The following is a 72,089-nucleotide window of genomic DNA, read 5'->3' as shown; positions in this document are numbered from 1 at the left end:
AATTAAAACAAGTGAGCTTGTGTGTTAAAGGAGGCTTTGTACAATCCCGAGCCAAATGACCTCGTACCCCACAATTGTAGCAAGTAGGGATAAAGTTCTCGAAAATTCCCTTCTTCACACTATTTACACTTTCGGAACCCTTCTTGTTCTTGTTCTTCTTGTTGAAAAAATTAGAATGACTAGAACCTTCAAACTTTCTTTTAGAAAAAGTGAAATCGCCTTTTCTTGGAACCTCCGGCTCAAAACCCCGAGCCAATTCAAATAACTCTTCAAAAGACTTAGCCGCTCCTCGACTAATCTTACCCTTATACTCATCATTCATGGTACGGTATAAATCTTTCATTAGCTTGTGATCGTCACCAACATATTCCGGACAAAAACGAGTCTTTGCCAAGAAGGTAGACTTGAGACTGACCAAGTCTATTGAACCTTGTTGCAAATTGTGCAACTCGTCCCAGATTCTATCAAGATCGGAAGAAGTTCGGTATTCTTGGAAAAATTCCTTCTTAAACTCCTCCCATGTCAAGCTCATGCATTGCTCTTCACCATATAATTTGATTTTATCGTCCCACCACAATTTGCCTTCCTCGCGCAACATGCTAGACCCATACCTCGTCTTCTTCTCGGGAGGACACTTTGCGGTACGGAACGCTCCCTCGATATCGGAAATCCAACAAGTGCTTTTCAATGGATCCCTCACCCCATTAAACATCGGAGGTTGAATATCCTTGAAATTTTTGTAGTGGAAGTCCCGCCTTCCACCCCCACCATTACCTTCGCCCCCTTCGCCTCGAGGATAAATGTTTCTTGCTTCTAAAGCGTCCTCTATCGTGGCTTTCATTCATTCATTGATCATTATGGTCCCTTGTCCATCAACCGACTCTTGGAAGACCTTTCGGACATCGTCAAGAAAATCCTTCTTTATCCTTTTAAAGATGGCCTCGACCTTGGCCGTGAGTTCAACGTCCGCACTCGTACTTCCGTCATTGGTGTCGTGTCCATTTCTCATCTTCATTCTATAAAACGAAGTAAATTAAGAAACGAAACAAAAGGACTTAACACATACGTATATACATATACGCCACACAACCCCATCTTGCTCAACAATCGTCGTACATCGCTTGTTTGACACGATTTGAACCCGTAACAATGGTAGCTAATCATTGTTACGCGAGCACGCCGCATTAACTTGCTAGTACAACGCCTATCTGTTGAGTCCCCAAAATAATTAAGGATTTAATTATGACAAAACAATATTTATTTGCACTAAAGTGTTATGTGCAGCCAGCACAAGTTTGTTTATGTATAGTCAGCTAATATAGCTGTGTCGAGTGTTTAGTATGCTGCCTAGTCTATCAGCACAAGGTAGAAATGTATTCTTCAAATCAGCACAGGATGTGCACCCAGCAAATCAAGAATATCAAGTGACTCAGCATATGAAGGACCAGTAAGTCTGGATATCAGCATACAACACAAGACAGCCATGTTCTATTACAAGCATGGTAGTTTCCCAGAGTGGTCTACATCAACGCACTATTCAACAGAAGTCGAAGACAAAGTTGAACAGAAAAGGACAGGAGTCGGCGGCTGACAAGTGACCTTACAAGACCACGTGGGAATGCAGAAGTGGAACGCATGTGCAGACATGTGTTATACTTTATTCATACCTAGGGAACACAACATTCCATTTGTTTAAATCAAATGGTAGTGCCAAACCGAATTGGTGTGTTCCTGCAAATAGCTACCTAAGAGGAAAGAAGGAGAGCACGCCTTCTGACACAATTGTCCCCACAAGTACAAGGCATCCAATGTACTAGTGGACAATAGATTAATTACACGGTTAATAGAACTACTATATATATTGTTGTATCCACTATTGTAAAAACTAGTGGTATGGGTTTATCTGTTAGAGTCCAAACCGTGTAATAGCTTTAGTTTATCTCTTAGCTATAATCTAGGTAATCTGTATCAACCAACTATCATTTCCGCCAAGGATAGTTGTGATTCTTTCTGATTTAATCAATAAAGAATAACCGTTGAAAATTACCTGTGACTCTATCTTATTTACTACAAGAATACGAAACGTGTTTAACTGACTAGTTAATTAAGAAAAGAATTGTATTCACCCCCCCTCTACAATACTCCTGTTGTTATTAAGGGACCAACAACTGGTATCAGAGCTTCAGTCTTGATAATTAATATCTTGGATCTGAATTCTCTTATGGCTTCGTATTCAAACTCAGCTTACCTTGAGAATGGCTCGTCTAACAGACCACCTAAGTTTGATGAAGATGAGTATGAAACCTGGAAGGCAAGGTTCATGCTCCATCTTGAGTCTGTGGATTCACTCATGCCTGGAATTGCCAAAGATGGCCCTTTTGTTCCCACTGAGACAGTTGGTAGTGCACCAGCAACAGCTGACACTCCTGCCATCCCTGGCAGAGAGGTTATTCTCACTCCCTCTAGATGGGATTATGAGGATAAACGTCAAGTTGGTCTTGACCCTAAAATCAGAACCCTGTTAGCCATAACTTTGCCTAACCCACTGTTCAAACTGATCAAGGGAAAAGAAAATGCTAAGCTTATGCTTGACTACCTAGATGTCACCTATGAGGGTATGGGAGAAGTTAGGCAGAACAGGATGATTGCTCTTAAAAGAGAATATGAAATGTTCTTTGGCTATAAGAATGAAACCCTTAAGCAAACCTTCATTAGGTTTAACTCTTTGATAGCAGACCTGATCACTTTAAATGTGACCTACACTGAATTTGAACAAGTGAACAAATTCATTGATGCACTGCCATGTAAATGGAAACCTGTTACTGACCCATTAAGAACCACACAGACCCTAAAGAACTTTAACCTGTCTTCTCTCTACAGTTCCCTTTGGAATCATGAGAAGGCAGAAGCCAAGTTTGAACTTAACATGAAAGAAAACTTTAGGTCTGCCCCCACCACTTCAAAATCATCTAAAAATGATGATGCTGCTCTTATTGCTGCTGCTAAATGGAAGAAAGCTCAAAAAGCTTTACTGGTTCAAAAGTTACTGGCAGAACAAGAGTCAGCTGATAGTGTTGAGGAAAGTGGTACTGGGTCTGAAGAAAGCAGTACTGATGAAAGTGATGTAGAAGGGTTTGCTAAAGGCATGGCTCTGCTGGCTAGGCAGTTCAAAAGGTTCAATCGTAGTAGAACCAGCAAGTCATACAAAGGGAGCAAAAAGCCAAGTGCTAGGTACAACAGCAAGTCAGTCAAGAGTCCTAAATCTGAGTGCTTTAATTGTGGGAAGGTTGGACATTTTGCTGCTGAATGCATGTCCAAGAAACCTTCCACGTCACATGCTAACTCTTTCTCAAAAGCTGATAAGTACAAAAACAAGTACAAAGCTATGAAAGCTCAGATGAAGGAAAGTGCAAAGACTGACAAGAAGGGTAAACAGCCAGAAAAGGTTCTAGTTGCTGAACATCATGACTGGGATGAAGCCAGCACGTCCTCATCTTCTGATAGTGATACTGATGATGATGGTGCTGGTTACGCTACTGGTAAAAAGCTGTGTTTGATGGCCAAAGAGGTCGAGGAGTCTGATGAGGATGATGGTGGTAGTACGTTTTTGGCTGATATGAGGGAAGCTGATCAAAACAGAGATTCTCCTCAATGGAAAACTGAAATGTTGTATAAGGTTGATAATTTTCGAACTTATACTGATGATGAAAAAGCTGAAATGTTTGACTACCTAAGAATCGACTTATGCAGAAGCTGCAAACGTGAAGAGAGTTTGAAATCTAATAACAAATCTTTAAATGAAAAACTCAAAGGCAAAAATGATGAAATTAAGATCTTAAAAGATACAATTTCCAAACTTGAAAAACAAAACTTTGCTTTAGAAACTCTTCACGTTGAGGTAGCAGAAGTCAAGACCCAGCTGGACAATCTCAAAAGAGTTGTTGCTTCATGGTGCACATCTGCTCAAAGCACAGCTAAATGTGTTAACGAACAGGTGCCTGCCCAAGTTCAAGCCTTCTTTGCTGGTGACTATGTTGCTGCTGCTGCTATTGCAGAAGTTACTTTCATGGACCCGATTCTTGAAACTGATCCTGAAGCTGTCTTGCCAAATACGTTTGCCAAGATAGTTGAAGGTAAAAAGGTTGTGACAAAAAAATTTGTTAGACCTACTGTGTCCCCACCACCTGCCATGAAAGAAATTTTGGAGGATGAAGTTAGAGCAAGAGAAGCCAGTAACTCAATTGATGAGACTACTGACCCCTCAAGCATCTACTACATGACTCCGAAAGAAATACGTATTAAAAGGGAAATCACTGAAAACAATTTGAGAAAAGTTAAACCAACTGATTCCCCTTCGTGTTCGAGTTCTACCAGTGCTAAGCCAGCTGATGAACAATCTACTGGTCACCCAGTAGCTGCAGACAAGCCAGTGAAACGAAATACTGGCAAATCTAAGGCAGCAGTTAAGATTCCTACTGGTTCATCAGCATCAGAAGACAAGCCAGCAGCTTCCCATGCTAACTTGTCAAATGATAAAGGAAAGACAGTTCGCCATGGTCATGGTACTGGTTCCAAAAGGAAAGCTGCCCATAAGGGAAAAGCAAAAATTGACTCGACTGATGAGCTGTCTATCACTGAGATAATGACAGTCAAGCTTGACCAGCTAATTGAGGCAGTAACCAAAAGTCGACCCGATCCTACTGCCCCTATTAGATCTGTGCATGACCAGCCACAAAAGCCAAAAGTGAGAAAATGCTACAAATGTGGCAACAAAGCTCACTTGGCTAACTAGTGTACTCAAACCCAAACCCCATCTGCTGCTTCTTCTAGCAAGCCAGTAGAAAAGAAGAAGTCATCAAAGGTGACTCCTTCAGAACCCATCCTTGGATGGGTTCCCAAAAAGAACTAATCTCGAAGCTATTGTGCAGGGCATTCAAAACAAGCAAATCTGGTATCTCGATAGTGGTTGTTCGAGACATATGACCGGAAGTAAGTCCCTGCTGATGGACTATCAGGAAGAGGATGGTCCAGTTGTTTCGTATGGAGATAATTCGTTGGGTTACACAAAGGGTTTTGGTACTTTGACAAATGAGAATGTCACGTTCTCAAATGTTGCATATGTAGTTGGGCTTAAACATAACTTACTCAGCATAAGCCAACTGACAAGCAAGAATAAGATAGTCCAATTCAGAAAGAAAATTGGTACTATTTTTGATAAGACAGGGAAGCCACTGCTGACTGCAAAACGTCATGAAAACATGTATCAAATTGACATGAACACAGCAGTCACAACAACTGATACTTGTTTCTATTCGAAGGCAGCAGACAACCTGAAGTGGTTATGGCACAAGAGACTCTCACATCTCAACTTCAAAGATATTCACAAATTATCCAGTAGAAGTTTGGTGTCTGGGCTACCCACAATGTCTTATGTGAAGGACAGATTGTGTCCTGGTTGTGAAAAGGGGAAACATCACCATGCCTCGTTCAAATCAAAGCAAATCTCATCTGTTGAGAAACCATTTCACTTACTTCATATGGATCTATTTGGTCCAGTGAATGTGGCCAGCTGTAGTGGGAAGAAGTATACACTGGTTATTGTTGATGAATACTCGAGATACACTTGGGTGTTCTTTTTGAGGCAAAAGAGTGAAGCTGCTGATGAAATCATCAATTTTATCAAAAGAATGGAGCTTTTGAATGGGCAACTGGTGAAGCAACTAAGAAGTGATCATGGTACAGAATTCAGAAATGCTACAGTAGAAGAATTTTGTGCTGACAAAGGTATTTCCCAAAATTTCTCTGCTGTGAGAACACCTCAGCAAAATGGTGTTGCAGAAAGAAGAAACAGAACTCTCATTGAAGCAGCAAGATCTATGTTGGCTGAGTCTGGGTTGAAGAATTCCTACTGGGCAGAAGCTGTGAATACTGCCTGTTTTACCCAGAATAGATCTCTTATTGTGAAAAGACATCAGAAAACTGCTTATGAAGTTCTCAAAGGAAGAAGACCCTCAATTTCATTTCTTCATGTATTTGGCACTCCCTGTTACATTCTAAATAATAGGGATCAGCTGGGCAAATTCGATGCTAAAGCTGATGAAGGTATATTCCTTGGATATTCCAACATGTCAAAGGCATATAGGGTCTACAACAAAAGAAGGGGTTGTTTTGAAGAATCCATTAATGTTACATTCGATGAAACTGCCTCTGCTTCATCTACTGATCGTGAAGATGAAGTGTTACTGTTTGAAGAGCCTACTCAGCAAGCTCTTGATGATGAAGAGCCAGCAGCACAACCCTCACCAATCCATGCTGCTGGGTTCTCTGATGATGAAATGGAACATTCTGTTCCATCTGTGTCTAAACCAAGTGGACCTACTGGCTCTACTGAAGTGCTGCAACTTGAGCCTAGGTCTGCTGGTTCTGAGAGATCACAAGCTGGTACTGATTCTACTGATATTGATCAGCAACCTTCTGTTGCTGCTCACTCATCTGAACCAGCTGATGATCAAGATGCTGTGTGTTCTACAACCAGCTCACCTGTTCATAACACCAAATGGACAAGGGAGCATCCGATTGAGCAGATTATTGGTAATCTTGCGAGTGGTGTTAAAACACGGAGGCATGCAACCAGCAACTTTTGTATGCATGTTAATTTTGTGTCTACCATTGAGCCCACGTGTCCTGAGGAAGCACTTCAAGATCCTAGCTAGGTTGGTTCAATGCAAGAAGAAATTACTCAGTTTGATAGGAACAAAGTGTGGACATTGGTACCTGAACCTGAGGATAAGACAAAGAAGATCATTGGTACTAAGTGGGTGTTTAAAAACAAGATGGATGAAGATGGTGTCGTTATCAGAAACAAAGCCAGATTGGTTGCTCAAGGGTTTAGACAGGAAGAAGGATTGGATTATGGGGAAACTTATGCACCAGTGGCTAGGATGGAAGCTATCAGATTGTTCTTAGCATATGCTGCTAGGATGAACTTTAGAGTATTTCAGATGGATGTTAAATCTGCATTTCTGAATGGGAAGCTGCAAGAAGAAGTTTATGTCAAACAGCCTCCTGGTTTTGTAAGCAGTAAATATCCAGACCATGTCTACAAGTTAGACAAAGCTCTTTATGGCCTTAAACAGGCTCCAAGAGCATGGTATGAGACACTTCATGTGTATCTCACTGGTATAGGTTTTAAAGTTGGAACAATTGATACCACTCTATTCTCAAAAGAGATAGATGGTGATCTCTTGTTGGTACAGATATATGTGGATGATATTATTTATGGTTCTAAAAATGAAAAACATTGTCAAGTTTTTTCAAAACGTATGTCAAAGGCATATGAAATGAGTTTACAAAGAGATCTGCAATACTTTTTAGGATTGCAGATCAAACAACTTGATGATGGAATATTTATAAGTCAAGATAAATATATCAAAGATATGTTAAAGAAATTTGGTCTGACCTGTTTAAAAGACATAGGGACTCCAATGGCAGCATCCATTAAAATAGATGCTGATCCAAATGGTGAACCAGTCAATATCACTGAATATAGAGGTATGATTGGATCCTTACTTTATCTCACAGCCAGCATACCAGATATTATGTTCGCCACATGTCTCTGTGCCATATATCAAGCTGACCCTAAAGAGTCACACTTGCTGGCAGTAAAAAGAATATTCAGATACCTAAAAGGTACTGCTAAACGTGGTCTTTGGTATCCCAAAGACCAGGATTTTGAACTAATTGGGTATTCAGATGCTGACTTTTCAGGGTGTAAAATAGACAGGAAAAGTACTACTGGTGGTTGCCAGTTACTGGGTAGTAGGCTAGTCAGCTGGACAAGCAAAAAGCAAAATAATGTGTCCACATCTACTGCTGAGGCAGAATATGTCTCTGCTGGTAGTTGTACTGCTCAAGTACTGTGGATGCAAAGCCAGCTAAAGGACTATGGTGTTCATGTTACAAAAACTCCAATCTACTGTGACAACACCAGTGCAATTGCTATCACCAACAATCCTGTGATGCACTTAAGGACTAAGCACATCGATGTTCGGTATCATTTCATAAGGGATCATGTTCAAAAGGGTGATGTTGAGTTACATTTTATTTCTACAGACCAGCAATTAGCAGACCTATTTACAAAGCCATTAGATGAGAAACGTTTTAACTATCTCATCTCTGAGCTGGGTATGCTTGAACTTTAAATAAAAGACAACTTTTGTTGGTGTGCTGGCTCTACAACGTGTAGGGCAAACCAGTAAGTCACATTTATTTACTTACTGCCTACATGTCAAACAACCAGCACAGCAAGGTCTTTTATATTTTGGTTACTTAAATGTTTTCAATGAAATAATAAATAGCTCTCTAAATTTAATGATTCCTTAAAACTGGAAACTCTTTTACTTCCAATGATTTAAATTAAATTCATGATATATTAAATGTAACAAAAGTACTTTGTATTTAATACAAAAATTATTTTTGAGGTTTTAAATCAATTTGTTTGAAATGAAATCTGATGCATTTAATGCTGAATGGGAGAAATGAGTGTTTAAGCCGTATAAATGTCATGTCAACAGTCTGTGTCCCCTTGAAAACGTGCCAATCTGTCACAACTGCCCACGCGCCTGCAGATGACAGTAATTTTCTATCTCCTGCACTTTTTCACCCAATCACAACCGATAAAAGTGTGTTTCATCTTCAATAATAACCTTCGGTTATTCATTATTCAACACACACACACTTTTACTCTCAAAATCTTTTCAATCTTCAATCTTCAAATCTTCATCCTACATTCATCAATGGCAGAATAACAACAACAATAATCACCACGTACTGCAAGCCAGCAAGAGGAACAACAGCAACAACAACCTCAACCGGCACCGGCACCGGAGGAACCGATGGTTCGAGAACAAGTCGTTCAAGGACCACTGTTCAATCTCCACCCCAACCTGATTAGGGCTCCCAATGCACCTGATCACTCACTGATTCGCCTATCTAGAGGCAATGCTGCACATGCTCTCTCTATCCCCAAATCGAAGGTTAACAAAGGGTTTGAGGCCCTCATCGAATATATCCGTCAATCACCTCTGGTAAGAGCCATCACCGGTGTACCTTCCCGATTCTATGCTGCCTGTTTGGCACGATTTTGGTATACTGCCACTGTTGCCACCACTCCCGGCAACGTTCCATGTATTCATGGCATAGTGACTGAAACCCTAAATTGCTCTATCACCGTCGAAGCTATTAGACGTGCTCTTCAATTGCCCGGTGGACCATTTGTTGATTCACCTACTAGTGATGAATTCAGAAGGGAGGTGTTGGAGACCATTGGGTTTGCTGGACCAGTGGCACATACACCGTTGAGAAAGCATATGCCACCACTGTGGTACTACTTCTTTGGGTTGATGACTCAGTGCATGAGTCAAAAGTCAGGAAGCTTTGACCAATGCTCAGATTTTGAGCTCAAGCTTGGTCATGGGTTGTTGTTCAACTGGAACATCGATTACGCCCTTGAAATTTATTTGAGGCTAAGGGAAATGGTGACTTCTAGAGTAAGAACCAACTTGATTCCATTTCCACGATTCTTAAGCCTGCTATTTGAAAGTGAACTGGGTGAAGCTTATCAGCAAATTGCTGATCAATCATTTGAGGTCCCAGTAAAACAAGGGGGTATGCCAAAGGATGTACCTGCTGCTCCATATGCTGAGTTGACACCAGCAATGAACGAGTATCTTACTGCTCGTCGTGGAGCCACCCAATCGACTGCCTCTGGTTCTGCACCAGCTGAGGGGGAGGGTCCTCAGCGAAAGCCAGCAACGCGAAGGAAGCAGCCAGCTACCTCAACTAGTACAGCCACCGTCTCATATACTGGTAAAGCAGTAGTTGTATTAGAATCTAGTGCTCTCTGATCATAAAGAACAGCCGTAGTCTTATATACTGACTACCCAATTCTAGTGTTGGAATCTGTTGCTCATCTATTTCTTGGTAACAGGCAAACCTAAGCGTGCTAAAGCTGGCTCCAAGCGAACCACAGGGGAGATTGCACCAGTCTCAGCTGCTGCTCCTGCAAAGGATGTAGCTATGGAACCTGGTGCGTTTCTAGACCAAACAGCAGAACAATCTAACTTAATTGAAAATTTTTTAACTGCTGACTTGAAAAATGTTGAGGGAGTTAAAGGTATAACCCTGGCTCCCAAGCTGACTGGTTTTAAAACAGGTGTCAAGAAGAGTAGCAACCCATACTCTTCTAACCAGGCACTTCCACATTTTTCTGAAATAAACTTAATGCAATACTCTCTGCTGACAGTACAACCAGCAGAGAACATAACTGACCCCCAAAGCAGGCTTGAGCTGGGTCTTCATCGTGTTGAACCAGCTCAGGTGACTGCACAGCCAGTATGTTACTCGGATACTGATAAGAGTCACACTCCTACATCATTACCAGCCAGATCTCTTACACTATCTGGGTCAACATGTGTTGCCAATGAGTCAGCAGAGTCACCGCTGTACTTACAGACACCTTCTTCTGTCTCATTCGAAGGGCTGACCAAATCACAAGTCTATCCCCAGAGACCAAAAACAGATGCAATTGTTGAGTCAAATTTATTTGGTTCTACAGTTGCTAACATAACTTGTTCTATTGTTTCAGTTCTTAGCAGGGTAGATGAACAGGCAGAGGGGGAGCAAAATAAAGATGTTGTTATTCCTACTGGTGATATTGCTGCCTCTGCTACTGGTGTTGGTGCCACTGATTCTGTTACTGGTGGTGCTGATGCTGGTACTGTTGATTCTGCTGCTGCCGGTGTTACTGAGGAGTTGGCCACTACTACTGTTCCTCCTCAAACTCTCAGTACCACTACTTCCACTACTGAGCATGATGTGGAAGATGTTATCATGGAAGAACCTCCTGTTCTTGAGAAGGTTATTGACAATATTGTCAAGGATGTTCTTCTTGATGAACCTGTCACCCAGCCAAGAGTGGACTCTGCATTAATGTCTGATGAGCCTGCTGATTCTTCTGATTCTTCTACTATGGAACGTCAAGTTCTTACAGAATCTGCAGTTCGTCATCCTATTGGTCCAATTTTGGTTGCTACTGAACCAACTGCTGAGATGGAGTTTGAAACCATTCAGCCGAATGCAGCTAATGTTATTGTCATTCCTGGTTCTGATTCTGGTATTGTTACAGCTGATGCTAGTGCTAGTGCTACGTTTCCATCTGATTCTGCTATGGATGCTAGTACTAGTGCTACTTTTCCTTCTGATACTGGTGCACAGGTTGCTGATGTTAAGGATGCTGGTACCTCTGCTGACATAACTACTGATTCGACTAAGGCTCCTGTTACTGAGGAAAAAAAGCCATATGTTGTGCAGGTACCAGATCCAGATGAAGTTGTTCCTAACTTCATTTTCAAGGGAGCTTCAATCTCTCCCAAGATTGCTATGCTGGTCGATCAGCTGACCATTGATCCCGAATCTGCAATTGTCTCAGCCAGCAGATTACCTCGTGAAGAGATGGTTGAGCTATTATCTCAGCTTGATAGACCAGCTAGAGAAGAAATTTATGAGAGGATAGCCCTGCTGGAGCAAATCAATGAACAGCCTTACTATCATGTTTTTGGTATGGCTCCAGCTGCTTCGCCATTTCCTGGTACATGGAGGCCTCTCAAGTTTGTCATCGATCCTACTACTGGTAAGTGTGTTATGCAAAATGTCCCTGATTCGCCAGTACCTTCTTCTTCCTCAGCTTCTTCCTCCTCATCTTCTTCTGATGGGGATGCTGATGAAGGTACTGGTAAGGGCGAACCAGTCATTCCTGATAACGTGACTGGTTCCAAAGACAAACCAGTGGATCTTACTGATGACAATGCTGATAATAATGCTGACAAGGATATCAGTGGTTCTAAGCCTTCGGGCGAAGGTAAAAACGATGGTGATCATGGTGATGGGTCAGCTCCTGACCTTCCACCTCCACCACCCCACGGTGATACTCCTCTGTTAGCTGGTGCTGACCAACCTTCAACCTCTGCATACTTAAAGTTCAATGCAGATGAGGTTGCTGATATTTCCACCTTTGCTGTCTATAAGACACTGCAAGGGATCACACCAAATTTGGAGGAAACTATTCGCAGAGCTATTGTTGATAGTGTCTCTGCTGCTGTCAGATCTGCTGGAGAGGCTGTTACAACTCCTATTGATCTTAAACTCCAGCAGGTGTGTGCTTTTGCTGATGTGGCAGTCGAAGCAATCACAAAGCACCACGAAGATGAAGAGGAGCTTGAAAGGCGAATTATCTCTCACAATGAGTACTGTGAAAATATCACCCGACTCCAAGCTGATTTGGATGCTGCTAACCGCAGAAATACTTTCTTAAATGAGGAGAACAGGGTGTTACATGAGAGATTGGAATCACAGGAAGCTCAAATGGCTAACATGATTCCTGCTGCTGCATATGTTCAGATGGTTGAAAACATGCAACGAATGGCTGTTTTGCAAGGTGATGTTCGAGCCATCATTGAACAAATGGCTATGGGTGTAGCCAGGAATGAAGTTAGATCCTCCAATCTTCTGCTAAGACAATTTGGTGTGGATCCTGGTGCCCATCTTACTCCAGAGGTTGCTGAGTGGAACAATTTTGCCTTCTCTGCTCCTCAGTCAGACAGTGATCTTGATGCTACTGTCTCCCCTACTATTCACCCTACTGCCCGTGCTGATGACAAAAAGGGGGAGAAAAAGTCCAAAAAGAAATCTAAAAAGAGAAAACAGTCTGAGGGGGAGCATGAACATGAAAAGGCTCCTAAACACCCCAGGAGAGATGGAGATGGTGATGGTGATGGTCAAGACACTGGCCCTAAGCCCAGCAACGCTCATACTGAAGCTGGTGGTGCACAGGCAACTGGTGGTACTCAACCCAGTGTGTCTGCCACACCAGTGGATGATATTGGTTCTGGCTGTAAGCCCAGTGATGTTTCTGATATGGCTGTAGCTGAAGCTTTTGTGCTGTCTCAATCTATTGAATGTAAAATGAAGAGGAAGTTAGAGAGACATCAAAAGCGACAGCAGGAACTAGATGATGCCTTCAATGCCAAGTTTGAGGCCTTGGCTGAACTTAAACGTCGTAAGATTATGCACAGAAGATGGTTGAGTCCAAAAGCAATGGAAATCGATGATGACCTGACTGCCTTTGATAAACACAGAAAAGAGGCAAGAAAAATAAATGCCAAGTTCATGGTCAAATACGACAAACAGAGGGCAAAGCTGTATGCACAGAGAGCAGAAAGAATCAGGAACATGACTCCTGCTGAGATGAAGGATTACCTTGATTCTACTGAGTCAACTGGTGGAGTTAGAGCTGATATTTTCATGAAATGGGTTGATGCTATGTTAGAAGCCAGCTCTACTCCTCAACCAACATCTGCTGCTCAGCCAGCTACACAACAAACACAGCCAACAGAAACAATCATCCTTGATGATGATGATGTTATTAGTCAGGGGGAGCATCTTGCTATTGTTCCTTACCTGCCTCCTATTCAACCAGTATCGACACAAGAACCATCAGCTGAACCCAGGCCTATTGACAAATACAGGGTGAAATCTGCTCCTAGGGACAATCAGCCCCTGAGGAAAGGACCCCTATTCGAGGCAGCTGATGAAGGTACTAAAGTGGTTGAGCCAGCTGATACTAATCAGTCAGCTGACATTGAAGACACAGCAAGGAGTGCTGTGATAGAAGACCCAGCCAGAAGTGTGCTGCTGGGTAGTACAAGTGTTAAAGACCCAGCAAAGTCGGTTGAGCTGGGTGCTAAACAAGTAGATGATGAAACGGTTGATCCTGCTGACTTCACAGTCTGGGGAAGAGACGGCCAAACACTTGTTCTATCTCCTCTTCCTCCCCAGATTCAAGCTTACTTTGACAGAACACAGGATAAACGGGTCAATCAGCATCCAGTTAGTTCATCCGGCAGCTATGAATCATCTATGTATCCTCCATCTTCCCCAAGGATTCATGACAAGCATATCACTTGGGAAGATGACTCAGTAACCCATGGTGAGCCGAACATCAGAAAAATGAACCCAGATGAAAGAGAAGCCTACAGACTTCAGATCACTGTTCTAGAGCTGCTTGAACAAAGACAAATTGAGCTTAATGAAAGAATTCGTCAAGTCAGGCTGCTGCATCATCCTCTTGATCAGCCACACTATATTGCTGCACTAACCCATGGCATTGACATTAGGGTGTACTTGAATAACAGTGGTCTCAGGCTCTCCACTACTGATGAAAGAATTCATTTTGAAGATGCTCTCCAGCTGGGTATGGATATAAGGGAGTATTGTGCTGCCCTTAGTACTGAAGAGGGTAGAAAGATGGTTGAAGCAGTAAGATCCCTGAACATTTCTTATGATGATTATCTGTTGGGTTTTGCTGCTGAAAGGGAAGCCAGAGAAGCTGCTGATGCTGAACTTGCTGAACGATCAAGGCTTCAGGATATTGAAGAAAGATTGGCTGCTGACAGAAAGCAACAGGCTGAGTCCCTCAAACTAGCCAGAGCCATTGTCAAAGAACAGGATAAGGTTTTTGATAAGATAGAAGCTGCTGAGAAAGTACCTACCACTGCTCCTGTAGTACCTGATCACAATATTGAGTTTCCTGATACTTATTATAAGAGCAGGTATGGTAATGTGATGAATAGAAGATCTAATCCCTGCAGAATTATCAAGGTAAACAGAGGGACAAAAAGGGCTTTCAATGTTGTCAGGGATAACAATGTTCAAGAAAGGATTAGTTTTGATGACTTAAGAACTCTTGGATTCAGTGAATGGATAGAAATCTTGGAGTATTTCATTGGTAAACGTGAGAGTGCTATCAAGAGTGCTCTTAAGACTAAACTCCAACAGCTGTTCAAGAAGGCAACTAAGTTTGGGAATGCACCAGTAGTTGATGTTGATGAATTTCTTGCTCAAATGCCTAAAGGGAAGCAACCTACTGGTGAAGGACCAACTGGGAGAAGCCGAATTGTTCTACCTCCTTTCATCCCTGTTTTTGACCCTGCTGAATTACCTCTCCTGTTCCCTGAAGCCTGGAAGATTAAACAAGAGGAGCTATCTGATGAAGAAAGAGAAAGGGATAAAGATAGATAGTCTCCTATGTGCTTAAATTGTATCTTTTGTAATTTACTTTTCATTACGAATTATATTGTAATTATTGTATATAGATTACTCAGCAAAAGATCCCAAAACAAACTTAAAGGGACGAATTTACTGTCTACTCTCACTAGGTCCCTAAGTGCTGGCTTTAGTGTTTTCTCTTCAAGTCATAGGTTTTGTCATCATCAAATAGGGGGAGATTGTTGAGTCCCCAAAATAATTAAGGATTTAATTATGAAAAAACAATATTTATTTGCACTAAAGTGTTATGTGCAGCCAGCACAAGTTTGTTTATGTATAGTCAGCTAATATAGCTGTGTCGAGTGTTTAGTATGCTGCCTAGTCTATCAGCACAAGGTAGAAATGTATTCTTCGAATCAGCACAGGATGTGCACCCAGCAAATCAAGAATATCAAGTGACTCAGCATATGAAGGACCAGTAAGTCTGGATATCAGCATACAACACAAGACAGCCATGTTCTATTACAAGCATGGTAGTTTCCCAGAGTGGTCTACATCAACGCACTATTCAACAGAAGTCGAAGACAAAGTTGAACAGAAAAGGACAGGAGTCGGCGGCTGACAAGTGACCTTACAAGACCACGTGGGAATGCAGAAGTGGAACACATGTGCAGACATGTGTTATACTTTATTCATACCTAGGGAACACAACATTCCATTTGTTTAAATCAAATGGTAGTGCCAAACCGAATTGGTGTGTTCCTGCAAATAGCTACCTAAGAGGAAAGAAGGAGAGCACGCCTTCTGACACAATTGTCCCCACAAGTACATGGCATCCAATGTACTAGTGGACAATAGATTAATTACACGGTTAATAGAACTACTATATATATTGTTGTATCCACTATTGTAAAAACTAGTGGTGTGGGTTTATCTGTTAGAGTCCAAACCGTGTAATAGCTTTAGTTTATCTCTTAGCTATAATCTAGGTAATCTGTATCAACCAACTATCATTTCCGCCAAGGATAGTTGTGATTCTTTCTGATTTAATCAATAAAGAATAACCGTTGAAAATTACCTGTGACTCTATCTTATTTACTACAAGAATACGAAACGTGTTTAACTGACTAGTTAATTAAGAAAAGAATTGTATTCACCCCCCCTCTACAATACTCCTGTTGTTATTAAGGGACCAACACTATCTCGCTTGAGGATCGCTAAAACAACACAAAACAATTAGTGCAAGGTTAATTCACATAAACCTAAGCACTAATCAACTCCCGGTCCGACCCGTCTCCTACAAGTCCCGCATAAAGTGCATACATAAATAAGTCTAAGTCTAGGCACCTATCTCAAGTTGCCTAAATCCCTTAGACCATGCTCTGATACCACTTGTAACAACCCAACCCGTATTTTCATACGATATTTTTTTTTTAAAAAGGTTACACATTTATGCGCCAATAAAATATGTGAACCATTCCACAAGTTCCATTTAAAACGTATCATAATTTAAATGTTTACAAGGCACGGAGGCTATTAATTAAGTTTAATGCAAGTTCGGCCCACTACAAATGATAGTTTATAATCCAAATGACACTTTAAGCATGGTTTGGGACTAAACTACCCAAAACGTTAGGCCAACTTCCAAAAGCTACAAATCCAAAAGCGTCCCCTAACAAATAAAGCGGGATCTCTAATCTAACCGAATGCCCTTACCCTTGTCCACGCCGGAGCCTATAAAAAGATAAATAACGAGAGGGTAAGCTAAAGCTTAGTGAATGCAATAATTATACATATACATATATAACTTACTCACTTGCAAAAACTTACACAATTCCGCATACATACTAGCATTACCATTAGCATACCATCTCAAAGTATAATGTTAACCCTTCGATAACACACGCTAGTATAGCAATATCATATAATCACGTGCAATATAATATACTATAACGCCATACGCGAACATTGATATTCATAACATCCGTTAATACTTAATTCCCAAGGCTAGCCCTACGAATGGTATCGTCAACATCGAACTTAATCCCCATTCGTCCCAATAAATGTGGTATCGTCAACATCGAACTTAAACCCACATATGAGGTATCGTCCACTTCGAACTTAAACCCTCATAAACCAAAGAATATACTCTAGGATATGGTATCGTCAACATCGAACTTCAACCCATACCCCACATGTAAATAAATCATATACATACATATATAATTATTCCACTCACCTTAATGCGTCGGTGGTTATTTAACACTTCCGTATGCTTCGAGTAAGGTACCTAATACATTAAGTACACTTTTAATACACAAGAAGTGGAATTAACCACCTTACTCACTCTTGAGCATTTAATGACCCAATTTGCATTAAATGGCTCAACTACACCAAAACCGCCCATTAATGGCTAAGACTCATCTTAAATCACTAAAGCAAGTGATTTAAAGTCTAATAACCTTAAATAACACAATCTTAGAGTATTTCATACCCATGTCACCCAATTAGGTCAACCATTACCCATTTGACCCATTTTAGCACTTAGACTCATAGTTTATGTCACACTTAACCCATTTACAAGTCTTTCAACATTAAACGAGTGTGTTAGTGACTAACAACACCATTTGACACTTAGAAACTCAATTCATAATACCAAACCCTAGGTTATAGCTATTATGGTTTCCTTTCATCCATATTACCCAAAATCACCCATTTAACTCCCAAATGGGTCTCACAAGACTCAAATGACCAAACCCTAGCCATAATTTAACTAAAACTCAAAACATGGAGTTAAGACTTACCAATACTATCAAGTCGTAGCTAAGAACGAGGAGAACAAATTTCCTATTTGCTCCAAAGATCGAATCACAAGTCTTCAGCTTCGAATCTCACTTTTAATCCAAATGGATTTTATGTTTTGGAAGAGAAAATGGAAAGAAAAGGGAAAAGGAAAATGAATTAAATGAGATAAGTGGTTGAGGTTAATGCTCCAATCAGATCCCTACGTGAAATGACAATTTTGCCCTTGAACCACTTATTTTAAAAACAAAATCCGGGACCAGTTCATCCAGTGGGTCGCGACGCGGCCCCATATGTCGCGGCGCGGCGTTTAACGTATTTTACGAGTTTTCTTAAATCTTTCCTGACTCCAATTCTAGTTATTTTTCGCGGCGCGACCCTCTTCTCCGCGGCACGACATATGAAGGGAAACTCGGCCCTTCTTAACATGCCTCCTGACTCTGGTTTGAGTTCAATGTCACGGCGAGACAAAGGCTTCCGCGGCGCAGCAATGGCCTTCAACTGAGCCATTCGACAGCTTTACACAACTTAACGATTTATCCAACTTGTATACTTCGTTCACGCTTCCTATACACGTCTAAACCTCATCTTTAGTCTCACAAGCCTTAATCATGAACAAAGACTCATGCATATAACTATACATGCATATTCGTATATATATATATATATATATATATATATATATATATATATATATATATATATATATATATATATAATTACACAATTTCAAACACTTAGGTCTTTTAATCATATAAATGCACAAGTTATAAGCGTACTAAAAATTAAGTTTGTACCTTTAAATGTGTACGGGAAAAACAGGATGTTACAAAAGTAGTGCGCTCAGCGCATAGTAGCGCGCTCAGCGCACACCTCCGTGCACTTTTACCAGAAAAGCAGATTTGAACGTGCGATGTCGAGCTGTAAAGAAAATGTAGGTTAGGTGAAGAGTGCGCTCAGCGCACCCTTACTGTGCGCGCCACGCACAGTGCTTTTTCACCAACTGATCAGCTTATTTAATTCCATTTCCAGTTTCATTTCAAGGGGACCAGTTTCCTTTCTGTTCAGAGACAAAAACATACGATTCAAAGCAGTTCTTGGGCTTATCAAAGTGCATCTAAGCACTCAAATCACTGAAGAATCCAAGATCATTCAAGAGCTTCATCCAAGATTACTCCTAAAAAGTTAATCTTGTATTTACAATGAATTCTATCTTTGTTACTGTTGTGTTTAAGTTTTCAAGCATGATTGTTGGCTAGTCCATTTTATGTTCATCTAGATAAATAACCGAGATGTTGGATGTTTACTATTGATTGATTGTTATTATGTACGATAGGTTGATGTTTGAATATAAGAACCATTTTTGTTAAGTTTAATCCTTTCGATTTAACTAGTTGATATGTTCATTTGATTAAGAAACATCATCTTGTTAAGTTAATGTATTGATTTACACCTAGTGACATGTGTTTATCCGTCTTTTACCAAAAGGGATAAGTTGAGTTCAAATGGTTAATTTACATAAGAATGTAAGAACGACTCTTGTAGATACTTTGGAATAGCTTAATTAGCATGTGTAATTGACTAGGAGATTGACCAATTCCTTAGAATCTGTTATACACACTTTCAACTACCTAGTTCCATCAATTAACATGTGTTAGTGATTTGCCTTATCTAGTGACGTTTATAGGGATCTTATTATAAAACTTAGTTAATTATTTTGGTTGGGTGAATTGAGCATTTAACCGAACCAAGGGAATGAAATAAGTTAAACCTTTAGTTGATATAGAGTGGATCATGTACAACACACCATTCACTTGATCATTCTTCAAGTCTTCAAACTAGTTGAATTAGTTGATTACAAATAGGAGGTCTTAGATGACAAGAACATCGCTTGAGTCGTGTAATCCCGTTTGAGTGTTTGCGCAAGACTACTCTTGGTGAACCAATTAATTAGTTCTCGTGCATCTGATTTTAATCATAAGTAACATTCAACATTAAGGGTAAAAAGTCTAGATGAGCATATTTCTTTAATTTGATATCAAAACTATCTTTCTGTTTTCATAAACTAAAAATACCAAAAATATTGTCTTTTTAAATCTTATTCATCATTTGATTCGCCCATCGTAAAAGGGCAAAACAAAATATATCTTGTACTTGTAATTTTCTTAGTTAATCACAATTTAGTTTATAACCCTAATTTGATTTAGATATTGTCCTTGGAACGATACACGGATTTTACCATTTACTATACTACTACACAATCGGGTACACTGCCCGTTAGTGTGTAGCAATCTCTAATCGGTATTTTTCCATACTATTTCATACAACAATTCATATACCACGTTTTGCACATCAAGTTTTTGCCGCTGCTGCCGGGGACAGTATTGTGTCAAAATATAATTGTTAACTAATTTGTGATTAAGTAGTTTCTTAATTATTCTAAATTATTAATAGTCTTTGATTTTAATTTTGTAGAATCGGTGCATTTAATAGTTTTGTTAGTTGTGTGATTGACAGAGTTTAGGTTGCATATGCCACATACCCGAAGTTCAGATTCTCCATTACTTACACCGTTTGCAGAACCTGATAAGAAGCTTGGTAGAATCCCAAAAGAAGTACTTGAACTTTTTGAATCTTCATCAAAGCAAGAAACTTTTGATTCAGAATCAAGTACAACCAAGCCAAGATATTCTGAATTTGAACCAGTTCATCCTCCAAATTTTGAAATGGAAGGAGAGGCAAGACAAGTGGTACCAAGACAATCAAAGTCGGCCAAGATGAAGGCAATACGAACCGGACAAGGAAGTGCAATTACTCCGTCCACAGGTGAAGAAAAATTTGAAATAAAAGGACCTATTCTCCAAATGATTAACAATAAATGTCAATTTGGTGGTGGTCTGAATGAAGATGCAAACGAACATATTCGTCTTTTTCAAGAGATATGTATTCTATTCAAACTTAAACCAGAAACTGATCAGGCCATATTTTAAAGACATTTCCCATGGACACTCCACGGGGAAGCACGAAGTTGGTTAGATTCATTGGCCGAGGCTACGATAGAAACTTGGATGGTATGTTTGAAAAATTTCTTAAGAAATATTTTCCAGCTTCTAAGTTCGCGAGACTCCAACAAGAAATTACCCAATTTTGTCAAAAGCCGATGGAAACCTTGTACGAAGTATGGAATCGATTTTCCAAAATGCTAAGAGGTTGTCCAAACCATGGTCTGGATACCTTCCAAAAAGTTTAAATCTTTTACAAGGGTTGTGATGTTGCAACCCGAATTTCCATTGATCAAGCGGCCGGAGGTTCACTCATGGACAAAACCGAGCAAGAGGCTTATGAGATAATCGAGAAGCTAGCCGATTATTCTCATGAGTGGCATCAAGAATGACCAATTACTCATAATGCTCAAGTCCAAAGCGCCGGTGCTTATGATGACCTTAGTTCCCTAAGTGTGAAATAGATGGTGTTGCTCGAAACATGGACAAAATCACCAAGGAAAGGTAGGTTGTGAATATTGTGGTGGTCTCCATTTAGGAAAAGATTGTGATGCTGGTTTAACAATGGCCCAGAAAGAAGAAGTGGCTTTCATAAGCCAAAGAAATAATAATCAATTTCAAGGAAGAGCCCAGTTTAACCGAAACTTCAACAACCCATACAACCCTCAAGGTCAAAATTCCAATTACCAACAAGGGTCAAGCAGTGGGTTCCAACAACAAACTCCGGGTTTTTATCAAAAACCCCAACAGGAAGAGAAAAAGTCAAATTTGGAGAGTATGTTGGAAAAGTTGATTGCATCACAAACTCAGCTTGTTACAAATATAAACCAAACGAACGAGAAAAACGAACACCAGTTTAGGAACCAACAAGCCTCAATTCAGAATTTGGAGAAGCAAATGATTGGTTTAGCTAGTTTACTTAGTGAAAGAAAACTAGGGAGTTTATCGGGTGATACTAATAAGAACCCCCGAAATGAGCACGCTAATGTTATCACCACACAGAGTGGTCTAGCATACGAAGCTCCAAGAATGCCCGAAGATTCTGATTTCAGTTTCCCGTTGAACAAAAATGATGAACCGGTTAAGGAGCCGGAACAAGTGGTTGAAAAGGAAGAACGAGAAAAACCCGTAGTGAAGCCATATCAACCACCACTCCCATACCCAAGGAAACAACAATAAGAAAGGCTCGAAGCCAAAAGGTCAAAATTTCTAGATATGTTTAACCAAATTAACATAAATATGCCTTTCAATGATGTGATTTCAGGTATGCCCAAGTATGCTAAGTTCTTAAAAGACTTACTTACTAATCGGAAGAAAATGGAGGAACTTTCATCCATCACCATGAATGCTAATTGTTCCGCAATTTTGATGAACAAAATACCAAAGAAGTTAGCAGATCCTGGGAGTTTTGACATACCATGTCTCCTAGAAGATTTGGAATGCATTAAAGCATTAGCGGATTTAGGGGCTAGCATAAATTTAATGCCTTATTCATTGTATGTTAAGCTAGACCCCGGGGTACTAAAACCAACCCGAATGGCAATTCAACTAGCGGACCGCTCTGTTAAATTTCCTCGCGGAATTTTAGAGAATATGTTAGTAAAAGTGGGTACCCTAGTATTTTCGGCCGATTTTGTAATTTTGGACATGGAAGAGGACACACGTGTGCCTCTTATATTGGGTCGACCATTCCTCAATACCGCTAGAGCTATGATAGATGTTCATGGGCAGAAATTGACCCTTAGCATTGAGGATATTAAGGTTACCTTTTCCGTTGACCATGCCTTGCAATACCCTAAGTCTACTGATGATAAATGTTATTATTTGCAAATCGTAGACACGTATTCAGAATTATTGCAGGAATTTCCAAAATTGCAAGGTTAAGGAGAATGCATTTTGGCAGAAGGTGATGAAAAGAACATGGTGGAAGAAGTCGAGATGTTGACCACATTGATTGCTAACGGTTATGAGCCAAATGATGAAGAATACAGAAAGTTGGATTTAAAAAATGAGTACCGATGTAAAACATAGATTGAAGAACCTCCCGTTTTGGAACTAAAGCCACTTCCAAGTCACTTGGAATATGCTTAACATCAAGAGGATTCTACTCTCCCGGTTATCATTTCATCTGAACTCTCTGTAAGTGAGAAGTCTAAGCTTGTTTCCATGTTAAAAGCCCATAAACCGGCTCTAGCATGGAAAATTCATGACATCAAGGGTATAAGTCCCTCTTATTGTACACATAAGATTTTAATGGAAGATAACTATAAGCCATGTGTACAAAGATAAAGGCGACTGAACCGTAATATGCAAGAAATCGTTAAAAAAGGAGATTGTTAAACTCCTTGATGCGGGTCTTATTTACCCAATTTCGGATAGTCCTTGGGTGAGTCCGGTCCAATGTGTACCCAAAAAGGGTGGCATGACCGTTATCACCAACGAAAACGATCAATTAATTTTCACTAGGACTGTCAAGGGTTGGAGGGCATGTATTGATTATAGAAAATTAAATGATACTACCCGAAAAGACCACTTTCCCCTTCCTTACATTGATCAAATGTTGGAAAGGTTAGCAAGAAAGAACTTTTATTTTTTTCTTGACGATTTCTCGGGATATTTCCAAATCCCTATAGCACCCGAGGACCAAGAGAAAACCACCTTTACATGCCCTTATGGTAGTTTCTCCTATCGACGTATGCCATTTGGCTTATGCAATGCTCCTGCTACCTTTCAAAGATGTATGGTAGCTATTTTTCATGATATGATTGAAGACTTTATGGAAGTATTCATGGATGACTTTTCAGTCTTCGGTGATTCTTTTGACTCATGTCTTAATAATCTTGAGCGTATGTTGATTAGGTGTGAAGAATCTAATCTTGTACTTAACTGGGAAAAATGCCACTTTATGGTAAGAGAGGGCATTGTTTTAGATCATAAAATTTCTTGTGCGGGATTGGAGGTGGATAGAGCTAAAGTGGATGTCATAGCCAAATTACCACCACCGTCAAATGTGAAAGGCGTAAGAAGTTTTTTGGGGCACACCGGTTTTTATCGACGGTTCCTTAAAGATTTTTCTAAAATTGCAACCTCGATGAACAAACTTCTTTAGAAAGACGCTCCATTTGTCTTTACGGACGAGTGTCTTAATGCCTTTAACCTCCTTAAAGCAAAGCTCACGCAATCACCCATTCTCATATCACCTAATTGGTCACTTCCATTCGAACTTATGTATGATGCGGGTGACTTTGCTATTTGTGCCGTCTTGGGGCAAAGAATTGAAAAACATTTTCAGCCCATTTATTATGCTAGTAAAACATTGCAAGGAGCCTAACTTAATTACACTACCACCGAGAAGGAACTTCTGGCAATTGTCTTTTCATTTGACAAATTCCGATCTTACTTGGTACTAGCAAAGACGGTTGTCTACACAGACCACTTGGCCTTAAAGTACTTGCTTACTAAGCAAGATACTAAACCCCGATTAATACGTTGGGTCTTTCTTTTGCAGGAATTCGACATTGATATTAAAGACAAAAAGGGGGCCGAAAACCTATCAGCCGATCACCTTTCTCGCCTTGAGAACCCAAATCTTGAGGTTCTCCATGAGACCGTTATTCAAGATAATTTCTGATGAAAATCTCATGAAAATAGAGAAAGTTGATGATCCTTGGTTTGTAGACATAGCCAACTATCTTGCGGGTTAATTCCTAGAAACCGGTATGTCACATCAAAAACGAAAGAAATTTTTCAGTGACTTAAAATACTATTTTTGAGAAAACCCGTATCTTTTTAAACGGTGTCCCGATGGGATAATCCGTCGATGTGTCTCCAGGGAAGAATGCAATCAAATTCTTCTCCAATGTCATCTTGGTCCCACTGGTGGACATTTCGTACCCCAAATTACGGGGAGAAAAGTCTATGAGATCGGTTTTTATTGGCCTACCATCTTTAAAGATGCCCACCAAATATGTAAATCATGCGATTCTTGCCGAAGTGCAGGAAAGATTAGTCAAAGAAACGAAATGCCTCAAAACATAATCCAAGTTTGTGAGGTTTTCGATATTTGGGGCATTGATTTCATGGGACCATTCCCAAAATCTCATTCCAACCAATACATACTCGTTGCCGTTGACTACGTATCAAAATGGACGGAGGCAAAGGCTCTCCCGATAAATGATGCACGAGTTGTTGTAACTTTTCTTAAAGAGCTTTTTGCCCGGTTTGGTGCCCCGAAGGCTTTAATTAGTGATCGTGGTACCCATTTTTGCCACACCCAATTAGAAAAGGTGTTAAAACGATATGGGATAACCCATAAAATTTCTACATCTTATCACCCACAAACAAGTGGGCAAGTTGAAAATACGAATCGGGCACTTAAAAGGATCCTTAAGAAAATGGTTGGATCTAATCCTAAGGTGTGGTCAACGAAGCTTGACGATGATTTGTGGGCATTTAGAACCGCCTAAAAACTCCTATTGGAACCACACTTTACCGCCTAGTCTATGGGAAGGCATGTCATCCCCCTTTGAAGATAGAGCACAAATCACATTGGGCTCTTAAGACTTGTAATCTCGATCTTGAAGACGCGGAAAACCTTCATTTAAACCAACTAAATGAGTTGGATGAGTTGAGACATAACGCCTATGAAAACTCGCTCATATACAAGGAAAAGACCAAAGTTTGGCACGATAACCGTCTTAAGAATCCAAAAGATTTTAAAGAGGGTGATCGTGTTTTGTTATTCAACTCACGATTTAAACTTTTCCATGGAAAACTCAAGTCCCGATGGATGGGACCATTTGTTGTCAACAAGGTTTTTCCATATGGAACGGTGGAATTACGGAATGCGAAGGGTGATACGTTTAAGGTAAATGGACACAGGGTCAAACTATATGTTGACGGACCCATGAACATTTATGATGAGGTAAAACTCATTTTCAACCCCAAAGCTACCTAAGTTTGGGGGAAAAGTCAGGTGAAGCGACTCGTTTTTTTTTAAAACCTCCACAAATGCTAAAAATAGGTTTTTTTGTGAATTACATGATTTTGAGTGATTTTAATTTTTGTTGAATGCCATTACGTTCACCAATCTGTTACCAACCTCCCTGTACTGACCAAACGTGAAAAACACCTGAAAAACAACTGTGCGCGCCGCGCACCCCTCAGAAGTGCCCTCATCGCACTTTGTAAAAACTTGGTCAGTAGAATTTTTAGCTCAGAGCACTAGTGCACGCCGCGCACCCCTAAGTGTGCGCTTGGCGCACTCTCCAATTTTTCTCGGATCTGTTTCAAATTTGTGTGGGGTCCATGATTTTATCTACTCTTTAACACCACACACTCGATTTCATTCAGTTCTTACCCAAAAATTACAGATCCATTCTCTCTTTTCCTCTAAAACATTCCAAACCCTAATTTAAATTCTTCAAATTTTAACCAATTCTTCTCAAATCAAAGCCTAAATCAAGATGCATAGGGTATGTTCATATGATTCCACTTAATTTTCTTTCCAATAATTCGATTTCATGCTTAACTTTTTTGGATTGTTTAAGAAATTTATGTGGGTTTTCTTGTATTGATAATTGTTATAAACATTAACATGCTTTAGGTTGTTATAATTGCCTTGTATGCCTTGAAATCATATTACATTGTGTTTTTAGGGTATATTCATGATTCTAGGGTTTATGTAAAATTTAAATACGAATTTTGGCTTTAAATTTGGTTGAATTTGGTTCCTAGCTAAGTGTTTGTGAATGTTTGAGATAATTTGTGTACTTCATAATATGTATCACATTTTGAGCATGACATGGTTCATGTTTTGGAAATCTAACATATTTTGGTTCCTAATTGATATAAATACTTGAAATTTGTTAAGTTTCCATTACTTTGTGTCTAATGTGATAGTTTGAGGGATGAGAATGATATGAGGTTCATGTTCAAATTTCATTTCTAGAATGCTAGACTAGTTATGTTGATCTTGGATCTTTTGAGAAAATGTTTACATGAATGATTAACATGATTATGTGCTATATGTATTTTTGAACATATACTTGATTTATGATAAACTCACACTAATGCATACTATTTTCTATGCACCTCTTTTGTTTTGGTGTATGTTTTATGTGTGCAGTACAACTTTAGATCAAGGGGAAATCAACTACAAGAAGAACCTTCACACCGGTACCGAGAAGAACAAGATTCTTCAGATGAACAAAATTCTCCACCAAATGAACGACAACCTTCACCTGAAGGATCACCGGATCAAAATGATCCAAGGGTTTGGTTAGCTTATGTCCGGGACCATCCGGATTACGCAAGTGCATATAATTGGGTAGCGAACAAATCATGTGATGCCACTTGGTATTTTGACCCGACTCCATTGGTAGAAGCAAGGGAATATGATAGTGTGTCAAGAATGTTGGAGGTTAAATACTGGATTTTAACTGGCAGGTTAATAACAATCAGGGCATGGGAAAGAATTATGGGATTCAATGATGTCATATACCCGGAATAATGCAAAGAATTCATAGCATCTTTACGTTTTGATCTCATTATGGACCCGACAAATCAAAACTTCATGAGATTTCGTTTAGGTGAGATCGATCGGTCACTTAGTCAAATTGAGTTTGCCTTAAATATTTGATCTGTATATCAAACTAGATGATGACCAACTCAATGCTTATTTACGGTCATCCGAGTATTATGACGATTCTTATGATCCCCGCCCGTTTTGGAACGATATGAGCGACACTCAATTCTCCTCTAGCCGAAGCAAGTTTACTGATATAAATGATAAAGACAAAAGAATGCTTCATCGGCTAGTTGCATGTACGTTTAATGCGAGAAAACATGGCACAAATAAGGTAACACGTCTCGACATTTTTCTTGTAGACAAAATCTACAACCAAAGTAGTGTCAACATTCCATCTACTTTGGCGGATCTCGGTTGATTCCAAATAGTACAACAATGAAGCCTTTAAGTAAGACTTATTATCTGAATGCAGAATTTTTTAGCTATAATAATCATCAAAGGCTTATTCCATTTATCCCAAGGGTAAATGAACCACCACGTGCCCATGATCATGAAGCGGGTGGTAGCGGTGTTGGAAGGGATGATGTGGAGGAAGAGGTTCGCATGGAAGAACCGGAAACTGAAGAAGAGTTACCACAAGCTCAAAGGCGAAGGCGTAGGCGGACACAAAGGTCAAGGGAAGAAGAGCTGGGGGAAGTAATTTCTGGTTTTCATGATATGAGGGTAGGTTATCAACACAGGGATGACCAATATGAGCAACAAAGGCAACAATTCAACCAATATCATGAAGAGCAGCACGAGCATAATAGGGCTGTAAGGTATGACCAAAGTGGGGGAATTACAGGGGTGATTGGCTTCGCTATAATGTTGGTTTATATATGATAAACCCACAAGAATATTATGCTACTTCCTACCAACATCCGACCTATTACCACACCCCAAACTGAATTCCGAGTCCTCCGTTATATGAGGAACAAGCGGCCATGCAAGATGCACAAAGACGCTTTAAGGAGCAATACTCGCAGGAAAGACCTAGGAATGATGGTTCATGCACCTACTCCGGCTGGCCTTTTGGTAACTTCTTTGGTGACAATTAGAGGGCTCATGTGCCCTATTTGGTAATATTTTGGTAATGTTTCAGAATTGTTTCTTTTAAGACAATGGTGTGTAATAATTAGAATATTTATGTTGTACGCTTGACGTTTGTGGTTGTTGTGTTACATACACCACTTTTATCTATTTTATTTTGTGCGTTTGTTTATTTCTTATTGTTAAGGTTTAGTGATGCTGGAATTAAGTTCAGCGAAGTACAATCAATTTGGAATTTATGATAGAGATCAAGGAATGAACGATGTTCTTATGCTAGCATTAAGTTCAGTGCCATCGCTCACCTACATTTCACAATCTCCGGCTTTAGGCCAAGGTTTTTTGAACTCTTTTCACACTAATGCCCTCGTGAATTTTTAAATTATTTCTGATTTTAAGTAATGAGGGCCTTACTTAATCTTAAGTGTGGGGGAGGGGGTAATTCTCTCGGATATGTAATGCAACTTGGCTTATTGTCACATCTCGGATATGTAATGCAACTTGGCTTATTGTCACATTTTATGAAAATTTTTAAGTTTTTTTTAACTAAACTTATTAACGAAAAAGCCAAGTGTGGGGATGTTACTAATCTTTTCGAATTATTATCACAAAGTTTTGCAAAGTTAAAATGATTAAAGTACTTTTGGCTTGGAAATAAAAGAAATAAAAGTCACTAAATGGAAAGGATGCATCTAGTCCATCCTTGAAGGAAGTAAAGTCTTCCGATTGTCGCCTTACTTGATATAGCAAACTTCCTAAACTATGTCATTTCATACCAATATCATTTCACGATATTAGGTACAGTGGGAAGGGAAAGTCTTGAACTTTCAAACCCGAAAATACACTTGGTAGGGTAAATCCAAGGAGATGTCCAGTGTAAAACCGATTACGGCATATAAGCTGGAGCAGGATCTGTCCCGCGCGATAGCTCAGTCTTCGCAGTTTTAACCCTTGAATTAAAATGTACAAATTGTCATGAAAGACCAATATTAATATCGCGTCAGGGGGCGCCCGGTTAAGAGTTCCATGATACTACAATCATAGGGGCGGATAGCTTGCTAATCGCCGACTGAGACTTCAGTTTTCAGTTACCCTCAACTGGAATTTGAGGTTAAAACCGAAAAACGTGTCTAGTTTAAAAAAAAAAACTAGCATTGAAATTTTCAAAATCTTAAAACGTTTTCTCAAAGATCCAATTTTTCCTAAGGATCTAAACTTTTAAAAGAACTTTCACCAAAGTTCGTCTCTCCCAAATAATCCAAATGTGTGCTTGTGTTTCATAAATTGTGTGTGTACCTCAACGAGTGTATTCCAATAGTGTAAACTTGTGTACTATATCGTGTGAGTGTGATTCCTATTATTGTGTTCTCCAATAAATGAGTGTGTATTCCAATTGTGTAAATATGTGTTCATAAAAGTGTGAGTGTGTATTCCATTTGTGTTTTATGGGTTTCATATAGCGTGAGTTTGTTTGTGTTTTGCGTGATTCTTGTGATTCGTGTAATATGTATTTCAACTAATTCGTGTGATTCATTGATGTTTGTGTTTTGTATATGAATGATTAGAACAAGACTTTCTTGAGGACAAGCAAGAGTTAAGTATGGGGGATTTTGATATTACTCAAATTAGTCATATCTTTATTAGTAATATCGCGTCCTATTATCGTTTATTTCATATGTAAACATAGTAATTCCTTTTGTATTTCATGTTATTGTAATATAGTCTAGAATCATTGTAAACTTGAAGAAATATGGAAGATTATGTATGATACAGCTCAGAGATCGAAAACAAGACCAGAGAGCCAAAGACAGAAGGGTGCGCTTAGCGCACCACAAAGTGTGCGCTCAGCGCACATTGCATAATTTTGATCAGAAGATTTATTGGCTCAAACCGAAGTGCGCCAAGCCTAGTGCGCGCTGCGCATAGTAGTGCGCTCAGCGCACCCCTCCGCGTACCCCTCCGCGCACTTTTACCAGAAAAGCAGATTTGAACATGCGATGTCGAGCTGTAAAGAAAAAGTGGGTTAGGTGAAGAGTGCGCTCAGCGCACCCTTACTGTGTGCGCCGCGCACAGTGCTTTTTCACCAACTGATCAGCTTATTTAATTCCATTTCCAGTTTCATTTCAAGGGGACCAGTTTCCTTTCTGTTCAGAGACGAAAACATACGATTCAAAGCAGTTCTTGGGCTTATCAAAGTGCATCTAAGCACTCAAATCACTGAAGAATCCAAGATCATTCAAGAGCTTCATCCAAGATTACTCCTAAAAGGTTAATCTTGTATTTACAATGAATTCTATCTTTGTTAGTGTTGTGTTTAAGTTTTCAAGCATGATTGTTGGCTAGTCCATTTTATGTTCATCTAGATAAATAACCGAGATGTTGAATGTTTACTATTGATTGATTGTTATTATGTACGATAGTTTGATGTTTGAATACAAGAACCATTTTTGTTAAGTTTAATCCTTTCGATTCAACTAGTTGATATGTTCATTTGATTAAGAAACATCATCTTGTTAAGTTAATTTATTGATTTACACCTAGTAACATGTGTTTATCCATCTTTTACCAAAAGGGATAAGTTGAGTTCAAATGGTTAATTTACATAAGAATGTAAGAACGACTCTTGTAGATACTTTGGAATAGCTTAATTAGTATGTGTAATTGTCTAGGAGAATGACCAATTCCTTAGAATCTGTTATACACGCTTTCAACTACCTAGTTCTATCAATTAACATGTGTTAGTGATTTGCCTTATCTAGTGATGTTTATAGGGATCTTATTATAACACTTAGTTAATTATTTGGGTTGGGTGAATTGAGCATTTAACCGGACCAAGGGAATGAACTAAGTTAAACCTTTAGTTGATATAGGAGTGGATCATGTACAACACACCATTGACTTGATCATTCTTCAAGTCTTCAAACTAGTTGAATTAGTTGATTACAAATAGGAGGTCTTAGATGACAAGAACATCACTTAAGTCGTGTAATCCCATTTGAGTGTTTTTTGCAAGACTACTCTTGGTGAACCAATTAATTAGTTCTCGTTCATAACCAATCAATCCGATCTTAATCATAAATAACATTCAACATTAAGGGTAAAAAGTCTAGATGAGCATATTTCTTTAATTTGATATAAAAACTAACTTTCTGTTTTCATAAACTAAAAATACCAAAAATATTGTCTTTTTAAATCTTATTCATCACTTGATTCGCCCATCATAAAAGGGCAAACCAAAATATATCTTGTACTTGTAATTTTCTTAGTTAATCACAATTTAGTTTATAATCCTAATTTGATTTAGATATTGTCCTTGGAACGACACACAGATTTTACCATTTACTATACTACTACACAATCGGGTACACTGCCCGTTAGTGTGTAGCAATCTCTAATCAGTATTTTTTCATACTATTTCATACAACAATTCATATACCACGTTTTGCACATCAGTTAAGATGCCACTCCAAGAGTTGTAATGGGTGAAGTGTCGACGTGTTAAGACACTGCCCGGGGTGAAGTATCGACGTGTTAGGTTGCCACCCGTGGGGTTAGTGTACGACGTGTTAAGTACTCTAATGGTTTTTATGAACAACGATGGGAAATGAGAGTACCATCCCTTGTATTATTGGTTAACCATGGTTGTGTGTTGTAATGTAGCATATTATATTGTTCGAGTTATATGCTTTTGTTATGCTAGCTTGTGTGGTCGAAGGTTTAGCATTATACTTGTGATAGTATGATTATTTATATTGCTAGCATGTATGCGGTAAATGCGTAAGTGATTGCAAGTAAGTAGGTTGTATATGTAATCGTATAATTATTGCACTCACTAAGCATTAGCTTACCTCTCTCGTTGTTTATCTTTTTAGATGAAGGTACGGAGAAAGGGAAAGGGGTTGTTGGGCACTAGTTTCCCTTGTTGGATGCTTGATGAAGCTTTTTGGAAGTCGACCTAGAGTTTTGGGTAGTTTTGCCCCAAACCATGATCAAGTGTTTTTTGGATTAAAACTATCATTTTAATGGGTCGAACTTGTATTACATTTACTTATGGGCCTTTGTGCCGTTTGTAAACATTAAACTTGTGATATTGATGAAATGGGTTGTATGTAACCGTCCAAATTGGGCGTTAATGGTTTATTAATTAAAAAAAATAATTGTCCTGTTGGTTACTGGTTGGGTTGTTTCATTTTAGCTCTCGTATGTACATTAATGTACCCAACTCCTAAAGTCATCAATGTATCATAAGGTAAGACATATCTTTCAGTTACTGTTGATAGCTATTTCCTTATGAGTTAAGGCTTAGTATATCAGCATAATACTAGAAGTATGTAGCTAAAAGTGGGGGAGTGTTGCCGATTGATGTTTACCCTCGGGAAGTAATCCCTGCAGACAAGGTTCACAAGTATAGAAACTTGTGGGGTGGCTTAATCAATCTTTTGTCCGTTCAGCGTTAAGCTGTTTAGCCGGATGACTTCTAGTGAGAGAAAGTACTATGTGAGAGAGAAAGGTGAAGTCTCTGCTCACAAGTTATCAGAATGTCTCCATGTGTAAAATGACGACCCAATGGGTCTATTTATAGTGATAGATCCACTGGATTATTCGGGGACACGTGTCAGATGATGACACGTTCTGTTATTCGTGATCCGAAATTTACACTGAATGGGGCGCTCTCCGGTCAGGGCTTATGCGCTAGGCGACCTTCAGGGCTTACGCATGACGGAAGCAGCCTGCACAATGGAGAACGCTTGATGGACAGTCTCACAAAACTGTTGTTCTCAGTGTTTCTGATGCTACTTTCATTCGAATATTATGCCTTTACGCGCGTATACGATAGGATACACCATTAAGTTCCCCCAGTTTAATGACTTAAGCATTTGAAAAAGGATTAAGTTGTTAAACTTTAAATTTGAATTTCGAAATAGGTTGATTCTTGGGTTTCCCAGGAGCAATAGGCACGTTTATCGAATGAATTCTGACCATACACGTGTGTGGTTGAAAATATAACCCCCAAAATTACTATCGGTCACAGCTGTCATATCTTCCTTCCTTTTAACCACCAACAACCCTAATCGATCTTTCACTTTTACATCTTTTTCCTACAGTCTTCATCTTTTACCATTAATACCTTCTTTACTTCCTGTTTCATTAAAACCTTAATGGCGACAACAAATGACGTTACAGCTATTCGTAGCAGAGTAAATGACAAATATTTGGCACTGCTGTTGCGACATTTTCCAAGATTAGCTGGTGCTGAGCCAATAATTCCTGCAACTAATGCTAGAGCCTGCTCACCCCCTTCTGGCAAGGTTGCTATATATGGCCATTCGTTCTTCAATTTTTACTTGCGATTACCGTTTACGCCATTCTTCTTAGAAGTCTGTAAGTTTTACGGGGTTGTTGTTGGTCAATTCGAACCAGCATCTATTCGAAAAATCCTCATTTTTGAGATGAATTGCCATGCAAGTAATATAGTGCCACCTATTCGGATATTTTTCTCTTTGGTACGTATAGAATCTTACGAAAAAGGTTGGTTTACATTAAACAAAGTTGATGGATTTCTGAGACCTGCACTTGATCATCCCTGCCGTGATTGGCATGCTTCTTTTATCTTTATAAATGAAGATGCAATTGATAACAAGTACGCATCTGTTCGAGTTTGGCGTCAATACATTCATCCCGTATCAGTTACATTTCCAAGGTTAAATAGCAAAGAGAACACTTTATTTAAAAAAGTTAAAGCTGAACAAATCAACGATGTCAAATATGGGGAACATATGCTTTCATTGACATCTGTAAGCCAAGATTGGGATATCACGCAAGGCTATGCTTGTGTTCTTCTAGGGAGAAAAAGTTAGTGCTTATTCTTGCCATGTACGCTAATAAAATGCTTCTTTTTGTTTATCCAACTAACCACTGTGATTTTTTGAACTTTGCAGAAATTAGTCCGCTTACCGCCATGCGGTCATCGTCTTATTCACAACTTAATTTTACCACACAGAAAATTATTGACGACACTCCCATTCCTGAAAAGGATGCTGCAAGGGAGGAGGAAGAAGAAGAGGAAGAAGAAACGGACATAGGTATGAACCGCATTGCTTCTAGAGAACGTCGTGCCTCGGGTAATGAGAATGATAACACTAAATTGTGTAAAATACTAGACCAAAACCTGAATTTGTTTTCTTTTAGGCCCAGTACTGGCAAATTTTATAATCCAAACCCTTCATTATACATTATGCCACCTTTGAAGTCTTGTGAGTCTTATTGGAACTCGTTTATAAGTAATAATTTCCCTTTATCTTCAACAGCTACCGCACCACACCAAGATAATATGCTAACAACTCTTCCGCCTAATGCCAAGAGAAGAAGAACTGGTCAAAATGCTCCGCCATCCGCTCCACAAGAAGCTGGCACTAGTTCTTCTTAAAAACAAATTATGCTTCTCAATCTTGATACAAATATACTCTCCTCCTTTCTAAAAGGACCACCACACTCTTACGAGGGTGTCATGAATTTCTTGAACGCCATGGTATGTCCATCACTAGCCCAATTTTTCAGCAACCTATCTGATGCAGATGCTAAGAAGGTTAAAGCACAAAGTATCATTCTTAATATTTCTTCTAGACTGAATGACCTTCAACGCTATCCGAATTGCAGAGTGTGATGACCCGAGAATTTCCAACCAAATTTAAACTTGAATCTTATATGGTTTTGACACGATAAGCAAAGTCTATTTAATTGAATCTCAATAGTTAAGAAATATATTCATGAAATCATTTGACCTTTGTCTATTCCCGACGATTCACGAACAATTTTTTTGTAAATAAATAAATATATAAATATAAATGTAAGTAGTGAAAATAATAAAATACAATTTAATCATTAGAACTAAAAACATAAAATAGCATACAAGATAAAAGTTGATATTAAAAAGGAAACTATATATATATTTTACGATATATTTTGAATGTATAGATAATACTTATTCAATAAAAGTTAATATATATATTACATAAGTAATGATACATATATATATATATATATATATATATATATATATATATATATATATATATATATATATATATATATATATATATATATATATATATATATATAATACAAATATAAATATAGTCTATATAATAATATTGTTATCACTTCCAATAATGATATCAATATCAATGTTATTAATAATTTATAGTTATGAACTTAATATATATAGATTGATAAGTATTATTATTATTGATATTATTGATATTAGCATTATTAGTATTATTATTAACAATATTATAGTTATGCATTTTATGGTAATTATTATCGCTATCATTAGAAACATTTATTATTATAAATTGTCTTATTTTAATATTAAGAGTATTATTATTAGAATTAGAATTAATATTAAGATTAGTTATAATCTATAAAGAAAATAAATAAATATAATAGATGTACAAATACTGAGATATATAAATACAAATAGATATATACATATATATATATATATATATATATATATATATATATATATATATATATATATATATATATATATATATATATATATATATATATATATATATATATATATATATATATATATATATATATATATTTATGCGATTTATATAGATATAGATATTAGGAAATCAGTGTTGCTATTAATTATTATTATTATTATTATTATTTTATAATTAACAACATTATATGATTAATAACATATTGATACATTTATATATAATTGTGATACTGAATTATTAAAACAGATAAAAACAAGATATGTTCAGGGTCTCCATCAGTTCTCTCGTTTTTTCTTCTTTTCGTGTTATACTCGTGATTGAGTGTAGCTACCTAAATATTATAACAAATCGATCAGCTATTGAGATGAAGAGAAAACAGATACACTTTTTTATTTCTTTTATTTTCTTCTGCTCGTACTCCTGTTCGTGCAACCTTATTACCAAAAATTAAATTCGTAATGTTTTTCAAAATGTAAAAATGCAAGGTTGTTAGGAATGTTTTACTCAAGCTTTCTTCAAAATCTCAAGTCTCAATTCATTATATAGATCAAGAATTTAGAAGTCAAAGCTTTTCAAGTCAAAAGTCAACAGTTTGGTTCTTGGCAAAATTCGTGTTTGTTGTTATGTTTTAGGATAAATTGATGATTCCTAGAGTTTCTAGGAACGATTAAAAATATAATTCATGTAGAAACTTTTGTACAAAACAGCCTTAAAATCGAAAAACTATATATTTTTTTTTTTTAAAAAGTTGCGACAGTAGCTGTATTTTTTTTTTCTATTTCTATATTTTTTTTATATTTGTTTGTTTGATATTATAGAAGAACCCAACACTGGTTAATTAATCTTAGGTCCTAATTTAACTTTGAAATTCGTTATAGTGTTAGGTTTGAGCTGAATTCGTTTAGTTTGAAGGAAAAAGAAGAATAAGGAACAAATTAAATTCGAGTTATAAAAAAAATTGAGAGGGTTATATTTCAAAAAAATGGAGACGGTTCAATGGTTTATGAGTGTTTGGTGGGAAGGAGAGGTCTCGGGTTCGAGTCCCTCTTGTGGCAGTGTATTTTTTTGGGGCCAATTTCTTTGAAGGTAGCCTATTATTATTATTATTATTATTATTATTATTATTATTATTATTATTATTATTATTATTATTATTATTATTATTATTATTATTATTATTATTATTATTATTATTATTATTATTATTATTATTATTATTATTATTGTTATGTATTATTAATTATGGTTATTAATTCAGGTATTAATGTTATCATTATTATTAGCATTATTATTTAGAAATTATTAGTACTAACATTATTATTATTATAAGTATTATTATTATTGTTAATATTAATTATTATTATTATCATTATTACCAATAAAAGTTATCATTTAATATTACTAACACAATAAAAAAAATTAATTACAATTTATAACTACTATCATTATCATTATCACTAGCATTATTATTAAGTAATAATATTATTAAAATTATCATTTGTATTGCTATAAGTAATATTAATATTCTTAATCGTACGATTTTAGTATTATTATAAATATTATGATTATGATTAACATTGGAAGTATTATTATAAAAATGATACGATTTATTAGTACTTTCATAAATATTAGTATTATTATCATTTTATATAGTAGAACTATTATTATTAACATAAGTATATTATTAACGTTATTATCATTATTTTTTTATATCTTTACTAATATTAACTTAGTATAATTAGAACTACGATTTTGATAAACAAATAAAATATATATACATAAATGTATTTAACATACACAACCTAACAAAGTATATTTTTTTTTACATATATAAAACGAATATATGAAACCTAAATATATTATTAACATAAAAATGATATAATTAATAAGTTATATATATATAAACTTATTCGATTACAATTATGAGTATTGATAAATATACAAATGATATAGGTTCGTGAATCCGAGGCCAACCCTGCATTGTTCAATATAGTCATATGTATTTTTACTACAAAATACATTTGGTGAGTTTCATTACTCCCTTTTTAAATGCTTTTGCAATATATATTTTTGAGACCGAGAATACATGCGCTGCTTTTATAAATGATTTACAAACTAGACACAAGTACGTGAAACTACATTCTATGGTTGAATTATCAAAATCGAATATGCCCCTTTTTATTAAGTCTGGTAATCTAAGAATTAGGGAGCAGACACCCTAATTTACGCGAATCCTAAAGATAGATCTATCGGGCCCAACAAACTCCATCCAAAGTACCGGATGCTTTAGTACTTCAAAATTTATATCATGTCCGAAGGAGGATCCCAGAATGATGGGGATATTCTTATATGCATATTGTTAAGGTCGATTACTAGGTGTTCAATCCATATGAATGATTTTTGTCTCTATGCATGGGATGTATATTTATGAGAAATGGAAGTATGAAATCTTGTGGTCTATTAAAATGATGAAAATGATTATTTATGTTAAACTAATGAACTCACCAACCTTTTGGTTGACACTTTAAAGCATGTTTATTCTCAGGTACGAAAGAAATCTTCCGCTGTGCATTTGCTCATTTTAGAGATATTACTTGGAGTTATTCATGACATATTTCAAAAGACGTTGCATTCGAGTCGTTGTGTTCATCAAGATTATTATTAAGTCAATTATAGTTAGATATATTATGAAATGGTATGCATGCCGTCAACTTTCGGTGTAATGAAAGATTGTCTTTTCAAAAACGAATGCAATGTTTATAAAATGTATCTTATAGAGGTCAAGTACCTCACGATGTAATCAACAGTTGTGAATCGTTTATAATCGATATGGACGTCGTCCGGACGGATTAGGACGGGTCTCTATAGTTGGCATCAGAGCTGGTATAACGCCGTCCATGTATGGCGGGTTAGTCGTAAAGGAGGTTCTTACAGTGTTACCTGTGACGAAGCATTGGCTCTTACTCCTTGCGATCCCTTACGAGGGTTGGCAGTAGCCGAGAGGCAGACCCTAAAATCCGTATCTGAGGTACACTCAGTGGTCACCAGGCGGTTAGCTGGGAAGGCACTGGGTGGGACGATGGTTGTCCCCAACTGTTCTACAGTTGGTATCAGAGCGGTGGTCTTATCAGAGCGGTGGTCTTAGCGGTGGTCTTAGGCACTGGGTGGGACGACCGTGTCTGCATGTCAAAAGTTTTGTTTATCATTTTTGTCGGAAATCATCTGCTTATCATCCTTAGGAAATTACCTGCTCAGTATTCTTAGTCTAGACACGTTTTACTGCATTGACTGCATGAATAGTGTATAGACGAAATTCAAATCTTAGCGTATCTGAAAATCCATATCTTAGCGTATCTGTTACTGTAGGCTTTATCTGACACGTTTCCTTAATTTCCTCCGTAATCTACGGGATCTTCTGTACTATATTAGATATTCTTTATAATTAGAATATTATCCGATAACCGAAAATCATTTCATATCGAAAATTCTCTAACTGATCAAAAGAGATGGATCCTACACCTAGCTTGGATTCCATTAGTTCCGGAAGCGATTTCGAGATGCGTATTGAAGTAGACTCCAAAGTCAATGAACCCGAAGTGTCTCCACCGTTTAGCTATTTTTCTTTCTGGAGGAGATGGGGGTGTGTCCAAGACTTATTCACTCGATGGAGAAATGAAGAAGGCGAGCCCTACCGCGAACCAAACTTACCTCCTAACATTGGAGAAAACGATGTACTCACCGGTGAACCAATGCGCAACACTGTATTCACCCTTCTTGCTAAAGTTTTTCACCTCGAAGTTCTCGTTACTGCAATCTCAGAAAATATTCAACCTCTACTTCCGAATACCAATCAAAGGGGAATCTTAGAAGAAGTTAGGGAACTTCAAATTGATAATCAAGATCTATCGAATCAGATGAGTGGATGGATAGAAATGATAGAGGTTAGGATGGAAACCCTGACAAGAATGGTGCATGATTTACAAACTATACTTACTACACCAACATCATCATCAACCTCAGCACCAACAACACTTGTAGCACTGGCATCAACAGTACCACCATCAGCAGCACCAGCAGCATAACCAGTACCAACAACAACAACATCATCACACATCTCAACCTCGAAATCTATACCTCAAGCATAATCATCGTTCTACGAATCGTTCTACGAATCGTTCTACATAAACTATCTTCATCCTTCATGGAAATTACGTAATCTCTAATGTTTTAGATATTATATACTCTAGTTCTAGCCGTAAACCTAATGAGTTAAAATCGCATTGACTCATTAAATCCATGATTACGTCTGAAGAAAATATATATGTATATATATTGTTTCTTAAAGATTGTAATTCAAAATTCTTTCGTACAAACTGTTAATGGTGAAAATATTTTAACGGGTAGGTAATACCCGAGGAATATTTAGATTTCACATTAATAAGTTACATTGTACATTCTTCGAATCTGATTCAACGGTCATTTACTATCCTAGTTACATCTACAGAGATACGTATCTGTTCACAGTAGAATAACCATATTCATCCAATTTCATATTTGGATTTTGATTTAACAGAATTCAACAAGTGGCATAATGAAGAAAACATTGGATAAAATAAAATTTGTTAGAAACAAACAAACTAACTATGAGAAATTTTGTTAAGAATCCACGCTAACTGTTCCTAGCTAATTGTTCCTAGCTAACTGATTACATTTTATTTATCGCAATTTAATTATCGTAATTTTATTTATCGTTATTTAATTTCTGTATTTATTTTACGCACTTTAAATATCGGGACACGTATACAAGGTTTTGACATATCATATCGACGCATATATATATATATACATATATATATATATATATATACATATATATATATATATACATATATATATATATATATATATATATATATATATATATATATATATATATATATATTATTTGGAATAACCATAGACACTCTATATGCAGTAATGATCGAGTTCTCTATACAGGGTTGAGGTTGATTCTACAATAATATATATATACTTTGAGTTGTGATCGAGTCTGAGACATGTACAAGGGTCACGATACGTATTAATTAATTCGAATGTTATATATTAAACTATATTTGAATTATTGAATTGCTAACTGTGGACTTTGAACTATGGACCATCAACAGTGGACAATTAAAATGAATTAAAATGGTGATTATAACATATGAAATTAAACAATTCTTCAAGTTTGCCACTTGATTTCATGTTAAACCTCATTTGTATCTTGACGATTACAATCCGCGTTCAAACCTTTCATGATTCTTGAAAACACCTCAATTGAGAGGATGAACCAACCGCACTTCAACTACGGAAGAAAAGATTGGTGCATATAGTTATACACCTGAAAACACTCGGAACCTAAGTAAACGTTTAACTGACTATTTCATTTGGAACCCCATACCGGCACACGATATCATGCCAAACAAACTTTTTGACATTTTCTCCTGTAATCTTTGCTAAAGCCTTCGCTTCAACCCACTTTGCGAAAAAATCAGTTGCTACCACCAAGAACTTAGCATTACCAGTGCTTCTATTGAATGTTCCTACAATATAAATCGCCCATTTGCAGAACGGCCAAGCGGATGACACTGTTATCAAGTCATACTTTAGAAGACACTGAATTGTACCATGTCTCTGACAGTTCTCACTTGTTTTTATGATTTCTGCAACATCTCGATAAAGGGTAGGCCAAAAATACCCTTGCCTCATAATCCGTGATGCCACAGTACGGAAGCCGGAATGTTGAGAACAAACTCCTTCATGCATCTCCTTGACTACCTTTATTGATTCATCATTGGTTAAACACCTTAACAGAGGACCATTGTAAGACTTTCGATAAAGAGCACCATTAATCACTTCATACATTGGTGTCGTTACTCTTATCCTTCTAGCTTCCGTTTTGTCAATGGGTAACCCTCCGTGATGCAAATACCTCAAAAACGGCGCCATCCAAGTTTCCTTGGCAACTTCAACTATCACTATAATTGGTTTTTCATGTATTGATTTTTCCTTAAGTTCTTTGACTAACACTCGTTTGTGTAAATGATCAAAGGTTAAAGTAGCTAGCTTGCTTAAGACATCAGCCTTCTTGTTCTTATTTTGAGGGATTTGCACGACTTCAAGGTTATTAAATTTCTTTGAAATTGCTTCTACCAAATTTACATATTGCCTCATTGATGTATCTCGTGCATCAAACGTTCCATTAACTTGCTGGGCCACAATTTGAGAATCAACATATGCCCGTAAGTTTGTTATGCCCATTTCTACAGCTATGCGCAAGCCGGAGAGTAATGCCTCGTACTCTGCTTCATTATTGGAAGCATAGAAACAAAATTTCAATGCATAAGTATACTCTTCTCCATCTGGACTTGTCAGAACCAGTCCTGCACCTGTTCCTTCTTCACTGGAGGCCCCATCAGTGTGCAATTTCCAAACATGCTGTTGTGGTACCATTTTATTGTCATGCTCCACTTTTTCATTTGTTTCCAGAAGAAAATTTGCCAAAATATTTGTCCTTTAACTGCATTTTGGAGAGCGAAATTGTTTTCATATTCCCCCAACTCGATGGACCATTTCGCTAGACGGCCAGATGATTCTGGACGACGGAGTATTTGCTTCAACGGTTGATCCGCTAACACCAAGATTGGATGACCTTGAAAATACCTTCGTAAACGTCGTGCAGTATGCACAAGGGCATATACCATGCGATGAAGTGTTGGATAATTCATTTCACTGAGCTGCAATACTTTGCTAACAAAATATATAGGCATTTGCACACCGTTCCGTTCTGCGATTAAGACATAACTAATTGCTTCTTTTGAGATAGCTAAATACAAAATCAAAGTCTCCCCTTCCTTTAGTGCTGTTAACGTAGGTAACGTTTTCAACAATTGCTTGACCTCTTGGAATGCATTCTCGGCCTCCGCCGTCCGTACAAAATCTTTTTTATTTAGACAACTTTTTAACACCTTCATGAATGGAAGCGACTTTTCAGCTGCTTTGGACAAAAATCTTGTTAACGCTGCTAAACATCCATGTAATCTTTGAACATTATCACACCCCCAGTTAGGGCCTGGGCGAAATGTGACTTAATACCAAACAAACCAACATATTATAATAAACGAGAACAATACTAAATGATAAAATTATCTTTATTGAGAGTACGCATCGGAAAATGAAATGTCGTTACAATGATTGAAGTAACAATAATGTAAATGTTCAAATGCAAAAGTAAATAATGCGATATCTCTTGATCCTATGTCCAAGTAGCATCACATAAGCAGTAAGAAAGAAAGCTTGAATTAAACAGCACCTGAGACAAAACATGCTAAAGTGTCAACCAAAAAGGTTGAGTGAAATCATAGGTTTAACAAATAATTTTGACCGTTGTTTTAGACAACAAGATTTAGTTTATAAAGTTGATCTCTCAGATCAAAAAGTTATGCCAATGCGTGATATTTAGACTAAACATTCAAGTTTGCCCCAAGACAAGTTGTAGTTTATACTTGTCGGTTTAATTTCATTATTAATCCCGATAGGTCTACCCCCAATAATTAAGCATGCATTCAACGAGCAATTAAAAATATCACTGTAGGGACTTAGTTGGACATAGTCGGGTATAGTATAGTTTAACAGATTGGTACTTGTGTCTAAATTGTAAAATGTAAAAACAGCATGTGTCTCACCCCAAGTAAAAGTAAATAAGTTGTGCATAATAGAAAGTAGGGCTATGAAGTTCACCTTAGTAAGTAGAGAGAGAGAGAGAGAGAGAGAGAGAGAGAGAGAGAGAGTTACTCCTCAGAATAGAAAGTTGGATGAGTGAGCAGAAAAGTCAACCTATTGACATTTAAGAGTAGTAAGTGTTTTTGCCCAAGTTTAAGTAGATGTTTAAGTATAATAGTGTTGTAAGTTTTACTAAGTTTTCTTTCCTAGTAAGTTTCCATTTTTAGAAAGTTTCCACTTTTAGTAGGGTTTTTATTTTAGTAAGTTTCTATAACTAGAAAGTTTCTACTTTAACAATGTTTTCCATTTTAGGATATTTCCAATCACCCCTTTCCCTTCGAATGGCCATTTCAGGTCTAGGGGCTTGAGCTATAGGATCCTTTAAATCGGAAAATCCAAACCCTTCCACCTAGAGTTTTGTAGAAATCATTCGTCAAGAAAGTTCGAAGATCTATACATCTCTAATACATATCCCAAAATGTTTTTATATGTTACAATATAAGTAGTAGGTTATAGGTGTTAGTAATAGTAATAGTGTATAAATGTTAATTAATAGTATAAGTAGTATTAGGGTTTAATTAATTAGGGTTAGTTAATTAAAGTAGTATTTTAATGATTAGCGTTTGTAATAAATGTCCTAGGGTTTAATAAATGTCTAGGGTTTAGTAATTAAATTAGGGTTTTAATAAATTAGGGTTAGGTTTAGGGTTTTAATTAAAGTAGTATAGTTTAGGTGTAATTAGGGTTTAGGCTTTTAGTATGTATATGTATATATATTTTCATGTATATATGTATATATATAAAATATATTTTTTTTACATGTATATATATGTATATGTCGATAGGTATATATGTATATATATAGTTATTTTGTTTCCTTAATTAAACACAAACAAATCTTCTAATTGTATCTAGGGTTTTGAAGATCAAAGTTTCCTTTCCATCTTTTATTTCTTTAGTCGACACATATACATACAAATATATATATAGATCTAGGTGTGTTTATGTATATACTTATGAAAAAACAAGTGTTTATTATGAATATAAATTAACAAAGATCAAAGTTTATGTAAATAGTTTAGGGTTTATGTTATACCTTTGAAGATTCGAAGATGACTAACAAGAAAAGAAGAAACTCTTTGATGATTGAAGATCAAAGCCTTGAAGATTCGAAGAACACCTCGAAGATTCTTGAAGAACACGAAGAATGCGAAGAACACTTGAAGATCACCTTGAAGATTGATGATGATTTCGATGGGTGGTGATGGTGTTTAGGTTTTGGGAGCCGAAAATGGGAGAGAGGGGAGAGAGATTTTGAGAGAGAAATTGTGTTTTGATTTGGTACATCTTTAGCTCTAGCCTAGGCCTCTATTTATAGTAGAGATCGGAGGATTCTAGAATTAGGGTTTAATTAGGTTTTGCTTAGGGAACAAGTTGGCTTGGAAAAGGGGTAAAGAGGGGATGCTTGGGCCAAAATTAGGAGGGGTATTTTAGGTAATTCATATATTTTTTTAAAAAAAATTTCGGCTAGGGCTTTTTAGGATTAGGGTTTGGGATTTTTCAGTTTAGTCCTTGTACTTTAGTCTAGCTTAACAAATCCTTAATTATCCAAGTTTATTTATTTTAAGTACACAAGTCTTAAAGTTATTTATTTGTTTACGGAACTTATTAATTTTTTTTATTAACTTGTAAAGTAATGTACAAAGTTAATTATCGTATTTTATAATTCTTAACGATTAACCATTACCGATTAAAGTTTAATTATTAATTTTAATTATATTATTGGGCATTTAATAAGGAAAAGTATAGAATGGAAAAATGAGGGTCGTTATAGTACCTCCCCGTTATTGAAAACATCGTCCCGAAGTTTTTTTTAGGTAGATTCCTCGTTTATATCAGCAGTTGAGAAGAGATGGGCATATTTCCGTATCATATGATCTTTGCGTTCCCAGGTATATTCGGGGCCTCTACGCGAATTCCAACGGACTTTAATGATAGGTATATTGCTTTTATACGTTTGTTTGACCTCTTCTTCCATGTTTCTATAGGTTCTTCAACGAAGTGCATTTGCTCATCAATGCGGACATCATCCAGAGGAATAACGAGTGTGTCATTAGCAAGACACCTTTTAAGATTTGAGATATGAAACACATCATGTACTTGACTGAGTTCGGTTGGTAGTTCTAGTCGATATGCCACGGGACTGACTCTTTCAGTGATTGTGAATGGTCCAACATATCGTGGACTGAGTTTACTTAGCTTACCGAAATGGACAACACCTTTCCAAGGGGATACTTTCAACATGAATTTATCTCCAGCTTGGTATTCGATGTCTTTTCGTTTCTTGTCAGCATAGCTCTTTTGTCGGCTACTGGCAGTTTCTAATCGTTGCTTGATCTGAATGATCTTTCGATAGTTTCGTGAATGATTTCAGGACTAGTTAAATGTCTGTCCTCAAGTTCATCCCAACACAAGGGGGATCTACACTTCCGTCGATATAAAGCTTCAAAAGGTGCAGCTTTAATATTGGAGTGATAACTGTTATTGTAAGAAAATTCAACCAAAGGTAGATGTCTATCTCATTCTTTGCCGAAATTGATTTCACAAGCACGTAGTATATCTTCCATAGTTTGAATAATTCGTTCACTCTGACCATCAGTTTGCGGATGATAGGCTGTACTCATGTCGAGTTGAGTTCCAAGAGCAGATTGTAGAGTTTTCCAGAATCTAGAAACAAATCGACTGTCGCGATCAGAAATAATAGAGATAGGAACACCATGACGTGAGACGATTTCTTTAATATAAAGCTGTGATAATCTCTCCATCTTGTCAGTTTCCTTAATCGGTATGAAATGTGCAGATTTAGTAAGACGATCAACTACGACCCAAATAGTATCGTTACCGTTCGAAGTCTTAGGTAACTTAGTAACGAAGTCCATAGTGATGCACTCCCACTTCCACTGCGGAATATCGGGTTGTGTCAACAGACCAGAAGGCTTTTGATGTTCGTCCTTGACTTTCAAACAAGTAAGACACTTACTAACATAAGTAGGAATGTCGGGTTTCATGTTAGGCCACTAGTAGAATTCCTTCACATCGTGATATATTTTACTGGAACCGGGATGGATAGAATATCTAGTCTTATGTGCTTCATCCAAGACTAGTTCACGGAGATTACCGAAACGAGGAACCTAAATTCTGTCACCAATGTACCGTGTACCATTAGCTTTCACTTGAAGTTGGTTCTCAAAACCTATAGGTCTTTCACCTTCGATAAGTGTCGGTTTAATACCTTCCAATTGAGCTTCGCAGATTCGTGATATAACATTCGATTTGTTTTTTAGATTTAGAGCACGAACACATTTAACATCGTCCTTCTGACTAAGGGCATCGGTAACTACATTCGCCTTGCCAGGATGATATTTCAGCTCACAATGATAATCGTTCAATAACTCGAGCCATCGGCTTTGCCTCATATTCAGCTATTTTTGATCAAAGATGTGTCGAAGACTCTTATGGTCAGTGTACACTGTAAAATGGGTACCAGACAAATAATGTCTCCATATCTTTAATGCAAATACCACGGCACCTAACTCAAGGTCGTGTGTGGTATAGGTCTCCTCATATTTCTTCAACTGCCTAGATGCGTAGGCAATAACCTTTTCACGTTGCATTAAAACACAACCAAAGCCTTGCTTTGAGGCATCGCAGTAAACAACAAAATCATCAGTACCTTCGGGCAAGGATAGAATCGAGGCTGTGGTCAATTTCTCCTTCAGAATCTTAAAAGTAGATTCCTGTTCTTCGGACCACTCAAACTTCTTTCCCTTTTGAGTTAGCTTCGTAAGAGGTTTAGCAAGAAGAGAAAAATCTTTTATAAACCTTCGATAGTAACCGGCAAGTCCCAAAAATTGACGAATATGCTTCACAGTCTTTGGTATCTCCCAGTTCTGAATAGCAGTAATCTTAGTTGGATCGACATGTATTCCATCTCTATCAACAACATGTCCAAGGAATTGTACGATTTTGAGCCAAAATTCTCGCTTAGAAAATTTAGCATAAAGTTGTTCCTTTCGTAAGAGTTCAAGAATCATACGCAGATGTTGCTCATGTTCTTCCTCACTCTTGGAATAGATCAGGATGTCATCAATGAAAACAATGACGAATTTATTGAGATAGGGTTTGCAAACATGGTTCATAAGATCCATGAATACTGCAGGGACGTTTGTTAAACCAAAAGGCATAACACAAAATTCATAGTGTCCATAACGAGTGCGAAAAGCAGTCTTAGGAATATCAGATTCCTTGACTTGGAGTTGGTGATAACCGAATCTCAAATCAATCTTTGAATAAACGCTTGACCCTTGGAGTTGGTCGAATAGATCATCAATACGCGAAAACGGATAACGGTTCTTGATAGTAAGCTTGTTAAGTTCGCGGTAATCAATGCACATCCTTAACGTACCATCTTTCTTCTTAACAAACAGAATAGAAGCTCCCCATGGGGTCGACCTAGGACGAATGAAACCTTTATCCAATAGTTCTTGGAGTTGGTTAGATAATTCCATCATCTCGGAGGGTGCTAATCGGTATGGAGCTTTAGCAATAGGTGCTATTACAACCCTCAAATTTTCATACTTGAAATGACTATTTAACCCCTAGGGTTTCTGCATGCTTATTATTATTGAAATTAATAAGTAATTACTCTGTTTTAATACAACGTTGACCAAATATTAATTTTTAGTCGACACATTTTGTTAATTAAAGTTTATATTATTTTTATAATATACTTTAGTTAATATTACAAGTATTAAAAATTAATGAGTGACTACGTGTTAGTACATTTATACGCAAAATGATTATATTTCAATTAATCGTCTCAGTTTCCAATCCAACGATTATATATATTCGTGATTTCCAAATCCGAATTCTTTTATATGACATTCCTATATCATTCGAAATAGTAAAATATTCCTATATTTTATTTCTTGAATTATTATTTATTTCACTTATAATAAATCGTATCTCGCGTATTATAAATCGTGTAACATTAATTTTGTTTCGAAACGCGTTCGTTTAATCGTTCGGGCCAATGTATAAAATCCAAATTTGACGAGTGGACCATTCCTAGCCCATTTAGCCGAACTCATTATGGGTGGCCATGGGTTGTTCATTTTCTTTTTAATTTAATTTAGCCTATTTGCAAATAAAGAGTTTAAGATTGAATCAAAATTTAAATTGGTGATATAGTCAATTATGGATTATATTTCTAAAAAAATAAAAATATTTTTACATCTAATTCGATCGACCCTTTTCCAAAGGGATAAGCCAAAACCATTTAAATCTAATTTTATTGATAAAGTCAAATTATGTATGGATTTGTTTAAAAAAATAAAAAATGTATGTTGTTGTTTTGAAATCACGGTCAAAATCCTAAGCCCAAGACTAACTTTTTATTTTGATTGACAATACCTATATTTATCTATTTGCTTTTAAAAAAGTAAAAAAATTAAATATAAAACCCCCCCCCCCCTCTAAACTCTCGGCCGACTCCCACAATATTTGGCCAAAATCCCTTTTGATTTTCATTACTTATTATTATTTTAAGTGATGGGATTATTTCTCTATAAAAAAAAATTAAACCTACAACTAATATTTTCTCTCCTATTTTTTTTGGCTACGTCAGACTTTCATCTTATCACCATCATCATCAAATATTCATCTCGTCTCCATATTTGTTGATCTTTGTTCAAGATAATTAGTGTATTCATACTCCACTCGATCCGATCTTCGTTTCTATATTGCTAGTTTTCTTGTTGGGTAATTTTCATAAACCCTAACCTTTTCAATTCTTATTATTTATACGTTATATTGATTGTATGTATAGTAATAGTGCTTGTGGATAATTTTTATGGTGTTTGGATAATTAAAAGATGTTAAAAACATGATTTTTGATGATTAAATAATTTGGACAGAAATATAAATATTTTTTTTCGGGCACCTTGCCAATATTTTATGATGAAACTAACTTGCTCATTGTGATCCTCATGAAGAGTAGTGCAATTTACATATAAGATTTGCGTTAAACGGACGTATGAAACTCAAGTTATGAATTATTGAAGTTTATATAAATTTTATATATATACAAATAATCACAGCTGATGTAACCTCGAAAAACGTGACTGATCGGACTGATTGGATATCACCATCATGTCGGGATTGATGTTGTAACTCAAAAATATATAAAGAACGTTGAAAACGGACGTACGGTTAAAAAGATACGATTAAAACAAGTTTTGGAATAAATATATTTATACATACGAATCTGATCAGGTCACCTCGGGATGCGTACGACCCGATATCAAATTTCTGGGTTCACGAGTGTGTGTGTATCGAAAAATTAATAATTTTGGACTCTTGATTCATGTCGTTTGCAATTTTTATGAATTAGATATGATTTTTCAAAGTTTGTAAAAATAAATTTCTTTAAAGAATGCTGATTGAGAAAAAGAGTTTTTGTCGAAATCGTGTCGATCACCAAGGTCATTTAAACACTGTAAAAATTGTCAAATAAATCATGCAGTATCTTGATAGCAAGGGGAAGCTATTGGTTCTGCTCGTATGTCAAACCGAGTCCCGAGCGTCTTTTTAAAAACTGTCAAAGTGGGTCACCTGAGCGCACTTGTACTTTTTCTGAAAAGCTGAAACGAAATTACTGAAATGTCAAAACGGCATCGGTTGCCACGAGTTGCTCAAATTTAGTTGGATCCTGAAAAAAATTTTGTAGTCTCTTTGTGGTAAAAAGTAACACTTGACATTGGCCGTTTTTCAAGTTATGTCCCACTGACTTTTATAAAAATTCCCAAAGTGGACAGTTTAGGCATTTTTACAATATTTTTGAGTTTGTAATTTTTCTAAGTCATTAAATTACTAATACTAATATTATGATAATATGATTTTAAAATGAGTATAAATAAGTTTTAAAGATTGTTTTGAGTCTTGTTGACTTTCAACGCTGATCGTTGACTTTTGGGTTGACTTTTCAGTTGACTTTTTTCATTCGACTTTTGTTTGACTTAAGTGGACTTTCTAAATAAAGAAACTTTTAAAAATAGAAACTTACTATAAAAAGAAACTTACCTAAAATATAATATTTCTAAAAGTGGAAACTTACTAAAAATAGAAAGTGTGTGTAATACTTTAACTTATTCAAATCTTTTGTCACATAATTTCAAAGCCACTTCAAGCACTAGAACTATCATACAATGACATGACATAAGTTAGATATATTCTGACCTATCATATTATTTAGGTTGGTGTCTAGATCACTCTTGATCTTCATTATTCACATACTTGTTATATCTACTTAGCAATTACATTTCCATTCATTTTCATCAACAATTCTACTCGTAGTCATTCCGTATTAGTATCCGTATTATACACAGCTTCTAGACGTACTTATTATGAGTATATACCAATAGGAACTAGCATGGAATTCCACTCTTGATTATGTTATGCATGACTAATCAAATTTAACTTCTACCATGAACTAATCAACTAACTAGAACTCCTTTTAACCCCACTCACCACTCATCATTCACCACTCACCAATCAATCCATTTCACTTCCAATTCTCTTTTTAATTCTCTCTCAACACCTACACACACTTATGAACAAATTTTTCCAGTAAACTAATCATCATCTTCATCAAAAATTACTTCAAGAATCAAGCTATAATCATCATAGGAAAAACACTTCAAGAACACTTCAAAAATCCTTTCAAGTTTACTAGTTTACTTCCAAGCTTTCTAATCCATTCCAAGTAATCATCTAAGATCAAGAAAACTTTGTTATTTACAGTAGTTTATCTTTCTTATTCAAGGTAATATTCATATTCAAACTTTGATTCGATTTCTATAACTATAAACTATCTTAATTCGAGTAAAAATCTTGAACTTGTTTTTGTGTCATGATCCTACTTCAAGAACTTTCAAGCCATCCAATATCCTTTGAAGCTAGATCATTTCTTGTCACTTCCAGTAGGTTTACCTACTAAACTTGAGGTAGTAATAATATTCATAACATCATTCGATTCATATATATATATATAACTATCTTATTCGAAGATTTAATCCTTCTAACTTAACTTTTAAAATCAACTAAACACATGTTCTATATCTATATGATATGCTAACTTAATGATTTAAAACCTGGAAACACGAAGAACACCGTAAAACCGGATATACGTCGTCGTAATAAAACCGGGGGCTGTTTTAGTTTGGATAATTAAAAACTATGATAACCTTTAATTTAAAATCTATTCTTCTAGTAAAATGATTTTTATTATAAACATGAAACTATATCCAAAAATCATGGTTAAACTCAAAGTGGATGTATGTTTTCCAAAATAGTCATCTAGACGTCGTTCTTTCGACTGAAATGACTACCTTTACAAAAAACAACATGTAACCTGTATTTCCGACTATAAGCTTATACTTTTTCTTTTTAGATTCATAAACTTATGTTCAATATGAAACCATAGCAACTTGAATCACTCAAAACGGATTTAAAACGAAGAAGTTATGGGTAAAACAAGATTGGATAATTTTGCTTGTTGTAGCTACGTGAAATTTGTAACAAATCTATACAAATTATAACTTAACCAACTTATATTGTATTATGCATGTATTCTAACATATATTATGTAATCTTGGATACCATAGACACGTATGCAATGTTTTGACATTTCATATCGACCCATCTATATATATTATTTGGAACAACCATAGACACTCTATATGTAGTAATGTTTGAGTTAGCTATACAGGGTTGAGGTTGATTCCAAAATAATATATATACTTTGAGTTGTGATCGAGTCTGAGACTTGTAGACACTGGGTCATGGATTGATTCGAGATAGACACTGGGTCGTGGATTGATTCGAGATAGACATTGGGTCGTGGATTGATTCGAGATAATATATATATTGATTTATTTCTGTACATCTATCTGTGGACAACTAGTTGTAGGTTACTAACGAGGACTGCTGACTTAATAAACTTAAATCGTTAAAACGTAATAAAAATGTTGTGAATATATTTTGATCATACTTTGATATATATGTACATATTTTTTATAGGTTCGTGAATCGACCCGTGGTCAAGTCTTATTTTTCGACGAAGTGAAAATCTGTGAAAGTGAGTTATAGTCCCATTTTTACTATCTAATATTTTTGGGATGAGAATACATGCATTTTTGAAAATGATTTATAAAATAGACACAAGTATTGAAACTACATTCTATGTTGACTCGTTAAACCGGATATCGCCCTTGTTGAACTTGGTAGCCTAAGAATTGGTGTTTATTATAATTGCCGCCAATTGACGCGAATCCTAAAGATAGATCTATGGGCTTTGACACGCCACATTTAGAGAATTTGAACTGCTTTAGTACTTCGATATTTATATATGGGGATATTCTAGATGCATTTGTTAATGTTGGTTACCAGGTGTACAACCATATGAATGATTTTTATGCAGATTGCATGTTATTGAAAGATGAAATCTTGTGGTCTATTATTACAATTTGATATATATGTTAAACCTATAACTCACCAACATTTTTGTTGACGTTTAAAGTGTAGTGACCCGGAAATTTTCGACTAATTTTAAACCGAACACTCGATACGATTTAATATATTTTGACACGATAAGCTAAGTCTGTTGTCCTAAGTCTCAAAATTTTTGAACTGTTTCTATACATTCATTGGACCTTCGACTGTTCCCGACGATTCACGAACAAATATTTTAAATAGATATGTATATATATATAAATAAATATATTTGTATAATAAATGTTATTAATTGTTTGTATGAAATTATTGTTATAAATAAATATTAATGTTAATGTTAATATCATTATTATGAATATTATCATTTTAACAAAATATATAGATATAAAAATACGATACATTTAATTTATCATGTTATTATTACTAATATTATTGCTATCATTATTAATATCATTACTATTATAATTAGTAATAAAATTATGATTTGAGTATTATTAAGATTATTAATATTGTAATTTTATAAGATTTGAGTATTATTAAGATTATTAATATTGTAATTTTATAATTACCATTAACATTATCATTAAAATCATTATTTATATTGTAAATAATATTATAAGGATAATACAAATTATCATTTATAACATAACATTTTTTTTATTGTTATTAATAATTATTACTATCATTATTGTTAATATTATTATTAATTATATAATTAATATTATTATTAGTATTATTATTAATATACCTAATTGTTTACTAATTATATGTAATAATGAAAAATAAATACAGATATGAATATACAGATATATAAAAACAGATATATATATATATACTGATATATATACAGATACATTATATGAATCAGTATTATTGTATTAATAATAAAATTATTAATTTAGATTACTTAAATACATAATTATACAAACACATAATCAAAATCAGTTTCATGATAAAATCATACAGAATGTAATTTGTTTGTTTGGCTCTAAACTAGTACCAATCAAGATTCAAGCATAAGAAACAAAACAAAGTTCATTAAAATCAATAACAGATAATTGGTACGAATCAGTTTCATGTATCTATCATACTGTGTTCTTCTTGTCTCTAAAATTGTACAAAACAGAATTTAATAATAAGGAATCAAACAAATAGTCTTGAAAGTGTAATTTACTTTTCTATTTTCCTTCTGACAGAAGATATGTTGTCGAACAAATCAAGCTTTACAGAGTTTGATTCCTGACTAATTTGTTAAATATCTGTACCATATATTGTACAATTCTGTTTCAATACCCATCTTCTTTTAAATTCTTGTTTTCTTCTTCCTGGATTGATTCTTCTGTCGATCCAATCAAAGCTACTAAACAAACTGTAATTGAATCTTGTGCTGTATATATCGTACGAATCTGTTACACTTCATTTTCTGCTTTATATATTTTTGTTTCCTCTTTCTGGCCTCGAATATTTCTATGGACCACCATCAATCCTACAAAACAAAATTTGATCAATTAGTGTTACGATATCACAAAGGATATAGAGGGAGAGATGTTAAGATAGATATACATATATTACTTACACTCAAACCTTTACAGAGAGATATTTAAGGATCACCATCTAACTTACAATTTTTTTTTCTTTACAATCACCACCGAGAGCCACAATCACCAATCATTTCTCGTTCCTGTTTCATCATGAGCTTCCACCATATAACCATGCATCTTAAAACACACCACCTTTATTTTCTTTTAAAAATCATCGATCACCACACCCATTACCATACTCGCTGCTGTATTTTTTTTTTACCATTACAAACAACCAACAAACCATAATACCCCATTGTTGGGTTATTGTTGCAACTGCTGCATCATACCTACTATTTCCACTTCTATTTGTCTTCAGTTCCTTCCACAATGAATAACACAAAGATAATAAATCTTCTAAATATTTTTGTTTACAGCGGGTTCTGTTCGAGTTTAACCCACGATAACCAACACCACGACCCATGTAATTTCTACTCGCTACTTCTGCTGCAACTTCATATTTTTGTTCGTTGTTCACCAACTCAAAGAGAGTTCCTACTGCTGCTATTGATTGAATTCGATCCAAAGAAGAATTGAGCTAAATAAATAAGTGGCTGGATATCTACACTGACTTAGGCCATTTGTATATTAAAAATAAATAAGGTGGCTAATAAAGGTGGATCAAATTGAATGATATTAATGATAAGGCAATTAGATTGTAGGACCATATGTTTCCATTAAGAAAAGAAGATGGTGACTAAGAGAAAAGGGGACGTGGACTGCATGATTATATGTGAGATACATATTCGATTTTCAATTTTTATTTACTAAAATTGATACGACTAGTTTTGCTGTTGGCCACTTGGTTCTTGTATTAACTAGGTGGGCCGAGTTAATCATGAAACCCTTCAAAACTAAATAGGAATTGCTGTACAAATCACTTTCCAACCATTTGAAACTTGATACATATTTAATAAGAATAGGAATTGTTATTTTATATTGCATGTGGGATGGTTTAGGATTAAGGTGGCCGACCCAAAAAGGGGTCCTAGGTGACGCGTTTTTTTTAATGATGAATATATAAGGGGAGATAGTGATAAGCCATGATGTTTTACAAGATTGATTCCACTGTCTATATGATCAATCAACAACCGAGTCCTTTGAATTGGTTAGTGGGTTTGTAAAATCTAATTCCTCATTTGGTTAATCAGATTGTGGATCTTTGATTGTAACATTGGGCCGTATATATGATTGATGTTGGGCCGAAGTTAGCATGGGCCAGATTATGGAAGTTGGGTATTGTACATGTTAAAATCCATTACCATAACTACTGTTATTGTATTTGGATGGTGACGAGCTCTAATTATCGCAAACGATGACAATATATGAATAATGATGATGTTATGATCATAAAAGATGATTATGGATATGAAGTTGATTAGATGAAAATGATGATAATGTTAGTTTAAGATTACGATTTTATCTGGATAGGGTAATGATTTATGATGTAAGGATGGTGTTAAAATGAGTTCAAGTTTTATGATGTGGGGAAGATGATTACACAACAATTACATGATAAATGTATTATAGTACGAATTAGAACAAAAATGAAAGGAATGAAGGAGTGGTTGAGGGTTGTTTGGGTTTACCGAGAGGTCGCAGGTTCGAGCCCGAGCAGGGGCATTATTTTTAGGCCTATTCTTTAAGGTTCGTGAATCCGAGGCCAACCTTGCATTGTTCAGTTCTGTCGTATGCATATTTTACTACAAAATATCGTATTGTGAGTTCATTTGCTCCCTTTTACTCTTTATATTTTTGGGACTGAGAATACATGCGCTTTTTTATAACTGCTTTATTAAATGCTTTTGAAATATATTTTGAACTGCGAATACATGAAATGCTTTTATAAATGTTTGACGAGATAGACACAAGTAAACATTCCTCAAATGAATTATTATGCAGACAGAAGTTCTGTGGATTATTGTTGAATTATGTGGACATGATAATTGCTACCGTTGAATTATGTGGACATGATAATTGCCACCGTTGAATTATGTGGACATGATAATTGCCACCCTTGAATTATGTGGACATGATAATTGCCACCATTGAATTATCTGGACATGTTAATTGCCACCAATTGATATGAAAGTTATGTATCGAGAGAATGATTTTATACACAAGTTATGTGTATGTTATTTTTGTGCACTGAATATGTGTATAGTTACTATGATTTATGAAAAATGGATTTCGTACACGAGAAATGTGTACTGTATTTAAAAGATATCGCATGTACATTACAGGTGGGTATAGGATTCAGGCCCATTTGTACCATGCAGGATTTAAATCTTGTGGTCTATCAAAATGATGAATTTTATTGTTTTATGATAAACTTATGAACTCACCAACCTTTTGGTTGACACTTTAAAGCATTTTTATTCTCAGGTATGAAAGAAACCTTCCGCTGTGCATTTCCTCATTTTAGAGATATTACTTGGAGTCATTCATGACATATAGACGTCAGTTCATCGCGATGGTACCATATGTTGAAGTGTTCGTTCAGGAAAATTTTGGACAGGGTATGACATAAAGCATGTTTATTCTCAGGTGATTATTAAGAATTTCCGCTATTGCATGCTAATTTATGGACAAGAGTTGGAGTCAGCATGCTTGTATAATATTGTTTAAAAACTGCATTCGAAGACATATATATTGTTGTGTAATATTATTGTAAACCATTATGTAATGGTCGTGTGAAAACGCTATATTTTAGATTATCATTATTTGATAATCGTCGTAATATTTTAAAGGTTATGGTTTGTTTTAAAAATCGAATGCAGTCTTTGAAAAACATCTCATATAGAGGTCAAAACCTCGCAACGAAATCAATTAATATGGAACCTTTATAATCGATATGAATGGGACATTTCAGTTGGTATCCGAGCGTTGGTCTTAGAGAACCAAAAATTCGCATTAGTGTGTCTAACCGAGTTTGTTAGGATGCATTAGTGAGTGTGGACTTCGACCGTGTTTACTTTAAAAACGATTGCTTAATATTTTTGTTGGAAACTATATATTTTTACATGTAAATATTTGTAACACCCCGCTTTCCCCGTATATGATTTATAGGTGAATTGAGTATGTACGACTAGTTTACGGATGGTTCAAGGCGTACACACATGTTGAAGTTAGTACGCGAGAAAAATGAATTAGGGAAAGTAGAGTGTCGCGGCGCGACAAATGGAGCCGCGGCGCGGCGTTTCGAAAGAATCCAGATCAGAAGTTAGTTATAAAATGATCCCAGACTTAGTCAAATGTCGCGGCGCGACATTTAAGGCCGCGACGCGGCATTCTGCACGAACTGGCACCAGATTCTTGTAATTTTAAATGAAGTTCAAGGGCAATTTGGTCTTTTCACATTTGAGCCAGATTTGAGGCTTTAACCTCATCCATTCATTTCATTTCTTATTTTCTTTTCCTTTTTCTTTCATTTTCTCCCAAGAAACTCAAATACCCCAAGTGATTCAAATGGGATTTTGGAAAGGAAGAAGCGGGTTTTGATCTTTAGCGTAGTTGACAAGTTTGTTCTCCTCGTTCTTAGCTATACGGTGATACTAGTAGTAAGCTCTAACTCCAAATTTCATTTTTGTGTTCATCATTCAAATTTGGGGCTTTTGATTGTATGATTCATAGATGGAACCCATTTAGTTGTTAATTGAAGATTAACACCAAGATTCGGGTTTATAAGTGTTAAAGGCGGGTTCTGGGTTGGTTAATGATTTAACCATGTTTAAGACTTGTAAATGGTGTACAATCACTAGCATTAGTGATTATTGGTGTTTTGGAGACTTTTAGGGTTTTCGTGGTTGACTAATTTTGACTAGAGTCAAAATTAGGGTTTGTTGAGGATTATAACCCGAATGTTGATTCGATGAGGTTTGTAAACTTAAAATGGATTAAGTTGAAGTATAAAACCGAGTTAAACATATTTTGGTGTCAAAACTTGTAAATGGTGAGATTTTGACCTTATGGGTCAAAATTAGGGTTTCTGGGCGATTTTGAGAACGATAAGTGTTTAACACTTGTGTTCGAGTTTAATTGGCATATTAGGACCATTATCACTTGTGTTAGTGATTATTGGTTAGTTTGGGCGCGGTTTGTCCTTGGAAGTGCATTTGGGTCAAAATTGCACTAAGTGTCGTATTGGGTTGGTTTGTAAATCCAATCTAAGTGTGTTGTTGAATTTGTGATAATGGATTAGGTACTTTCCATTGACGAGTTGCGGATTACTTGGAAGCTTTTCTTCAAGGCGACAAGATGAGTGTTAATATCCTATGTACATGTGTATGTGTAGGATGGGTGCGAGTCGGGTGAAGTGGTTCTCGGTTATAGAGCTCACTTCACATATAGGTGGATTTGATGGACTTTTGTATGAGTCCAATTGGCACGGTTGTGCATTTTGGTTGACCACCTTTGGCGAGGTACATGTTTTGTGTGTACGCTATCACACGTGTTTGTGATGTGGAGTATATAACCCCAATGGCGAATGGTTGATATTGTTGTGTTGTATATAACCCCGATGTAGTGGATTTTATAATCCCGTGACCGTGGGTTTTGAATTGTGAAAATGGATCTCGTGTAGTTCGGATTCACGATGACGCGTGTAGTTCGGTCAACTTATCGGAAGTGAATCTCGTGTAGTTCAGATTCACGATGACTCGTGTAATTCGGTCATCTTATTGAGGTAGTAATCTCGTGTGGTTTCGGATTGCTAAGGCTCGTGTAGTTCGGCCAACCTCGATGTTGTGAAGACAGTAATCTCGTGTGGGTTCGGATTACTAAGGCTCGTGTAGTTCGGCCAATCTTCATTGTGGCGTTTGGTTTTCGGTAATGGTTTAAGGGGTTAACCTTATTCGTTTTATATTGTTATTTATATTAATGTAATGTTGTGTTGTAGCTAACCCTCCGGGTGTAGCTTATTGGCATTGTTCACATCGTCGTTGGTGAACTTATACTTTTTTGATATCTTTAGCTTGTTGCATAGAGATCGTACGGTATGCTTAGTGTAGTTGCCTTATACATGGATGCTTCGGTATGCGGTATTTGATATTTTGTGTGGCGTGTCCATTTTATACATATATATGTATGTAGTATATTATCATTCACTAAGCGTTAGCTTACTCTCTCGTTGTTGATATTTTTATAGGTTCGAATGCTTGGCGGCTCGGGTAAGCTTGGGGATTAGAGATCTTGGCTAGGTTGCTTAGAAGATCTTTCTTTTGTATTCGATTAGGATTTGGGTAGCGTAGTCCCAAATCACCATGCTCGGTTTTGTTGGAAATTAAACTAGTCGGGTCGTGTATGTCCGTTTGGACAATTAATTAATGTATTAAATGTTTTAAGGTTTATTAAACCTTTTATTGTATTAAAGATGTTTATGGAAACACAATTGGGACCTAAAGTGTTATTTAAAGCGTATTAAAAGGAAAAAAAATTTATGGGCCGGTTTTAATACGGGTTGGGTTATTACAAGTGTTATCAGAGCATGGTCTAAGGGATTTAGGCGACTTGAGATAGGTGCCTAGACTTAGACTTTTGGGTGTGCTTATTCATTGCGGGACTTGTAGGTGAACGGGTCTGAACGGGTTATAGTTAGTGCCTTGTTTGTAGGTGGACTAACTAGGATTTTTGGCTTGTGTTGTGATGATATTCCCTTGCGTGTGTTTATATCGCGTTGAATCGTCGTTGTGTTGGTTATATCATCGAGCGAGGCGGTCATTGTACTAACGAGTTGAGACGACGTGTGGGCATAATAAGGACTTGCAAACCTTATTACGGGTGCAAATCGTGCCTAACAAGTGATGTACGACGAGTGTTGAGCAAGATGGGGCGGCGTTATGCGTGTTGTTTTATACGTTCGTGGACTAATCATTTTGAATTCTTTAGAATGATGACGCGAAACGAGATCGAGACGAATGACGAGGAGTTTAACTCTAGATTTGCGGCCGCCGTTGCGGAGCAAATGAGTGCGTTTCGAGAAGAAATGGTTAGGAAGTATTCCGAATTTCGGGGTAGTAGTGAAATGGAGCATTGTCTTAAGAGCTTCATGAGGACTAAACCCCCGATGTATTACGGGAAACTGGATCCTTTGGTAAGCACAACTTGGATCTCGGATGTCGAAGGGTGTTTTCATACTATTGAATGCCCTCCTGAGAAGAAGACGAGACTCGCTACTAGTTTGTTGCGGGGTAGGGCAAAGGATTGGTTGGATGGTAAGATTGATCTTATCGGTGGTGAACCGTTTATGGCGTTATCATGGGACGGGTTTAAGAAGGAATTCTTCGAGGAGTTCCGGACTTCAGCCGATTTGTCGGAATTGCGTAATGAGTTGCGAAATTTGCAACAGGGTTCTATGGATTTGAATACTCTCAAGACGACCTTTATAGCGAAGGCTCGTTTTTGCCTAGAGTATTTGGGGAATGACGATTTGTTGATGCAAGATTTCTATCGGACCTTGAATGATGACTTGAAGAGTAAAATTAGCCGGGGTCAAGCGAAATCGTTTGCGGAATTATTCGCCTTGGCTAGAGGTTTCGAGTCCTATTCACGATTCAAGAAGAGTGAACCTTCAAGTGAAAGAAGGGTTGATTCGTATGGTGCTCCGAGTAAGAGGACTAAGGGTCCAAGTATGAGCACGGGTGGTACACGGATGGGTATACCGGATTCTAGTGCGTCTAGATGTTACAATTGTGGCAAGAGGGGTCAGAAGTCTTGGGAATGTTCGATACCAAAGGGTGATGGCATGGTGTGCTTCAACTGCCAAGAAGAAGGACATCGTAAGTCAGAATGTCCCAAGTTGCCAGGGACGGGTGCGACAAGGAGACGTTAAGGTACCTTTCGTTTTAAATAAATATGTCCTTTGATTATTTATTATGTGCCGATGAGTTTGAGTTTACTACATGCATTGTTTGGGCATGTTATTGATATGGGTAACGTTCCTAATGGAAGTATCCTATGGTGACATTTGATTGTCGGGCAAAGGGCGTAAGACTTGGTGCAACCAAGCGTTCCTTGGTATTTGGGGAATGTTTCTACTAAGCCATGGAAATGGGTTTTGGTGTTCGGTTGTTAAGCGCGTGTTCGCTTGTGTGATGAAGTTGATGAACGATGAGGTTCGACGGGTAGGATGAAGCCCGAGAAATCGAGTGTTTGATCTCGATGTATGATTGGTAAAGGAGTCTACGTGACGCGACATTAGGTGCCTCTTTTATACCTACTAGCGTGGTGATTCGACTCCGATTATGTTGTGGTTACATTGTACTTAGGGTACCGAAGTGAAACCCTTAGGTACATAAGTGACTAGGTGGAAGTTAACAAACTATAGCAATTGGATGATTGCGAGAGTAAAGTTTGTGTAGTCGTGATGAACTTTTCATTCGAAGTGTTTAAGGATAGGTTAAAATCCTTCGTATGCTCAAGGTTGGAGCAAGTTATGGTGATGGGTCGTGTGAGCCCAATTGTTGGTAAAGTCTACCTTTGGTAGCATTTTACAGTTGTACGAGTTGTGGATATGGAACGTAGTTCCAAGTGGGGAAGTTGCACTCCCGCACGAGGAGGTTTTTAGTTTGAGACTTCGGATGGTACTTTTGGTAGATCCGGAAGTTTGAGTTGGGACCTAGTTTTGGTCGATTTGTGGTAAAGTACAATTTTGGTTAAATTGTACTTATGGTTTTGGATGTAAGTTACCACCGAGGTGGTAATGTGGTAAATCTCATTGAGAGATAAAGGACGTGTTTGGCGAGCAAGGTGAAATCCCTCGGTTAAGGGATGTGCGTATCGGATTCTCTTCTAGAGAATTATTGTTTTGTACCTATGTTTGATATAGGTGGTTCTTGCTCGATTGTGGGAATGGTTAGTAGTATCCGTTAGGATTCACTATGGTGTGGCAGAGCCCAATGTTACGCTACTCGTTGTTCGAGGCCAAAAGGGCGTTGATTGGTGAAGCATGACCTTCGGGGTCCGCTGACTTCATCATGGTATTGTTGATTGGTGAAGCATGACCTTCGGGGTCCGCTGACTTCATCATGGGAGTACGTGTAGTGACCCGAACTTTTCCATGTTTATATATATTAATTGAGATTGATATTTACATGATTAAATGTTTCCAACATGTTAAGCAATCAAACTTGTTAAGACTTGATTAATTGAAATATGTTTCATATAGACAATTGACCACCCAAGTTGACCGGTGATTCACGAACGTTAAAACTTGTAAAAACTATATGATGACATATATATGGATATATATAGTTAACATGATACTATCATAAGTAAACATATCATTAAGTATATTAACAATGAACTACATATGTAAAAACAAGACTACTAACTTAATGATTTTTAAACGAGACATATATGTAACGATTATCGTTGTAAAGACATTTAATTTATATATATCATATTAAGAGATATCATACATGATAATATCATGATAATATAATAATTTAAAATCTCATTTGATATTATAAACATTGGGTTAACAACATTTAACAAGATCGTTAACCTAAAGGTTTCAAAACAACACTTACATGTAACGACTAACGATGACTTAACGACTCAGTTAAAATGTATATACATGTAGTGTTTTAATATGTATTTATACACTTTTGAAAGACTTCAATACACTTATCAAAATACTTCTACTTAACAAAAATGCTTACAATTACATCCTCGTTCAGTTTCATCAACAATTCTACTCGTATGCACCCGTATTCGTACTCGTACAATACACAGCTTTTAGATGTATGTACTATTGGTATATACACTCCAATAATCAGCTCTTAGCAGCCCATGTGAGTCATCTAACATATGTGGGAACCATCATTTGGCAACTAGCATGAAATATCTCATAAAATTACAAAAATATGAGTAATCATTCATGACTTATTTACATGAAAACAAAATTACATATCCTTTATATCTAATCCATACACCAACGACCAAAAACACCTAAAAACACTTAAATTCTTCAATTTTCTTCATCTAATTGATCTCTCTCAAGTTCTATCTTCAAGTTCTAAGTGTTCTTCATATATTCTACAAGTTCTAGTTACATAAAATCAAGAATACTTTCAAGTTTGCTAGCTCACTTTCAATCTTGTAAGGTGATCATCCAACCTCAAGAAATCTTTGTTTCTTACAGTAGGTTATCATTCTAATACAAGGTAATAATCATATTCAAACTTTGGTTCAATTTCTATAACTATAACAATCTTATTTCAAGTGATGATCTTACTTGAACTTGTTTTCGTGTCATGATTCTGCTTCAAGAACTTCGAGCCATCCAAGGATCCGTTGAAGCTAGATCCATTTTTCTCTTTTCCAGTAGGTTTATCCAAGGAACTTAAGGTAGTAATGATGTTCATAACATCATTCGATTCATACATATAAAGCTATCTTATTCGAAGGTTTAAACTTGTAATCACTAGAACATAGTTTAGTTAATTCTAAACTTGTTCGCAAACAAAAGTTAATCCTTCTAATTTGACTTTTAAAATCAACTAAACACATTTTCTATATCTATATGATATGCTAACTTAATGATTTAAAACCTGGAAACACGAAAAATACCGTAAAATCGGATTTACGCCGTCGTAGTAACACCGCGGGCTGTTTTGGGTTAGTTAATTAAAAACTATGATAAACTTTGATTTAAAAGTTGTTATTCTGAGAAAATGATTTTTATTATGAACATGAAACTATATCCAAAAATTATGGTTAAACTCAAAGTGGAAGTATATTTTCTAAAATGGTCATCTAGACGTCGATCTTTCGACTGAAATGACTACCTTTACAAAAACGACTTGTAACTTATTTTTATGACTATAAACCTATACTTTTTCTGTTTAGATTCATAAAATAGAGTTCAATATGAAACCATAGCAATTTGATTCACTCAAAACGGATTTAAAATGAAGAAGTTATGGGTAAAACAAGATTGGATAATTTTTCTCATTTTAGCTACGTGAAAATTGGTAACAAATCTATTCCAACCATAACTTAATTAACTTGTATTGTATATTATGTAATCTTGAGATACCATAGACACGTATACAATGTTTTGACCTATCATGTCGACACATCTATATATATTTCGGAACAACCATAGACACTCTATATGTGAATGTTGGAGTTAGCTATGCAGGGTTGAGGTTGATTCCAAAATATATATAGTTTGAGTTGTGATCAATACTGAGATACGTATACACTGGGTCGTGGATTGATTCAAGATAATATTTATCGATTTATTTCTGTACATCTAACTGTGGACAACTTGTTGTAGGTTACTAACGAGGACAGCTGACTTAATAAACTTAAAACATCAAAATATATTAAAAGTGTTGTAAATATATTTTGAACATACTTTGATATATATGTATATATTGTTATAGGTTCGTGAATCAACCAGTGGCCAAGTCTTACTTCCCGACGAAGTAAAAATCTGTGAAAGTGAGTTATAGTCCCACTTTTAAAATCTAATATTTTTGGGATGAGAATACATGCAGGTTTTATAAATGATTTACAAAATAGACACAAGTACGTGAAACTACATTCTATGGTTGAATTATCAAAATCGAATATGCCCCTTTTTATTAAGTCTGGTAATCTAAGAATTAGGGAACAGACACCCTAATTGACGCAAATCCTAAAGATAGATCTATTGGGCCTAACAAACCCCATCCAAAGTACCGGATGCTTTAGTACTTCAAAATTTATATCATATCCGAAGGGTGTCCCAGAATGATGGGGATATTCTTATATATGCATCTTGTTAATGTCAGTTACCAGGTGTTCACTATATGAATGATTTTTATCTCTATGTATGGGATGTGTATTGAAATATGAAATCTTGTGGTCTATTATTATGATTTGATATATATCGGTTAAACCTATAACTCACCAACATTTTTGTTGACGTTTTAAGCATGTTTATTCTCAGGTGATTATTAAGAGCTTCCGCTGTCGCATACTTAAATAAGGACGAGATTTGGAGTCCATGCTTGTATGATATTGTGTAAAAACTGAATTCAAGAAACTTATTTTGTTGTAACATACTTGTATTGTAAACCATTATGTAATGGTCGTGTGTAAACAGGATATTTTAGATTATCATTATTTGATAATCTACGTAAAGCTTTTTAAAACCTTTATCTATGAAATAAAGGTTATGGTTTGTTTTAAAAATGAATGCAGTCTTTGAAAAACGTCTCATATAGAGGTCAAAACCTCGCAACGAAATCAATTAATATGGAACGTTTTTAATCAATAAGAACGGGACATTTCAGTACGTGATTGGTGGAGCATGACTTTCGGGGTCCGCTGACTTCATCATGAGCGTGGTGCTATATCGGTGAAGCATGACCGTTGACGGGGTCCGCTGACTTCATCCGGTGTTGAGATTGGTGGAGCATGACCTTCGGGGTCCGCTGACTTCATCATGAGCGAGATGATATATCAGTGAAGCATGACCGTTGACGGGGTCCGTTGACTTCATCCAGTGTTGAGATTGGTGAAGCATGATCTTCGGGTCCGCTGACTTCATCATGGTAGTGGAACGCGTGTGGTTTCGAATTCATGATGACGCGTGTGGTTTCGGTCATCTTATTGTGGAAGTGAGTCGCGTGTAGTTCGGATTCACAAATGACTCGTGTGGTTTCGGTCATTGTATTGAGGAGTGAGTCTCGTGTAGTTCGAATTCACAAATAACTTGTGTAGTTCGGTCATTCCTCCGGGATAGTGACTCTCGTGTAGTTCGGATTCACTAAGGCGCGTGTAGTTCGGCCAATCCCGATTGTTGTTGTGGTGAAGGTAGTGAGTCGCGTGTAGTTCGGATTCACTAAGGCACGTGTGTTTTCGACCAGCCTTCGTGTTGTGGGAACTATCGGTTGTTTTATACGCCGATGGTGGGGTCGTGAGGACCATGTTGTATGATTAGTGATGCGATACCCGTGTTTCGCTCACATGTTGCTACGGGTGTGACGATAGTCGATTTTTGTACAACTTGGATTTAACGTTACCATAGTCATTTTGGGCGTTATCGGTCTTAACCGTTTATTATGATGTTATGGTAGTTGCGTATTGGTCGTATTGCGCACTACAAGGGATGTATAGTGATTGGTGTTATCCGTAAGGATTCGTTTGGTTCGGTCTTCATCGCTTCGGGTTGTTGACCTTAGGTTGAGACTTGGTGGTTTTTAGCGTCGTACTCGGTAAGGGTATGCTAAGGAATTGATATCTCGATACGAGATTGGTTGAGTTTTCCCGATGTGAGGGATTGAGTTAGTGCTAGTGCTCGGAATTATGGAATTTGATAAATCGCGGGTGACGATTTAGCTGTTAAGGGTAACTCTTTGAGAAGAATTGTCTAAGGGATCGTTGTAGACTTCGGTTGTTGCGTGTATCGTACGTCTCGGGATGCGATCAAGTGTGCAATTTGTCATTGGATTAACCATCGGGTTAGCGAATTTGTGGTTGAAGTCGGTTTGAAATGCATGATTCGACGACCATTGAGTGTGGGTCCGTTTGGGTTCGTGACTAGGATCACGAGGACGTGATCGAATCTAAGTGGGGGAGAGTTGTAACTCCCCGTTTTCTCCGTATATTATTTATAGGTGAATTGAGTATGTACTACTAGTTTACGGATGGTTCAAGACGTACTCGCATGTTGAAGTTAGTACGCGAGAAAAATGAATCAGGGAAAGCAGAGTGTCGCGGCGCGACAAATGGAGCCGCGGCGCGGCGTTTCGAAAGAATCCAGATCAGAAGTTAGTTATAAAATGATCCCAGACTTAGACAAATGTCGCGGCGCGACATTTAAGGTCGCGGCGCGGCATACTGCACGAACTGGCACCAGATTCTTGTAATTTTAAATGAAGTTCAAGGGCAATTTGGTCTTTTCACGTATGAGCCAGATTTGAGGCTTTAACCTCATCCATTCATTTCATTTCTTATTTTCTTTTCCTTTTTCTTTCATTTTCTCCCAAGAAACTCAAATACCCCAAGTGATTCAAGTGGGATTTTGGAAAGGAAGAAGCGGGTTTTGATCTTTGGCGTAGTTGACAAGTTTGTTCTCCTCGTTCTTAGCTACACGGTAATACTAGTGGTAAGCTCTAACTCCAAATTTCATTTTCGTGTTCATCATTCAAATTTGGGGCTTTTGATTGTATGATTCATAGATGGAACCCATTTAGTTGTTAATTGAAGATAGATTCAGGTTTATAAGTGTTAAAGGCGGGTTTTGGGTTGGTTAATGATTTAACCATGTTTAAGACTTGTAAATGGTGTACAATCACTAGCATTAGTGATTATTGGTGTTTTGGAGACTTTTAGGGTTTTCGTGGTTGACTAATTTTGACCAGAGTCAAAATTAGGGTTTGTTGAGGATTATAACCCGAATGTCGATTCGATGAGGTTTGTAAACTTAAAATGGATTAAGTTGAAGTATAAAACCGAGTTAAACATGTTTTGGTGTCAAAACTTGTAAATGGTGAGATTTTGACCTTATGGGTCAAAATTATGGTTTATGGGCGATTTTGAGAACGATAAGTGTTTAACACTTGTGTTCGAGTTTAATTCGCATATTAGGACCATTATCACTTGTGTTAGTGATTATTGGTTAGTTTGGGCGCGGTTTGTCCTTGGAAGTGCATTTGGGTGGAAATTGCACTAAGTGTCGTATTGGGTTGGTTTGTAAATTCAATCTAAGTGTGTTGTTGAATTTGTGATAATGGATTAGGTACTTTCCATTGACGAGTTGCGGATTACTTGGAAGCTTTTCGTCAAGGCGACAAGGTGAGTCTTAATATCCTATGTACATGTGTATGTGTAGGATGGGTGCGGGTCGGATGAAGTGGTTCTCGGTTATAGAGCTCACTTCACATATAGGTGGATTTGATGGACTTTTGTATGAGTCCAATTGGCACGGTTGTGCGTTTTGGTTGACCACCTTTGGCGAGGTACACGTTTTGTGTGTACGTTATCACACATGTTTGTGATGTGGAGTATATAACCCCAATGGCGAAGGGTTGATATTGTTGTGTTGTATATAACCCCGATGTGGTGGATTTTATAATCCCGTGACCGTGGGTTTTGAATTATGAAAGTGGATCTCGTGTAGTTCGGATTCACGATGACGCGTGTAGTTCGGTCAACTTATCGGAAGTGAATCTCGTGTAGTTCGGATTCACGATGACTCGTGTAGTTCGGTCATCTTATTGAGGTAGTAATCTCGTGTGGTTTCGGATTGCTAAGGCTCGTGTAGTTCGGCCAACCTCGATGTTATGAAGATAGTAATCTCGTGTGGGTTCGGATTACTAAAGCTCGTGTGGTTCGGCCAATCTTCATTGTGGCGTTTGGTTTTCGGTAATGGGTTAAGGGGTTAACCTTATTCGTTTTATATTGTTATTTATATTAATGTAATGTTGTGTTGTAGCTAACCCTCCGGGTGTAGCTTATTGGCGTTGTTCACATCGTCGTTGGTGAACTTATACTTTGTTGATATCTTTAGCCTGTTGCTTAGATATCGTACGGTATGCTTAGTGTAGTTGCCTTATACATGGATGCTTCGGTATGTGGTATTTGATATTTTGTGTGGCGTGTCCATTTTATACATATATATGTATGTAGTATATTATCATTCACTAAGCGTTAGCTTACCCTCTCGTTGTTGATATTTTTATAGGTTCGCATGTTTGGCGGCTCGGGTAAGCTTGGGGATTAGAGATCTTGGCTAGGTTGCTTAGAAGATCTTGCTTTTGTATTCGATTAGGATTTGGGTAGCGTAGTCCCAAATCACCATGCTCGGTTTTGTTGGAAATTAAACTAGTCGGGTCGTGTATGTCCGTTTGGACAATTAATTAATGATTAAATGTTTTAAGGTTTATTAAACCTTCTATTGTATTAAAGATGTTTATGGTAACACAATTGGGACCTAAAGTGTTATTTAAAGCGTATTAAAAGGAAAAAAAATTTATGGGCCGGTTTTAATACGGGTTGGGTTGTTACAATATTATGTGGTATATTACTAATGTGTTAGTTAATGTGTAATAGATGTCTACTTCCAATACCAATCCCATCGACTCACCTAATAACAATGAAGAGTCGAATATACTTTGGGAAGATTCACAAATTCCCGAAGAAGAACCGGAAGAAGAGGAACCGGAAGAAGAAGAGGTTCCGGAGGAAGAAATAATAATAACTACAGAAAAACGATTAAATAAAAGAAAATCATCAACAATTGGTCCAAAGTTAAAAATGGTTTGTGGTGTCTCCACGGAGGAGGAAAAATATTAGGAAAATTATCAATTTTCTGATGAATCGGATCCCGATGAGGATTCCGATGATGCTATAGAAATTACCCCGACCCAAATTGAAAAAGCAAAAGAAAACAATAAGGGAAAGGGTATCAAAATAGATAAATCTAATTCCAACCCTGATGAACTTTATGTTAACATGAAATATCCCGATGGGAAATACCGTCAACGACCGTATTTCTTAAGTTTTAACCATAACCTGGGGACATCTAAGCAACAAGGTTTTTTTAAACCATTTGTGAAAACAACGGCTCGTATTAGAGGAACAACATATATCCCTAGGAAATTAGCGAAACGAACCAAGTCTGAAGAGGAAGAAACAAGTGAGTCGGAATGAAAGGAGTAATCATGTTGTGGAATACATGTATTGTAATGTGCTTGTACTTTGATGATATATGTAAAAATTGCTTGTATTGTTTGTTAACTATTTTTTTACAAATCTAATTCTTGTCTATTTTACAGTATAAAACACACAATGGACGTTAAGGATAGACAACCGAATATTTTAGAAGACCTACCCGGGGAAATGATTGATGAAATCTTGTCTAGAGTCGGTCAGAATTCATCGGCACAATTATTTACGGTGAAATTAGTTTGTCGAACATTTGAAAGACGTTCCAAGCATGCCTTAGTTTATAAAAGGCTTTCTTTTGAAAGATGGGTATATCACATTGTGGAGACTTTAAGTTACGCCGTGTTTTCCTTAAGGCATTAAATGCAGGAAACCCAGGTGCAATTTTACGCTACGGGTTAAGAACCTATTTTGACTCAACATATCCCAACATACAACTTCGTGCTTTAGAAAGAGCTTCTAACATGCAACATAACGAAGCATGTTATGCTTACGGGTTAGTGATGTTCGCTTCTCACCAAAGTGAGAAAAAGAACATCGGATTACAACTTTTAAATAAAACCTTCCCACAAGTGACGGATTCAGTAGTTGGGGTGAGAAACAAGGTTTTTAGATTATTACGAGCCTATTGGGAATTACGTAACCCCCATCCTTTTGAAAACATTACTACATGTTGTCTTGTCAACGGCCATAACGGTTACGTTCCACAAGATCAAGGATGGGAGATTGTATTAATAAAACCAGAATGCATTACTTGTTTCTGGACTTATGAATTACGTGTCTTTATTTCTTTTGCTGAACGACTTGCGTATTAACTAGAATTGTCTTTTATCAAAGATATTGTGTGCTATATTTTATACTATATGTAAAATAGCGGTATTGTAAATTTGTAAAATATTGTATATAAGTTTGAATGCGAAATATTATTGTAATCAGTTTTTCATATAGAATTGTAGTAGTTGAATTGTATATTAGCTACTAAGTATGAACTTAACGTGTAGGTACTACCCGAATGGAAAATTATAAAATGCTAATATGAAGAAAAAGATTTTATAAATAAGTTCATATTATGCTACGAAATACTATTGACTACCCTTAATATTCTATATGATTAACTTAATTCTTTTGGCTATTTTTGAAGGAAATGGCACCGACTACTTGTCAGAACTTGAACATGAGCGAGGAAGACTTCCGTGTTTTCCTTACTGCGAACATAGCCACAGTGCAAGCTGCGATGCAAAATAACAACAATAACTCTGGTTCTAGCAGTGGAACTAATTCCACAAGAAATCGTGTAGGATGCTCCTACAAAGAATTCACCGCCTGCAAACCTTTTTAATGGAACCGAGGGTCCAATTGGATTAAAACGTTGGATTGAAAAGGTTGAATCTATGTTTGCCATAAGTAAATGTACTGAAGAAGACAAAGTAAAGTACGCTACGCATACCTTCACAGGTACTGCGTTAACATGGTGGAA

Source organism: Rutidosis leptorrhynchoides, chromosome 5 (genome assembly GCF_046630445.1).
Source record: "Rutidosis leptorrhynchoides isolate AG116_Rl617_1_P2 chromosome 5, CSIRO_AGI_Rlap_v1, whole genome shotgun sequence".
NCBI classification, from domain to species: domain Eukaryota; kingdom Viridiplantae; phylum Streptophyta; class Magnoliopsida; order Asterales; family Asteraceae; genus Rutidosis; species Rutidosis leptorrhynchoides.
The sequence above is the reverse complement of the archived record's forward strand: the minus strand, read 5'-3'. Positions refer to the sequence as shown.